The 72089-nt window shown below is 37.1% G+C and overlaps 5 protein-coding genes across 9 annotated transcripts; 2 read left to right on the top strand and 3 right to left on the bottom strand.

Annotated features, from left to right (window-relative positions):
- The first annotated feature begins 290 nt into the window (after window positions 1-290).
- Window positions 291-2180, top strand: LOC145005385 (alpha-1,3-arabinosyltransferase XAT3-like). Its single transcript, XM_078964465.1, has 3 exons — window positions 291-522; window positions 602-700; window positions 778-2180. The coding sequence occupies exons 1-3, from the start codon at window positions 405-407 to the stop codon at window positions 1950-1952; spliced, it is 1392 nt and encodes a 463-aa protein (XP_078820591.1). The 5' UTR covers window positions 291-404; the 3' UTR covers window positions 1953-2180.
- Window positions 2181-3019: 839 nt separating this feature from the next.
- On the bottom strand, window positions 3020-8686 carry LOC145004950 (uncharacterized). 3 transcript variants are annotated; one of them, XM_078963983.1, is made up of 8 exons: window positions 8300-8686; window positions 8149-8215; window positions 8022-8068; window positions 7862-7949; window positions 7638-7771; window positions 7468-7566; window positions 7299-7386; window positions 3020-3158 (listed from the first exon to the last, which is right to left on the bottom strand). In XM_078963983.1, exons 1-7 carry the CDS (start codon window positions 8519-8521, stop codon window positions 7312-7314), a joined length of 732 nt encoding a protein of 243 aa, XP_078820109.1. In that variant the 5' UTR covers window positions 8522-8686; the 3' UTR covers window positions 3020-3158; window positions 7299-7311. The 3 variants fall into 3 exon arrangements, with proteins under 3 accessions (XP_078820109.1, XP_078820108.1, XP_078820107.1); XM_078963982.1 differs by lacking the exon at window positions 3020-3158 and adding an exon at window positions 6689-7041; XM_078963981.1 differs by lacking the exon at window positions 3020-3158 and having other exon boundaries at window positions 7155-7386; window positions 8300-8685.
- Window positions 8687-42970: 34284 nt separating this feature from the next.
- Window positions 42971-43411, top strand: LOC145007526 (stigma-specific STIG1-like protein 3). The gene has a single exon (XM_078966441.1). The coding sequence runs from the start codon at window positions 42971-42973 to the stop codon at window positions 43409-43411; it is 441 nt and encodes a 146-aa protein (XP_078822567.1).
- A 2461-nt stretch (window positions 43412-45872) lies between these two features.
- Window positions 45873-46473, bottom strand: LOC145006069 (stigma-specific STIG1-like protein 3). Its single transcript, XM_078965162.1, has one exon. It carries the CDS (start codon window positions 46409-46411, stop codon window positions 45971-45973), a length of 441 nt encoding a protein of 146 aa, XP_078821288.1. The 5' UTR covers window positions 46412-46473; the 3' UTR covers window positions 45873-45970.
- Window positions 46474-47896: 1423 nt separating this feature from the next.
- AHG2 (Polynucleotidyl transferase, ribonuclease H-like superfamily protein) lies at window positions 47897-51833 on the bottom strand. Of its 3 annotated transcripts, none has more exons than XM_078964496.1 (8): window positions 51688-51833; window positions 51074-51503; window positions 50813-50943; window positions 50397-50728; window positions 50187-50297; window positions 49858-49984; window positions 49486-49747; window positions 47897-48790 (listed from the first exon to the last, which is right to left on the bottom strand). In XM_078964496.1, the coding sequence occupies exons 2-8, from the start codon at window positions 51433-51435 to the stop codon at window positions 48043-48045; spliced, it is 2073 nt and encodes a 690-aa protein (XP_078820622.1). In that variant the 5' UTR covers window positions 51436-51503; window positions 51688-51833; the 3' UTR covers window positions 47897-48042. The 3 variants fall into 3 exon arrangements, with proteins under 3 accessions (XP_078820622.1, XP_078820623.1, XP_078820624.1); XM_078964497.1 differs by having other exon boundaries at window positions 51074-51492; XM_078964498.1 differs by lacking the exons at window positions 50813-50943; window positions 51074-51503; window positions 51688-51833 and having other exon boundaries at window positions 50410-50424.
- Window positions 51834-72089: the final 20256 nt, after the last annotated feature.

Raw genomic sequence — 72089 nt, 5'->3', positions numbered from 1 at the left:
TTTTGAATAAGCTTTTGATTTAAAGAGTTTTTGTTTAATAACTAACAACTTCTATCGGAGTGCCGGACGATTTTAAGTTTTTTGTAAATGATTATCTTGTAAAACTCATTTTAGGTACACCATATCAAGTCGCCAACCATGTGAAAGTTACGCTCAACTTGAATGAGTTGACGCCTTTGGGCCTTCAAAATGGGCCTCTAAAGTCTAAAGACAATTTTTTTTTTTAGTTAACAAACATTTCAGTGACGATAAAATCAACCATGATTGGTGCTTGGTACCACGACCATTAAAAAAAGATGCAAATTACAAAAAACAAATCTTGCGACACCGCATTTTTCGGATAGTCAACTTCATTTAATAAACATTGAAGCCTTAAATCATGATTAGCAAAATAAGTTAGTTAGATGGAGATGGAGCGAGTGTCCAGATCAACTCCATTCATAACCATAACCTGCTGCTTACTGCTAATCCCTCTTACATATGCTGCCTTTTTAGCAGTATACAAAACACCATCCCAACAATGTAAATAAGTAGAATTACACTTGTCCCAAAATCAAGTTATATTCTCGTCTATGTCATTTTAATGGTGTAAAGGTTGCAGGGACAGGGACAGGGACAGGGACGCCATGGTTTTCAAAATCTCCAGAAAACAGAGGACAGGATGATTCTCTAAAGTTTCTTTTGGAGAGACTTGTTACAGGTAATCCTTCCCTTCCTTTCATATTTTCTTTTCTCTTCTTCATACGACAATCAACTCTGATTTGTCTGGGTTTGCAGGGGGCGATCGAGAAAAGCTTAAAGCGAGTGGCTTTGCATGTGATGTTGCACCTCACTCGGTTGTTTGCGTGTCAAATCAGCAAGTTAAAATTGAAACTGGGAATTTGAAAGTTCATGTTCCGATTTCATCCTATAATCAAACCGAGACCGAGACCATGGTCCAGCCGTATGCAAGGCAAGAAGATAAAGCTCTTATGAAATGGATAACACCTGTTCATGTACTTTTACAGAAGATGAAAACTACAACACCTGTAAATTGTAATTATACCCACAACGTCCCTGTTATCGTATTCTCATCTGGCCTAATTGGAAACCTATTCCATGAAATCAGCGAAATCGTGATCCCACTTTTCATCACAGCTCGCCATTTTGGATCTGGTGTACAGTTCATGGTTACCGATTACCAGCCTTGGTTTGCCCTAAAATATAACCGTATTCTCACGCAATTGTCCCGTTATCAAGTTATAGATACGACTTCGAATGCAAGTGATCACTGTTTTCCAGGAGCAGTGGTTGGGCTGAAATATCATGGGAATCTCGCGTTGAATCCTGATTCCATTCCAGGAGGCCACACCATGCTAGAATTCAAGGAGTTTCTCAGACAAACATACGGTCTGAAGATCAAAAACGCAAAAGAGATAGACAAGCCGACCTTGCTCCTCGTTTCCAGAAAGAAGTCAAGGACGTTTGAAAATGAAGATGAGATGGTTGAAATGATGGAAGAGATTGGGTTCCAAGTGGTGGTTATCAGAAAGACAAAAGAGATGATGAATTTGGATGAGTTTTCGAAGGTGGTGAATTCCTGCAATGTTATGGTTGGTGCACATGGTGCTGGCCTAACAAACATGGTTTTCTTACCTCAAGGGGCTGTGCTTGTCCAGGTTGTACCTTACGCATTGACATGGGCCTCTGAAACATATTTTGGCCACCCAACAATGGCGATGGGGTTGAAGTATTTGGAGTACAAAGTTGTTGCTGATGAGAGCTCCTTGATACGCTCATATGGACCAAATGATCCTGTGATTGCTGATCCGGATTCTTTATTTTCCAGAGGTTATGAAGCTGTAAGGGCTATTTACGTGGATGGCCAGAATATGACGATTGATCTTTCAAGGTTTAGAGCCACCATTGTTGAAGCACTTATGCATCTTCAGCACCCATCTCCTCCAAATTGATGGAAGAAATCATAAGGGGAATATTCACTTGTTGGCTTTTGTAACAATCAAAAGATATAAATGTTAGATACTTTAGAATCAAAACAAACAGAAAAGATGAGCACAACATATTAAATGGATTTTCTGATTTATTTGGTTTCATGCTGCTTTGGAAAATTGAATGATGTAGGCAAATTATCTTTCCTATTTAATTAATTAGTGATAAAGGCTAAAGGTTTGAATCCTTCACACCAACCTTCATTCATAGAGTATTAGGCTATTAGCTCCATAAAAGTTTTAAATATTGTTCGTGGTAAGTTATTAATGAACTATCACTATGCTGACCTTAATAGTACATGCATGTGCAGATTGCAAAAATTAGCAATGTCAAAATACATGCCAACATATTCTCTCATGTTATTTCATGTCAATGTGACAAATGAGCCTTAATAATTTTTTTTGTACATATGAATAATCAATCCCTTTGTATTAGTTTTTAGGGTTAATGTCATTAAATAGTAACCAAGTTTCATGTTTATTCTACCTAAGTACCTCAAACTTGTTTTGAAAAGGTCCCTTTTACCATTCCAAGTTTTACTTTTGTTTAAGTTATGTGAAAAATAATAAAAATGTTAAATACATTATACTTTTGGTTGTTTTATTTCCTTTTGTATAGTATAGGGGTCATTGTGTAATATGTATCCTGTATATATACTGATTAATATACGTAACCCTAATTAAGGGTTTTCCACATATTTCATCATGGTATCGAGCCTCACATCAATCTTGTGCACCTTGTGATTTTTTTCTGGCGCCTTCACTTCCTACGTGTCTTCTGTCGTCGATCCCAGTCAGCCACCAAAGCTCCAACAACAGGTTGGAAGCTGATCATCCAACAACACATCTGCACTGTTGGTGTTTGATTTTTTATGATCGGTTGTTGCACTCCTATTGCTGTTTCTGTTTATGTTCCCGTTTGTCGTTGTTGTATGGAGATCGTTTTTTTCAAGATTGTGCCTACCCTTCTGCTGTGAAACATCCCAAAAACCATGACCCGAAAATTTCATTTTTGATTTAAGTAAAAAAAGTATTTCAAAACATTGTTCATACAACCCAATAAAATAAGTATGTCAACATCATAAAAATCATAGTATGTCCCATAAACATAATCCATATGGTGTGTGTGATGCAGTCAACCCGACCTCTTCCCCTTGGAACCGAAAGTACCTGAAACATAAACTAAAAATCGTAAGCACAAAACTTAGTAAATTCCCTAAGATACCACATACCATACATATCATATAACGAGCCCCGCCCACACTCGCATAATGGCCCCCGCCCAATGAGATACGTGCCCCATCCCCACTCGTATAACGGGCCCCGCCCATTAACATACATATACAAGCACATACAAGTATCATACTAATAATAAGTATATCAACATAACCAGTCAAGGTCGACATTGGTGCCTTAGACCCGCTAAACCCAGTGAGAAAACTCACCTCGAATGCTGAGTCTCACTGAAATAAATCCTTAGTTGCTGCCCTGACGACTCCTCGAGATAACAATACACAATAACACCCTATTAACATTTAGGTTCCCTTCCATTTATGTTCGTCGTTTTACTATTGATAATTTTGTTTCTGTTGAGTTTGATCTTATTGGTTTCACTGTGAAGGATCTTAAAACAAGTGCTTCCCTTCAACGTTGCAATAGTGATCATCGTGATTTGTACATATATGTACGTGTACGGAGGAACTTATCACCCAACAAATGATTTATTTTACAAGGACTTGGAAAGAATACCTAGATTCGAGTGTTATATATATATATATATATATATATATATATATATATATATATATATATATATATATATATATACACACACACACACACACACAAGCTGTTTACCCGCATCAAACGACATGTGCAAATAATTTATTTCAGAAATTAGTTTCTAGATGTGATTAGCTTTTTTTTTGTGCAAATAATTTACTATTTGTAAACAATTATAAATAAGAGTCATGCTAGCAGAAAAAAATCAATAAAAATTAAAATTGAAAGGTAGAGATTCTTTACAAATGTTATATTACCACATAAATATGAATTTATAAATTTATATTAAATATAACTATTTTTTAGAAGTGTTATATCAAGGCGTGATGTAAGGTGGATATTTTTGTATTAATTTATAATTATATTACCACATAAATATAAATTTATAAATTTATATTAAATATAACTACTTTTTAGAAGTGTTATATCAATAACTAATAACAAAAAATTAACAAAAACACAATACTTGTCTCTACGATTAGAAAAGACATAACAAAGAACAAAAAAATGTGTCTCAAACGAAAAAACACTCACCATAAATGCCTTTTAGAACACTGGATCCACACCTCCTTCGTATTCCCTTCTAGATACCAAATTTGAAGCTAACCAAGTATCACTCTAACTACTACAAACTCCCTCACCCGTACAAAGCCAGCCACCCTCTACCTTATACCTCATTATTGACACCTCACTCATCCCATCAAATGGTTACTCACTCTAAACTCGAGATATTTGAATCCAATCAAAAGCTTAATATCCATAACTTTACTCGTTAATATATTATTAGGTGTCTCGTTCCCCTGCCAATAGGTGTAAACATAGTTAGACTATCCACAATGGTGTGTTCAATGAGAAAGTTGAATAAGGTGACAAATCTAGGTGTCATTTAATTAATGAAACTTCATCATTGTGAGATGTCACATTAGCATTCAATGAATTTGAATTTCAATGATAATTGAACTCTTCAATGGAAAAAAAAAAATGAAAATTTTTAATTCTTAAATATATACTATAAATTATATTTTATAATAATCTATTGAACTTTGTAGAGTTCAGTGCATTGTAAGAAAAAATGATAAAGTTGTATGGATTGTAAAAAGATGATGTGATAATCCATCGAACTCTGTGGAGTTCGATGCATTGTGGATCCATCGAACTCTATGGAGTTCCATGCATTGTGGATGCCCTTAGATCAATATGATTATTCAAACACAAGTTGAATGTTGATGGGTCTCTCGATCACTACAAAGCATGTCTCTTAGTGGAAAAAGTCAACAACCAGGTATATCGGTTGTACGTTAGCCTAATTGCCAAGTCGGCCAAAATCATGCAGTTTGACCCTTTCCATTGCACATAATTGACTGGTTTTATGCCAAAAATGTGTTTCTTCATGGTCACCAAGCCGAAACGCTTTACATGCATCAAGGTTTGACAACCTCGAAAAATGTGACTATGTAGCATTTAGTAGTCTTTATATGGGCTCAAACAGACGCCAGGCACCTTGACCCTAGTTTCAACGATTTGGGCATATGTTGTTCGCCTCGACTTTCAACACAACAAATCAAATTCCTCATTTTTATTCTTCGAGATAGCAACGAGGTAGCATATCTCATATTGTACGTCGAAGACAATATACTTACGATATCAACCACAACTCTCGTTAATCAACTAATTTCTTCTTTATGCCTACGAAAATCTTCTACGAGAGCTCCACTTTTCCCTTCGTGGAGCCATTGTCGAGTATCGTGCCGCTTTCCATGCAACATCAATGGTCGAAACACATTGAGCTTGACAACACGTTGTTCGAGACAAAGTCGTCATTGGTCATGTTCGTGTTTTCCATGTCCCCTCTCGGTATCGGTATGCATATATCTTTACTAAAGAGCTTCCACCATCACAGTTTACCAAGTTCCATACCAATTTGAGTTGGAATTTGAGTTTTCAGACAATCTTCCATTCAAAGAGCAGGGCATATTAGATTCTATATGTATAGGGCCACTTGTACTTTGTATCTATTGTATATCTCAGCCCAAGGCCTTACACAGAATATACGTCTATACAAATTCATCAATAAAAATGAGATCGTTCATGGGAAAATATTATCACAGGACATTTTCAAATACTTAAAATTATTTTGTGAGATTGATTAATTAATTGTGATTAATTAGGGGATGGAGATTTAAGAACACTAGACAAACAATAATGTTACTGGGTGGGTCATAGTTAGGGTGAGGCCGAGGAGAAACAAATTATTTTCCATTTTTTTATAAGTAAAAAATCCAAGTAAATCGGATTTATAACTGCATAAGATCTTACATATGTTGCAGAAAAGGAAGTTGTATCAACTTCTAGGATAGAAACTAAATAATTAAAGATACGTAGTGATATCGTCTTAAATCTATTAATACACGCATCCTCTTCCCCTTTTGCATTCACGGTTATAAAAATAAAAGAATAAAAATATATGGTGTTCATATCATTCATGGCATCCAAGAAGTCCAAAAATGAATACCCTGCATTCACGGTTTGTTCCTTCTAAAATACATTCTAAGTGCCACTCTGTGTGTGTAGAGCCAACGATATATAATATACATGATTATGTAATCTGTTTGTTCCTGTTATTGCATATGCAGAACTTCACCATTAAAGTGGACGTTGAAGGTTCATGGACCAAGGCAGTGAAAAAGGTATTGAGCAGTGTTCAAGGTATGTATTGTATGTTGGTTTCTACTCATTCATTTGATTAGTAATTAACCAATCATTTTTATGTTTTTCTCCTTAAAGATTGTTGGTTGATAGTTTGTTGTTGGTGGTGGTGAAATTAAGGGGTGACTAATTTCAGAATGGAGAACAACGGGAAGGTAAATATTTCAGGATACATCGATCCAACCCTACTTCTAAAGTCTCTGGAGAAAGCAGGAAAAACAGCAGAGATAGTACATTGGCAATATGGAGAATGTTCAACCAACTTGTTTGAAAAGACAGAATCACCCTTGCCCTTGCCCCTGCCCCCGATTAATAACAACTTGTATCTACTAGGTCATGAAGGCTATAATAATAATAATAATAATGGGTATGGGTATGGGTATGGGTATCCCCCCAATTATAATTATAGAAGAAGGAGGAGGAACTACGCCTTCAAGCATCTGGAATGTTCAGGGAATGCTTCCGACTGTTGTGGACATCATATACAAAACCCAATAACTCCCGTTAAATCTTCTTCTTCTTCCCAAACTCAGTTCCAAAAGCTTGCATCTGGTCACTCCCCATGCTGCAGTTTGATGTGAAGAATTTCTTCAAAATAATCATGTCTCAATTAAGTTGTAGGTTTCTGTACTAGTGTTTGAATCTGACTATGGTCTGGTTATGTTTTTTTTACCCAGATTTTTCATTTTCAATTTGAATTAATTAATATAAGGTTGAGTATTTTAGTAACATGTTTATGGTGACTTATCTTACAACATATGTATGTATGTATGTATGTGTGTGTCTTTAAACAGTGGAGGGGGAACATGATTATAACCAAACCTATTCAGCTATGCTACTGTTTCTTGGCGTACTCCCTTGGTCCAAAAATGGTAGATCCAATCCTTACATTTGTGCTTCCCATTTCAATCTGCAAATATATAATCATATATATATAATTCATAAATCAACTTACTTGTTCCAATCAAACCTCACAATTTTTTAAACTCACCGCTAGTTCAAAGTCCCCAGACATGCCCATTGACAGCTCACACTGATTTTCCACCATTCCAAGTTCCTTGCAGATCTCACTTCGGCACCTTGATAGCGTCTATACCATTCCAAGTTCCTTACTAAACTATATAGCCACATAAATAAACAAGAAACCTTAACAGATTTTACCTTGAAATTCTCTGGAGTCGATGTATAATCTGGCATTCCAATAGTCATTAACCCAGAAAACACCAGATTTGGGCAACTAAGCTTAACATGCTTCACAAGATCTACACAGCTTGAAGGTTCAATCCCAGATTTTGCTGACAACGAATTCATGGTTACTTACAATCAGCCCATGTATATGTATATGATTTTGTCTTAAAAAGGAATCATGGTGCTTGTTCACTTACATGTCTCTCCACTCGTATTTACTTGGACCATAACTGCCAAAGGTTTTCTTCCAATGCTTGAAACTGCACGATCAAGGTGATTTGCGATCTGTGAATCCAAAATCCATGTCAACACATTCGTCATTCTGTTTTTCATTCTATCAATTTGGAGTTAGGTTACCTTCTCGTTATCTACACCCTGCACCATCGATAGATTTGGAACAGCAGCTGCATACAAGATAAACAATATCATTTATATATATATATTCATCTTATTACTTTTAACAATAGCCCCATTCTATGATTACCGAGTAGGGATTTTGCTTTATTGCTCTGTAAATGTCCAATAAAGTGCCAGTCGATATCCTTTGGAAGCTGCATGAATTAATCGATTTCTTCAACGCCAATAGGCTTTAGATAATCGATTCGGTATAAAAGAACTGAGAGACAAAATAGTACCTGAGGAGCCTTTTCGATGAATTCCTGGACATAGTTTTCCCCAAAACAACGGTGTCCTGCGTCGTAGACTTGGCGGATGAGAGAGATAGGTTTAGTCTTGCTCACTGCCACCACCCGCACATCATCGGCATGCCGACCAGATCTCTCCGCCGCATGCCGGACACGGTGAAGAACCGATCGCAGAGCCGTCACCGCTGCAGACTCCACAGCCTGAGCAGCCATTCTGGATGATGCCTCTCTCTGGTGTTATAGTTCCGGTTTCTGTTTCTGTTGTTGATCATACTCATGGATGAGAATTGGGTCCTCCGGTTTATACAAAACCACTGAAAGTGTGAGGTTGTCATTCCAACATGTTGATGACAACATCACCATATGTGAGAGAGAGAGAGAGAGAGAGACAGAGAGAGACCCCAAAATGAGCAGTAACTTATTTTTAATCTATAATCTAATTTTAGTTTTTATCGTTTTGATTTCCCCGAAAGGTGAGGTGGACGGATGTAATACCCGCAAATTAAACTCTAAAAATTGACATTTCGTTAATGGAGGTGCATTAGGACATTATATAAGTGAACCGGATGCTAAAACATACAAATTGATGATGATTTAAGCTAAAATCTTTTTAAGCAAAATTTAACAGTAAGATGATATTTGGAGTACATTACTATAATAGCAGTTTACCCAGATCTCTTAGAGTCTTAGGCTAGTGGGTGTGGACTTCACAACGAACACGGTGACCTCGGCGAATACCGGACCGAGGCCGAGGTATGCCGAGCTTGGCTCATCAACTCGGCGATGGTTCACCGATGAGAGATTTTTTTACTTGTTGATTACTCAAACTTCTTTTTCAAAAATTACATTATTTCCAAAAAATACCCAATTTCAAAAAATCTAACCTTTTTTTTTTCTTTTAAAATCTTAAATTTTAAACCATCAGTCTTCAACTATAAATACCCTCATCGTTTAATAAAGAAGGGAATAAATATAAAATTTGTGAAAGAAGACTCTTATATCAATAAATGTGTGATTGTAATATAGTGAGTGATAAACTTACATAGATAGAAACTATTCAAGCCAGCCTGTGTCGTTCTTTGGTCTGTGTGGTTGCTTTCCCTTTTGGCATCGTGCCTGTGGTACTGTTAATCATCATCGACCTGACACTCTGTCACTTACAAGTTTCATGACTCTAATTTGTATGAACACTCAAAAATAACAAAACAAAGATTTATTGATAAAAGAGTTCCCAAAAAGGGAAAACTCTTACAATATTTTACATTTTATCCCTTCTAAGGGAGGAATTACTCACTAGACATTGAACTGAAAATTTAATAGATAGAGAGTGTTTTTTGTTGCACTCGTTATTGCGATTTCCCTAAAACAAAACATAACTCTCAATTTATAGATACATTGAGAGGGTCTGATCTTTGCCTATTATGTCAGGCATGACGTTTTTATCCACTAAATATTACATTATTGTGGACAACTGGAAAGCTCTTAATAATGGAGAAAAGGCATTATTATTTTGAGTGGCGGGGCCATTTGACACGTGAAGCATCTTTCTTTAAGATGATGAGGATTTGTCATCTTCAGAGGGGGGTCCCTCCTTTGTCTCCGAATCTTTGCTTTCGCAAAAGTGACAAAGATGTTCTTCGAAAAGTTGTTCTGCATGTCGGCAGAAGTGTTGGCGTGTAGCATTGGATACTTCCATGTTATTTTTCATGAATTTTTCTCCAAACTTGGAGGCTTGACGAAGATCTTCTTGGCTGGTGTTGTTGTAACTCCAGCTTGTAATTATACAATGTGAATCGGTATAATTAATCTTCTTTTTTGAACCAGAGATAATTTCAATGATTTTTTCTGATATTCTTCTTAAACCATTGATGCGATTGGGATGAAGAATTTCTGTGAAAGGTAAATCTTTATCTTCCATTGGTTGAGATTGTTCAATCTCTCTGTTGGCTTTAGAAAGACCAATTTAAAGAAAGTGGTATGGAGAAAGAGTTGATTCTTGAATCCATTCTGGGAGTGAAGAGATGCATCTGATGTAGATCGGATTATCTTTTGCTTTAAGTACTTTCTTTCGAAAGTTCTTAATGGATTCTACCATGCTGCTTGGGAAGAATTTGAGTTCTTGAAGGTTGCAACTTGGGTAGATATTGTCGATTAGTCCAGCTTGAAAGGCTTGGTAGACTAATTTTGCATCTGCTCCTTCGAGAAAGTTGAACAGACTTTTTGTTTTCTTGTCCGTAGTGAAAAACTTTTCATGAACAAGGTCTTCTGGGCATGCAGCTCTTGCTTTCTTCCAGATTGTTCTGAAATCTTCAAAAGAGATTTCAGGATAGTTAACCATTTGTTGAACGTCAATTGGAACGTCAAACCTTTGGTCTCTGTGGGCTTCTTTGACTTTTTGAATTTTTGGTCGAAGAAGTGGTTGGTTAGTCTTGCTTGTATTGTCTTGATAAGTGGCAAGGCTTAATCTTGCAGATGTTTCATTTCTGAATTTTTTGCAAGTAACTTTATCAACTTTACAGAAGGTTTCTGTAATTCCCCAGTCAGTATGAACACCGGCATGGGGTCCTTTATAGATTACATAAAATCTTTCAGCTTCTTTGTTCAGAGCTTTTTTGTAATCTGGTGTAAACTCCTGCACAGATTTGTTAGTGGGTGACAAAGTTGTCATTTTACTGATTCCTTCAGTACAAGGATTGGGATCAACCAATAAGCTAGTTTTTCCATTAGGAAGAGGAGTAGTTGTCTCCTTTATTATGCTTTTTAGCAAAGCATCAGCTTTCAACGGATTTGTTGATTCTTTACCATGTGCCGTTTGCACTGGAATAGCCTTTGTTTTTGAGCTTTCGCTTTCCGGTACATTGGTGACCGTTGTTACTTGTTCATACAAGTTGATTTTCTGCTCAATTGCAGATAGCTCTATGAGGAGCATTTGTTTCTTCATCCTCAAAATGTTGAGGTCTTCCATTTTTGTAAACTCAATTTTTGTTTACTTTTCTCTCTAATCTCCCCCTCTCTTTTTTGTAGGTGAAGTTTTTGTGAGGAAATATGTCATGAGGATCATATCCTTTTATAGGGCTCGAGAGGAGCGAGTGAGATCATGGATGATGTAAGGCATACCTGAAGTCACGAGTGAGGCAGTCTGCCAGTACGTTTTTGTTTCCTGCGAGATGTTCAACAGTGAATGTATATCGTGAGAACCACTCTTGCCATCGTATTAGCCGGCCTAATTTGTTATCTCCTGCAATCTTCGTTCGGAGGAAATAAGTAAAATTTTTATTATCTGTACGAACCAGGAAATTTACTGGTGTTAAATATACAGAGAATTTTGTAATAACTCTTTTTACAGCGAGTAATTCTTTTTCATTGCTATGGTAGTTTTTCTCAGCTGCTTTGAAACTGCCAGAGGTGTACCTGCAAATTTGTTCTTCGTTTTTGGGGTTTTTAGCTTTTAAAACACCTCCCCAAAATTCATCAGAAGCATCAGTTTCAATAATTAAACTGTCTTCAATGTTTGGAAGATAAAGTTTTGGAAAATTGATTAAAACTTTCTTTATCTTTTTTATGTAGTCTGTATCAGCACTTGACCAATTCCAAATGACATCTTTTTTTAATTTTGCCTGTAAAGGTTTTCTCATGGCTGCAAGTTTTTCAATATATGTTTCAGCATAAGTCAAAACACCAAGAAATCTTTGTAGTTGCTTTTTGTCTTCTAAAACATTTGGAAAGTCATGTAAATGTTCAAGAATATGCTTTTGAGGACAATGAGTACCCTCATTTATTTCTAAACCCAAAAAATTGATTTTTGTTTTGAAAAGATGAGCTTTCTTTTTTGAAAGTATTATTCCATATTTTAAAATAGTTCTGAGAACCTGTGTGACATGAACATAGTGTTCTTGTTCATTTTTGCTGAAGATCATGATGTCATCAACGTATACAGTGCAGAAACCTTCAAGGCCTCGAAGAGCGTTCTGCATGTGTCTTTGAAAAATACTAGGAGCTTGTTTAAGCCCAAAGGGTAGTACTTTCCATTGAAAGAGTCCATCAGGACATGTGAAGGCAGTGAGAAGCTGCGATTCTTCATCAAGTAGAACTTGCCAGAAACCTGACTTGCAGTCAAAACTTGAATAAATATTTTTTCCTCTTAGAAGAGTCAAGAGTTCGTGCATATTGGGAAGATTATGCGAGTCTCCAATAGTTGCATCATTGATTGCTTTGTAGTTGACAACCATGCGCTTCTTTTCTCTGCTTCTTTATTGACAAGAAAGGCAGGAGACATATGAGGGGATTTTGATTCTATAATTAGTCTCATATCAAGTAATTCCTTAATTTGTTTGGAAAATTCTTCTCTATCTTGTAAAGAGTAAACCATAGGTTTTTCTCTAATAACCGTCTTGGGATTAATAAGCTTAATTGAAGCTTTCATCCATCCTTTGGTTTTATTTGGATCAATAGGATTTTCAGAACAAACTTTTTCAAGAAGATCCTCAATCTGTTTGAACCTGGTAGTTTGAATAGAAATAATCTTTTCTTTATTAATCCCTTCATGGGTTATATTAGTACCTGGAATTTGTTTTTCTTTAGAACCTTTTTCTTGAGTTTCAAGAAAACCTGGTTTTCCTTTGCTATAGGCCTCTGTAACCTTTTTTATAATTACCATATCATTATTAAGATGAAAGGCAATTCTATCTATCCATTGTATGAATGGTCCATAAACTTGACAGAAGTTGTTCCCAATTATGATATCAATTCCTGAATTTTGTTGGTAAATAGTGGGAACGTTGAAATGTTCTCCTGAAAGTTCGAGATTAATGTTTCTACAAACTTTATTAATTTTTATGGTTTCACCATTTGCAATAGTGGCACTAATTTCTTTGGGAGCGTTTTCCCAGAGTTCATCCGGAATGATGAATTTGCTTGAAGGACATAAAGATGCACCTGTGTCTACAAAACAATGTACTCTAAATTTTTTATATCCTTTAAAGTTAAGGAAGGCAGAAACATAGATAGAGTTTGGATTAGTAAGATTCATGATAATGGAATCATCAATCTTCTGGAGGTTTGCGCAAAAATGGTTAATCTCCTCCTCCCTGAAAAGTGGGGTCTGTATGGGACTAGTCTGAGTCATCCGTTGTTGATTCGTATTCATCAGTGTCTGATGAAGATTCTGTCTCAACATGATATATAAAAACATGTTGTGTACCATCATACTCTTCTTCAAGAGCTTCATAGCCCCCATTGTTAGCGGTTTGTAAAACCTTGACTTTGTCAGGGTATTTCTTTCTATTTGGACATTCATTGGCGTAGTGTCCTTCTTCATTGCAGATCCAACACCTACATTTTTTCTTTCCTTGCGGACAGGAAGTAGTCTTCTTAGGTGTTTCTTTTGAAGGTTTTTTGAAGTATTTTCCTGGAGAAAATTTTCTTCTTTTCTTTTTCCAAAAAGATTTGAATTTCTTTTTGTTTTTTTTATACTTTTTCTTATTATAATTTTTCTTTCCAATATCAAAGTTTTTGAAATCAGAGAGAATGCTACAACAATCTTTGCTTATTGTTATAAGTTTTTGTTGTTTATATCTGTCTTGACAGATTCTATCAATTTCTTCTTTTGCAATTTTTGTTGCATAAGAAAGACTGGTTTGCTGGATTTCTCCAGTAACTTCTTTTTTCCATCTGTCTGTACAGGTTTCTCCAATAATTGGAATCTTCATGAGGTAAGCAGATATCCATTGTGCATATTCACTTCTTTGTGGAATATCATATAGATATGATTCATACATACAAGTGTATTTGTCGAGAAGACTAATATCATGTAATTGGAGTTTTGTCATTGAAACTCTTGCTATGTCAACTTTCTTATTAATGGTGTAGTCTTTATTAGAAATATAATCAAGACCTAAGAAAGTAGTGTATATGACATTTATGATATTATCAAAAAGATCTGAACCATGCATTTCTTCATTCCAATTATTATTTCTTAGGAATTTTTGTACAATTCCATCAGTTTTGTGTTCTAAAAGTAGTAGAACATTTTTTGCTTTTTCAAATTCATCTGGGTTTGTCTGTAAGATTAGTGAAATCTCAGTAACCTATTTTTCTACAACTCTTTCTCTGAGTTTTAGATCTTGGATACAATCAATATTGAGTACATTGATCGTATTGGATCCTTGACCACTATTTGGAATACCTTTGTGGACAGGCATTTTGAACTCATATTTCTTTTTATTGCCTCTTCTTGTAGCTGTATAAGAAGATTCTGCTTCATCATCTTCCATATCCGAATATTCGAACTTAACAGTCTTTGTATTTGTTTTAAAGTTATCTTCTTCTTCTGATTCAGTGTCAGGTTCATTTATTTTAGTCATTCTAAAATATTGATCAAAAAGTTTGGGTTCTTTTTGATATAATTTTTCACATTCTTCAGTTTCTAATGATAAAAGTTGAATAAGTTTTTGGTCAGCTTTATCATAATCTTCAAATTGAAGGTTAAAGAAATATTTCTCGAGTTTCTCAGAGAATGTTTCTTTCATTTTTACTCTTTCCTGAAAATGTCAATTTTCTGGGAATTTTTTGAGCTTCCTAAGTCAGGGTTTCCAACACTAGGATTGGGAGGTGAGTATTTCTTAAGACCTGAATATTTTCCTGGCTTGGATTTTTGTTCTATGATGGAGATATTTTTGATGTGCTCAAGAATGTCTTTATTACAAGGGCAAGAGTCAATCTTTTCAGATAACTCCTTAATAATGTCTGCAATAATTTTTGCAGATGCTACTTCCAACTGGGCAATGGTTACGTATTTATTGACTATTAAGTCCAAGTTTATAATCAGACCATCTATTTTTTCATTAAGGAGGTTGATTGATCTATTGAGCTCGGGTATCGAGGTGGTTGATCTATTCAGCTCGGGTATCGAGGTCATCCTATTAGTTGTTTTAACTGATCATGTATATTAGTGATCTTAAAGTTGATTTCCTTAAGAGTGCCCTCAATATTTGCCTTTTTGGCGACTTCTTCAACAAATTGGTTGTTTTTTAAAGAGTTTTCTAAAAGAATAGAATGTTTGTCAATAGACTGGGTTAACTTGATAGTTAATTTATTTTGTCTTTCAATAACTTCCAAGAATTTTTCTAAATCTTTTTTATCAAGATTGTTTTTAACCATAAAGGCTAAATCGTTTTTAAATTGGTTAAAAGGTATTTTATTTTTTGAAATATCTTCAGAAATATCTTTTGAAATACCAAGATAATGGCTTATTTTTGAAGTTTTTAAGAGGCATCTTGCAATGATCTGGTTGAGATTATTGCAATGATTTACAATTGTTTGAATACCGGCTTTTCCTGAAGTAGAGAAAACGTATTCTTTCTTTTCAGTATTATCGTCAAGAGTTTTAATTTTGACTGTTTTACCTTTTTTATAGAAATGAGGAAAATCAATTTTATTATTCATTTATAATGTCAGTGATTTGTTTGATATTCTGGCGTAGACTATCAATTTTTAAAGACATGTTTCTTATTAAATTATTATCTTTTCTTTCCGAGCTTTCTCCTATGTGGAGTGAATCCATAGAAATTCTTGGTCTAAGAGTTTCTCCTAGAGCTTTTTTATTTCTAGCTATATTTAAAACCCAAGAGTTTTCTTGAGGATTTATGTCGCAGAATTGTTTATCTTTGACATGGCCTATTTCTGAAAAGACATCATCAAGTTCGATGTACTCGTCTTTCTTATAGTCTATGCTATGGTGACTGTTGGTCAGGGCATATCCTATAAGATATGTTATGGTGAATGGTTTATCACCTGGACTCATAAGGTCACTTCTTTCAAAGTGATGTATAAAAGATAAGGTTTTATCTATATTTGCAGATTTTAAATCCAGAGCAAACTTTGGATAGACTGAAAACATAAACTTTTGGTAAGCAAGGTTTCCCTTTGCAGCACCTAAGATGCAGTCCTGTCTGTCAGTAATTCTGTTATCAATTAAGGCCATTTTTATGGGAGAATTTATTCCTGCTTGGAATTGGGATTTTAGCAAAATTTTTACAGCTCCGATATGGACCATTCTAATTTTTGATCTAATCTCAACTGGAATACTTTTTAAGTTATTGTTTATTTGTTCCTTAGTTAAAAGGGGTAGAAAGACAGCTCCTATTGTATCTTTTATGTCTACTGACATTTCTTTAGTACTAACAAAGTAGAAGATTTCATTTTTCCTTTTAAGAGGATTTAAAATACTAAGTTTAGAAGGAACATTTTTGAAAATGTTTTCTTTCTTTATTTTTAAATCTATTTTCTTAACTCGAGAGAGAAGGTCTTGTTTTATTAAAAGATTTGCATGAAAGCCATCTTCATCTTCAACATAAGTTAAGATTTGTTTTTCTTCTGAATTATTTTCTTCAGTGTTGTTGAAAATTTCTTTATTCATTTTAAGAAAATTTTAATAAGTTAAAATAAATTTTCTGAGTTCTGAAACTAATTTTTTATTTCTATCAAGATGTTCTTGATGAACTTTTTGCTTATGTAGGAGATACTTACGTATACTAACCAAGTTTGGTATATATTCGTGAGTATGTTTATTTTGTGCTTGTAGAATTCTGAAATTTATATGCACTAAATCTTTTTTATTATTGAAAAGTATTTCTTTATGTTGAGAAATTTCAATTTCTTTATTATGAATATCTTCAAAAATTACACTGTAAAGTGTTTTATTATAATGTAATGCCATTTTTATCAAGGCTCTGATACCAGTTTGGGTGTGTGATGTGTAAGGAATTTGTTGTTTAACAAAGAAGGGAATAAATATAAAATTTGTGAAAGAAGACTCTTATATCAATAAATGTGTGATTGTAATATAGTGAGTGATAAACTTACATAGATAGAAACTATTCAAGCCAGCCTGTGTCGTTCTTTGGTCTGTGTGGTTGCTTTCCCTTTTGGCATCGTGCCTGTGGTACTTTTAATCATCATCGACCTGACACTCTGTCACTTACAAGTTTCATGACTCTAATTTGTATGAACACTCAAAAATAACAAAACAAAGATTTATTGATAAAAGAGTTCCCAAAAAGGGAAAACTCTTACAATATTTTACATTTTATCCCTTCTAAGGGAGGAATTACTCACTAGACATTGAACTGAAAATTTAATAGATAGAGAGTGTTTTTTGTTGCACTCGTTATTGCGATGTCCCTAAAACAAAACATAACTCTCAATTTATAGATACATTGAGAGGGTCTGATCTTTGCCTATTATGTCAGGCATGACGTTTTTATCCACTAAATATTACATTATTGTGGACAACTGGAAAGCTCTTAATAATGGAGAAAAGGCATTATTATTTTGAGTGGCGGGGCCATTTGACACGTGAAGCATCTTTCTTTAAGATGATGAGGATTTGTCATCTTCAGAGGGGGGTCCCTCCTTTGTCTCCGAATCTTTGCTTTCGCAAAAGTGACAAAGATGTTCTTCGAAAAGTTGTTCTGCATGTCGGCAGAAGTGTTGGCGTGTAGCATTGGATACTTCCATGTTATTTTTCATGAATTTTTCTCCAAACTTGGAGGCTTGACGAAGATCTTCTTGGCTGGTGTTGTTGTAACTCCAGCTTGTAATTATACAATGTGAATCGGTATAATTAATCTTCTTTTTTGAACCAGAGATAATTTCAATGATTTTTTCTGATATTCTTCTTAAACCATTGATGCGATTGGGATGAAGAATTTCTGTGAAAGGTAAATCTTTATCTTCCATTGGTTGAGATTGTTCAATCTCTCTGTTGGCTTTAGAAAGACCAATTTCCAGAAAGTGGTATGGAGAAAGAGTTGATTCTTGAATCCATTCTGGGAGTGAAGAGATGCATCTGATGTAGATCGGATTATCTTTTGCTTTAAGTACTTTCTTTCGAAAGTTCTTAATGGATTCTACCATGCTGCTTGGGAAGAATTTGAGTTCTTGAAGGTTGCAACTTGGGTAGATATTGTCGATTAGTCCAGCTTGAAAGGCTTGGTAGACTAATTTTGCATCTGCTCCTTCGAGAAAGTTGAACAGACTTTTTGTTTTCTTGTCCGTAGTGAAAAACTTTTCATGAACAAGGTCTTCTGGGCATGCAGCTCTTGCTTTCTTCCAGATTGTTCTGAAATCTTCAAAAGAGATTTCAGGATAGTTAACCATTTGTTGAACGTCAATTGGAACGTCAAACCTTTGGTCTCTGTGGGCTTCTTTGACTTTTTGAATTTTTGGTCGAAGAAGTGGTTGGTTAGTCTTGCTTGTATCGTCTTGATAAGTGGCAAGGCTTAATCTTGCAGATGTTTCATTTCTGAATTTTTTGCAAGTAACTTTATCAACTTTACAGAAGGTTTCTGTAATTCCCCAGTCAGTATGAACACCGGCATGGGGTCCTTTATAGATTACATAAAATCTTTCAGCTTCTTTGTTCAGAGCTTTTTTGTAATCTGGTGTAAACTCCTGCACAGATTTGTTAGTGGGTGACAAAGTTGTCATTTTACTGATTCCTTCAGTACAAGGATTGGGATCAACCAATAAGCTAGTTTTTCCATTAGGAAGAGGAGTAGTTGTCTCCTTTATTATGCTTTTTAGCAAAGCATCAGCTTTCAACGGATTTGTTGATTCTTTACCATGTGCCGTTTGCACTGGAATAGCCTTTGTTTTTGAGCTTTCGCTTTCCGGTACATTGGTGACCGTTGTTACTTGTTCATACAAGTTGATTTTCTGCTCAATTGCAGATAGCTCTATGAGGAGCATTTGTTTCTTCATCCTCAAAATGTTGAGGTCTTCCATTTTTGTAAACTCAATTTTTGTTTACTTTTCTCTCTAATCTCCCCCTCTCTTTTTTGTAGGTGAAGTTTTTGTGAGGAAATATGTCATGAGGATCATATCCTTTTATAGGGATCGAGAGGAGCGAGTGAGATCATGGATGATGTAAGACATACCTGAAGTCACGAGTGAGGCAGTCTGCCAGTACGTTTTTGTTTCCTGCGAGATGTTCAACAGTGAATGTATATCGTGAGAACCACTCTTGCCATCGTATTAGCCGGCCTAATTTGTTATCTCCTGCAATCTTCATTCGGAGGAAATAAGTAAAATTTTTATTATCTGTACGAACCAGGAAATTTACTGGTGTTAAATATACAGAGAATTTTGTAATAACTCTTTTTACAGCGAGTAATTCTTTTTCATTGCTATGGTAGTTTTTCTCAGCTGCTTTGAAACTGCCAGAGGTGTACCTGCAAATTTGTTCTTCGTTTTTGGGGTTTTTAGCTTTTAAAACACCTCCCCAAAATTCATCAGAAGCATCAGTTTCAATAATTAAACTGTCTTCAATGTTTGGAAGATAAAGTTTTGGAAAATTGATTAAAACTTTCTTTATCTTTTTTATGTAGTCTGTATCAGCACTTGACCAATTCCAAATGACATCTTTTTTTAATTTTGCCTGTAAAGGTTTTCTCATGGCTGCAAGTTTTTCAATATATGTTTCAGCATAAGTCAAAACACCAAGAAATCTTTGTAGTTGCTTTTTGTCTTCTAAAACATTTGGAAAGTCATGTAAATGTTCAAGAATATGCTTTTGAGGACAATGAGTACCCTCATTTATTTCTAAACCCAAAAAATTGATTTTTGTTTTGAAAAGATGAGCTTTCTTTTTTGAAAGTATTATTCCATATTTTAAAATAGTTCTGAGAACCTGTGTGACATGAACATAGTGTTCTTGTTCATTTTTGCTGAAGATCATGATGTCATCAACGTATACAGTGCAGAAACCTTCAAGGCCTCGAAGAGCGTTCTGCATGTGTCTTTGAAAAATACTAGGAGCTTGTTTAAGCCCAAAGGGTAGTACTTTCCATTGAAAGAGTCCATCAGGACATGTGAAGGCAGTGAGAAGCTGCGATTCTTCATCAAGTAGAACTTGCCAGAAACCTGACTTGCAGTCAAAACTTGAATAAATATTTTTTCCTCTTAGAAGAGTCAAGAGTTCGTGCATATTGGGAAGATTATGCGAGTCTCCAATAGTTGCATCATTGATTGCTTTGTAGTTGACAACCATGCGCTTCTTTCCTCTTCTTTTCTCTGCTTCTTTATTGACAAGAAAGGCAGGAGACATATGAGGGGATTTTGATTCTATAATTAGTCTCATATCAAGTAATTCCTTAATTTGTTTGGAAAATTCTTCTCTATCTTGTAAAGAGTAAACCATAGGTTTTTCTCTAATAACTGTCTTGGGATTAATAAGCTTAATTGAAGCTTTCATCCATCCTTTGGTTTTATTTGGATCAATAGGATTTTCAGAACAAACTTTTTCAAGAAGATCCTCAATCTGTTTGAACCTGGTAGTTTGAATAGAAATAATCTTTTCTTTATTAATCCCTTCATGGGTTATATTAGTACCTGGAATTTGTTTTTCTTTAGAACCTTTTTCTTGAGTTTCAAGAAAACCTGGTTTTCCTTTGCTATAGGCCTCTGTAACCTTTTTTATAATTACCATATCATTATTAAGATGAAAGGCGATTCTATCTATCCATTGTATGAATGGTCCATAAACTTGACAGAAGTTGTTCCCAATTATGATATCAATTCCTGAATTTTGTTGGTAAATAGTGGGAACGTTGAAATGTTCTCCTGAAAGTTCGAGATTAATGTTTCTACAAACTTTATTAATTTTTATGGTTTCACCATTTGCAATAGTGGCACTAATTTCTTTGGGAGCGTTTTCCCAGAGTTCATCCGGAATGATGAATTTGCTTGCAAGACATAAAGATGCACCTGTGTCTACAAAACAATGTACTCTAAATTTTTTATATCCTTTAAAGTTAAGGAAGGCAGAAACATAGATAGAGTTTGGATTAGTAAGATTCATGATAATGGAATCATCAATCTTCTGGAGGTTTGCGCAAAAATGGTTAATCTCCTCCTCCCTGAAAAGTGGGGTCTGTATGGGACTAGTCTGAGTCATCCGTTGTTGATTCGTATTCATCAGTGTCTGATGAAGATTCTGTCTCAACATGATATATAAAAACATGTTGTGTACCATCATACTCTTCTTCAAGAGCTTCATAGCCCCCATTGTTAGCGGTTTGTAAAACCTTGACTTTGTCAGGGTATTTCTTTCTATTTGGACATTCATTGGCGTAGTGTCCTTCTTCATTGCAGATCCAACACCTACATTTTTTCTTTCCTTGCGGACAGGAAGTAGTCTTCTTAGGTGTTTCTTTTGAAGGTTTTTTGAAGTATTTTCCTGGAGAAAATTTTCTTCTTTTCTTTTTCCAAAAAGATTTGAATTTCTTTTTGTTTTTTTTATACTTTTTCTTATTATAATTTTTCTTTCCAATATCAAAGTTTTTGAAATCAGAGAGAATGCTACAACAATCTTTGCTTATTGTTTTAAGTTTTTGTTGTTTATATCTGTCTTGACAGATTCTATCAATTTCTTCTTTTGCAATTTTTGTTGCATAAGAAAGACTGGTTTGCTGGATTTCTCCAGTAACTTCTTTTTTCCATCTGTCTGTACAGGTTTCTCCAATAATTGGAATCTTCATGAGGTAAGCAGATATCCATTGTGCATATTCACTTCTTTGTGGAATATCATATAGATATGATTCATACATACAAGTGTATTTGTCGAGAAGACTAATATCATGTAATTGGAGTTTTGTCATTGAAACTCTTGCTATGTCAACTTTCTTATTAATGGTGTAGTCTTTATTAGAAATATAATCAAGACCTAAGAAAGTAGTGTATATGACATTTATGATATTATCAAAAAGATCTGAACCATGCATTTCTTCATTCCAATTATTATTTCTTAGGAATTTTTGTACAATTCCATCAGTTTTGTGTTCTAAAAGTAGTAGAACATTTTTTGCTTTTTCAAATTCATCTGGGTTTGTCTGTAAGATTAGTGAAATCTCAGTAACCTATTTTTCTACAACTCTTTCTCTGAGTTTTAGATCTTGGATACAATCAATATTGAGTACATTGATCGTATTGGATCCTTGACCACTATTTGGAATACCATTGTGGACAGGCATTTTGAACTCATATTTCTTTTTATTGCCTCTTCTTGTAGCTGTATAAGAAGATTCTGCTTCATCATCTTCCATATCCGAATATTCGAACTTAACAGTCTTTGTATTTGTTTTAAAGTTATCTTCTTCTTCTGATTCAGTGTCAGGTTCATTTATTTTAGTCATTCTAAAATATTGATCAAAAAGTTTGGGTTCTTTTTGATATAATTTTTCACATTCTTCAGTTTCTAATGATAAAAGTTGAATAAGTTTTTGGTCAGCTTTATCATAATCTTCAAATTGAAGGTTAAAGAAATATTTCTCGAGTTTCTCAGAGATTGTTTCTTTCATTTTTACTCTTTCCTGAAAATGTCAATTTTCTGGGAATTTTTTGAGCTTCCTAAGTCAGGGTTTCCAACACTAGGATTGGGAGGTGAGTATTTCTTAAGACCTGAATATTTTCCTGGCTTGGATTTTTGTTCTATGATGGAGATATTTTTGATGTGCTCAAGAATGTCTTTATTACAAGGGCAAGAGTCAATCTTTTCAGATAACTCCTTAATAATGTCTGCAATAATTTTTGCAGATGCTACTTCCAACTGGGCAATGGTTACGTATTTATTGACTATTAAGTCCAAGTTTATAATCAGACCATCTATTTTTTCATTAAGGAGGTTGATTGATCTATTGAGCTCGGGTATCGAGGTGGTTGATCTATTCAGCTCGGGTATCGAGGTCATCCTATTAGTTGTTTTAACTGATCATGTATATTAGTGATCTTAAGGTTGATTTCCTTAAGAGTGCCCTCAATATTTGCCTTTTTGGCGACTTTTTCAACAAATTGGTTGTTTTTTAAAGAGTTTTCTAAAAGAATAGAATGTTTGTCAATAGACTGGGTTAACTTGATAGTTAATTTATTTTGTCTTTCAATAACTTCCAAGAATTTTTCTAAATCTTTTTTATCAAGATTGTTTTTAACCATAAAGGCTAAATCGTTTTTAAATTGGTTAAAAGGTATTTTATTTTTTGAAATATCTTCAGAAATATCTTTTGAAATACCAAGATAATGGCTTATTTTTGAAGTTTTTAAGAGGCATCTTGCAATGATCTGGTTGAGATTATTGCAATGATTTACAATTGTTTGAATACCGGATTTTCCTGAAGTAGAGAAAACGTATTCTTTCTTTTCAGTATTATCGTCAAGAGTTTTAATTTTGACTGTTTTACCTTTTTTATAGAAATGAGGAAAATCAATTTTATTATTCATTTATAATGTCAGTGATTTGTTTGATATTCTGGCGTAGACTATCAATTTTTAAAGACATGTTTCTTATTAAATTATTATCTTTTCTTTCCGAGCTTTCTCCTATGTGGAGTGAATCCATAGAAATTCTTGGTCTAAGAGTTTCTCCTAGAGCTTTTTTATTTCTAGCTATATTTAAAACCCAAGAGTTTTCTTGAGGATTTATGTCGCAGAATTGTTTATCTTTGACATGGCCTATTTCTGAAAAGACATCATCAAGTTCGATGTACTCGTCTTTCTTATAGTCTATGCTATGGTGACTGTTGGTCAGGGCATATCCTATAAGATATGTTATGGTGAATGGTTTATCACCTGGACTCATAAGGTCACTTCTTTCAAAGTGATGTATAAAAGATAAGGTTTTATCTATATTTGCAGATTTTAAATCCAGAGCAAACTTTGGATAGACTGAAAACATAAACTTTTGGTAAGCAAGGTTTCCCTTTGCAGCACCTAAGATGCAGTCCTGTCTGTCAGTAATTCTGTTATCAATTAAGGCCATTTTTATGGGAGAATTTATTCCTGCTTGGAATTGGGATTTTAGCAAAATTTTTACAGCTCCGATATGGACCATTCTAATTTTTGATCTAATCTCAACTGGAATACTTTTTAAGTTATTGTTTATTTGTTCCTTAGTTAAAAGGGGTAGAAAGACAGCTCCTATTGTATCTTTTATGTCTACTGACATTTCTTTAGTACTAACAAAGTAGAAGATTTCATTTTTCCTTTTAAGAGGATTTAAAATACTAAGTTTAGAAGGAACATTTTTGAAAATGTTTTCTTTCTTTATTTTTAAATCTATTTTCTTAACTCGAGAGAGAAGGTCTTGTTTTATTAAAAGATTTGCATGAAAGCCATCTTCATCTTCAACATAAGTTAAGATTTGTTTTTCTTCTGAATTATTTTCTTCAGTGTTGTTGAAAATTTCTTTATTCATTTTAAGAAAATTTTAATAAGTTAAAATAAATTTTCTGAGTTCTGAAACTAATTTTTTATTTCTATCAAGATGTTCTTGATGAACTTTTTGCTTATGTAGGAGATACTTACGTATACTAACCAAGTTTGGTATATATTCGTGAGTATGTTTATTTTGTGCTTGTAGAATTCTGAAATTTATATGCACTAAATCTTTTTTATTATTGAAAAGTATTTCTTTATGTTGAGAAATTTCAATTTCTTTATTATGAATATCTTCAAAAATTACACTGTAAAGTGTTTTATTATAATGTAATGCCATTTTTATCAAGGCTCTGATACCAGTTTGGGTGTGTGATGTGTACGGTATCAGAGCCTTGATAAAAATGGCATTACATTATAATAAAACACTTTACAGTGTAATTTTTGAAGATATTCATAATAAAGAAATTGAAATTTCTCAACATAAAGAAATACTTTTCAATAATAAAAAAGATTTAGTGCATATAAATTTCAGAATTCTACAAACACAAAATAAACATACTCACGAATATATACCAAACTTGGTTAGTATACGTAAGTATCTCCTACATAAGCAAAAAGTTCATCAAGAACATCTTGATAGAAATAAAAAATTAGTTTCAGAACTCAGAAAATTTATTTTAACTTATTAAAATTTTCTTAAAATGAATAAAGAAATTTTCAACAACACTGAAGAAAATAATTCAGAAGAAAAACAAATCTTAACTTATGTTGAAGATGAAGATGGCTTTCATGCAAATCTTTTAATAAAACAAGACCTTCTCTCTCGAGTTAAGAAAATAGATTTAAAAATAAAGAAAGAAAACATTTTCAAAAATGTTCCTTCTAAACTTAGTATTTTAAATCCTCTTAAAAGGAAAAATGAAATCTTCTACTTTGTTAGTACTAAAGAAATGTCAGTAGACATAAAAGATACAATAGGAGCTGTCTTTCTACCCCTTTTAACTAAGGAACAAATAAACAATAACTTAAAAAGTATTCCAGTTGAGATTAGATCAAAAATTAGAATGGTCCATATCGGAGCTGTAAAAATTTTGCTAAAATCCCAATTCCAAGCAGGAATAAATTCTCCCATAAAAATGGCCTTAATTGATAACAGAATTACTGACAGACAGGACTGCATCTTAGGTGCTGCAAAGGGAAACCTTGCTTACCAAAAGTTTATGTTTTCAGTCTATCCAAAGTTTGCTCTGGATTTAAAATCTGCAAATATAGATAAAACCTTATCTTTTATACATCACTTTGAAAGAAGTGACCTTATGAGTCCAGGTGATAAACCATTCACCATAACATATCTTATAGGATATGCCCTGACCAACAGTCACCATAGCATAGACTATAAGAAAGACGAGTACATCGAACTTGATGATGTCTTTTCAGAAATAGGCCATGTCAAAGATAAACAATTCTGCGACATAAATCCTCAAGAAAACTCTTGGGTTTTAAATATAGCTAGAAATAAAAAAGCTCTAGGAGAAACTCTTAGACCAAGAATTTCTATGGATTCACTCCACATAGGAGAAAGCTCGGAAAGAAAAGATAATAATTTAATAAGAAACATGTCTTTAAAAATTGATAGTCTACGCCAGAATATCAAACAAATCACTGACATTATAAATGAATAATAAAATTGATTTTCCTCATTTCTATAAAAAAGGTAAAACAGTCAAAATTAAAACTCTTGACGATAATACTGAAAAGAAAGAATACGTTTTCTCTACTTCAGGAAAAGCCGGTATTCAAACAATTGTAAATCATTGCAATAATCTCAACCAGATCATTGCAAGATGCCTCTTAAAAACTTCAAAAATAAGCCATTATCTTGGTATTTCAAAAGATATTTCTGAAGATATTTCAAAAAATAAAATACCTTTTAACCAATTTAAAAACGATTTAGCCTTTATGGTTAAAAACAATCTTGATAAAAAAGATTTAGAAAAATTCTTGGAAGTTATTGAAAGACAAAATAAATTAACTATCAAGTTAACCCAGTCTATTGACAAACATTCTATTCTTTTAGAAAACTCTTTAAAAAACAACCAATTTGTTGAAGAAGTCGCCAAAAAGGCAAATATTGAGGGAACTCTTAAGGAAATCAACCTTAAGATCACTAATATACATGATCAGTTAAAACAACTAATAGGATGACCTCGATACCCGAGCTGAATAGATCAACCACCTCGATACCCGAGCTCAATAGATCAATCAACCTCCTTAATGAAAAAATAGATGGTCTGATTATAAACTTGGACTTAATAGTCAATAAATACGTAACCATTGTCCAGTTGGAAGTAGCATCTGCAAAAATTATTGCAGACATTATTAAGGAGTTATCTGAAAAGATTGACTCTTGCCCTTGTAATAAAGACATTCTTGAGCACATCAAAAATATCTCCATCATAGAACAAAAATCCAAGCCAGGAAAATATTCAGGTCTTAAGAAATACTCACCTCCCAATCCTAGTGTTGGAAACCCTGACTTAGGAAGCTCAAAAAATTCCCAGAAAATTGACATTTTCAGGAAAGAGTAAAAATGAAAGAAACAATCTCTGAGAAACTCGAGAAATATTTCTTTAACCTTCAATTTGAAGATTATGATAAAGCTGACCAAAAACTTATTCAACTTTTATCATTAGAAACTGAAGAATGTGAAAAATTATATCAAAAAGAACCCAAACTTTTTGATCAATATTTTAGAATGACTAAAATAAATGAACCTGACACTGAATCAGAAGAAGAAGATAACTTTAAAACAAATACAAAGATTGTTAAGTTCGAATATTCGGATATGGAAGATGATGAAGCAGAATCTTCTTATACAGCTACAAGAAGAGGCAATAAAAAGAAATATGAGTTCAAAATGCCTGTCCGCAATGGTATTCCAAATAGTGGTCAAGGATCCAATACGATCAATGTACTCAATATTGATTGTATCCAAGATCTAAAACTCAGAGAAAGAGTTGTAGAAAAATGGGTTACTGAGATTTCACTAATCTTACAGACAAACCCAGATGAATTTGAAAAAGCAAAAAATGTTCTACTACTTTTAGAACACAAAACTGATGGAATTGTACAAAAATTCCTAAGAAATAATAATTGGAATGAAGAAATGCATGGTTCAGATCTTTTTGATAATATCATAAATGTCATATACACTACTTTCTTAGGTCTTGATTATATTTCTAATAAAGACTACACCATTAATAAGAAAGTTGACATAGCAAGAGTTTCAATGACAAAACTCCAATTACATGATATTAGTCTTCTCGACAAATACACTTGTATGTATGAATCATATCTATATGATATTCCACAAAGAAGTGAATATGCACAATGGATATCTGCTTACCTCATGAAGATTCCAATTATTGGAGAAACCTGTACAGACAGATGGAAAAAAGAAGTTACTGGAGAAATCCAGCAAACCAGTCTTTCTTATGCAACAAAAATTGCAAAAGAAGAAATTGATAGAATCTGTCAAGACAGATATAAACAACAAAAACTTAAAACAATAAGCAAAGATTGTTGTAGCATTCTCTCTGATTTCAAAAACTTTGATATTGGAAAGAAAAATTATAATAAGAAAAAGTATAAAAACAAAAAGAAATTCAAATCTTTTTGGAAAAAGAAAAGAAGAAAATTTTCTCCAGGAAAATACTTCAAAAAACCTTCAAAAGAAACACCTAAGAAGACTACTTCCTGTCCGCAAGGAAAGAAAAAATGTAGGTGTTGGATCTGCAATGAAGAAGGACACTACGCCAATGAATGTCCAAATAGAAAGAAATACCCTGACAAAGTCAAGGTTTTACAAACCGCTAACAATGGGGGCTATGAAGCTCTTTACTCTTCACTCCATTCAAATCTTTTTAATTCTATTCTCTTAACTTTCTTATTTTTTTTCATCATTTTCTACACTTCATCACTAAAAATGACTATTGTTTGGTCGACTGAAGAAAATATTTTACTCGCTCGTTCATGGATTGATGTAGCAGAAGATTCACACCACAATGACAACCCTTCAACTACTTTTTGGAGTAGAGTCGCCGACATATACAACCGTTAAGCCTTCAACCTCGAAGAAAAAATCCACTCTACGTCAAATGGCGAAACGCAAACGCACTCGCAACTCGGTTTACCTTTAGGTTTCATAAGGTGATGCATGATGCCGGAAATGGTGAAAACGAAAATACTTTGCTAGAGAATGCTTTTGAGGCTTACTGTGTTGACATTGACAAAGATTTCAAGCTTGTTGAGTTTTGACAAAACGTGAGGCAGAGCCCCAAACGGTGTCAAATTTGAAGTCTTTGTCTTCTAATTTTATTGGGTTGTGTGTTTGAATTTCTAGTGTGATTTTTCTGAATTTCTAGTGGTCTTGTGATATTTTTAATATCTATGTTTTCTTTTGAATTTCTATGGATTTTTTTTTTAATTTCTATGTTTTTTCAATGGAATTTATGTTTCTTAAAAAAATATGTTTGCAATATTTATTTTCTAAATTTATTAAAATATATATATATTTAACATGACAAGTGTGGCAACCCACGCCATGCAAATGACAAGTTTTGACAAAAATGATGTGACGTCAACGTAGACTATGGCAAATATGACACTACACCCATTAGTCTGAATGTAGCATCCCAAAAATCAAGGATAAAATTTTCATTTTTATTATAATCAAAACATAACTTGACCCAAACATTTAAAATCATTTCTAAGTAACATAGTTATCAAAGTTAAATCCCAAAATCACATATTGCGAAAAATATGGGTGTATGCGCTGCAATCAAGTCGGACCCTTTGCTTCCGAACTTGAAATACCTGAAACCAAAACCACAAACTGTAAGCACGAAGATTATTGAGTTCCTCAAATACCACACACCATGCATAACAACTGAGCCATAATTAACATTCATATCATCGAGCCATACATATCATTCATATATCACAATCAATAAAAGTGTTATGTGTTATCTATCGTCTTGTCATTATGCCACGAGCCGCATCGTAATCTTCCTTGCCAAGTCGGGGCTATAACCCTGGGTCTCACAAACAAGTATCAGGAGCCACCTCCTGGTCTTCCATGCAAGTATCATAATGACAACTAGCATACAATCTACAACTATTTAACTAACAATTACCAGAGTTTAGACTCTGGTCTTGCATACAAATTGTTAGGAGCTGCCTCCTGGTCTTTCATCCAAAATGCCAATGGTTACCCCAGGGTCTTCCTAGAATACATAAACCAAATGGGGCGGTATTGGTGCCTTCGACTCATAGAACAGTGATGAGACTCGCCTTAAATGCTGAAGCTCACTCCAAAAAATCCTTAGCTGCTGCCATCACAACTTCCCGAGCTAACAATACCAAAATATCTGTAACACCCTGTCTATTTAATAAATAAATAAATTAATTCTGAAGGAATAGTAGCCCTAAAATAAATAATTATATAGCAAGGTGTTGGTCTCGAGGAGTTAATTGCAGCGATTTTAGAAGTTGGGGGTTAAAAGTGTAAGTTTCAGGTTGATTTTGTAAGTATTTCTGAAGGTAGGGACTAAATGGTAACTTTTGGGACTTCATTGAAGTGATTTTGGGGTTAAGGGCAGTTTGGTAACTTAATGATCGAATTTGAAAGGAATTAAGGAAGCAGGGGTTTAACTGGTAAATATTAGATTGTAATGGATTTTTAATGCTAGGGTTCAAATGGTAAATTTTGGACCATGGTTGAAAATAATTTTAGGAGAGGGACTGTTTATGCTATTATGGTAATAAGATTTGAGAGCACGGGTATATAACGGTTTCTTTTCCTCACCCTAACCCTAATGGAATCAATCAGCCGTCTACCCCCCCCCCCCTTTTTTAATGTCTCCCACCAGCCGCCATCCTCACCTCAACCACCTTCGGCACCACCAGTCTTTAAACCGCCACTGTTGTGCTTTGCTGCCGGCGACAACAAGAACCACCAATGAAGTCATGAGCACCGCTACAACCTTTTCGTCGTTTCCATCGTTGAGCCCGACAACTACCGTCTCCACCGCTTCTGTCCACTGCAGCCGCCACAACTCGTGTCGCCGCCTCCTTCCTTCGTATTTCGCTTGTTGCGTCTCAGGCCAATGCCACCGTGGTTGGATCCATAAAACCACCGAGACATCCGTCGTTGTCGTTGTTGCCATTGTGCGTACCTCAGCTCAGTCTGTCGCCATTCTCCTCCTATAAGCCGAAGTCTGGCGTGGTGTGTGTCTGTATCTCAGCCCCTGTCCTTGTGTGTGCATGTTCAAGCATAATAATGATTGTGTGTGTGTTCCGGCTGGCCAGAGGTTGATGAGAGCCACCATGGCAGCCAACCATGGTGGTTGCTGCCATTTTTCGTTTTTGACATTGGCTAGCCACCGTCGGCCACCACAAGGTGGTTGTGTGTGTATGTGTTTAGCTTAGTTGTGTGAGTTATTTTGGAGATTAGCATTGTAAAATGTAATTAGAAATTTGAATAATGAAAAGAAACCCTAACCACCACCGGTCGCCGTGTTGGGTGGCGGTGTGCCTTGTTTGGTTTGTGACTCGTTTGGATGTTTGGATAGAGGGACTAAAAACCTAATGGGCCTAATGAACCCTAATTGTTCAAAAGACCTAGCTATTGGGCCTATTGGGCTAAGATGGGGTTGGAAACCCTAATTCGGGTTTAGAAAACCCTATTATTAGATTTATGGGCTTGGACTTATCGAGACCCACATTTGGGCCATTTGAAATGGAATTGTGTATTAAGACCAATCACACCATATGATTTATTTAGAAGAGTGATAGACTTAATGGATTAAGTCCTTAATGGGTTAAGTAAGAAACACTTAACCCTAATCGTCATTTTATGTGAAACCCTAATTTCACTTGGGTCTATTGTTGGGCCTTTCTATTGGGCTTTGATGATTGGGTTATTAAGGGACCATACAAGATCAAGCAAATGGACTAGAACAATTAATGGGCTTTGAGGTAAGGCACATATGAGGAGTTATAGATGGGTCATAGTTTGGGCCTTTATGATTATATGATATTGGGCTATTAGAATGTCAATTGTTGGACTAGAATAAATGGTTGGGCCTTAGAATGAGACCATGTGAAGGTTTGGTCCTAATTTGGAAAATTAGGCCATATGTTGGGCCTTGAGCCATAGTTGGACTTTTGGGCCTTTGGTTTGGCCTTTGGGTTTGAATCAAGCCAAGTTAGGGGTAGAGTATTCTTTTACCCCCAAGCATGGACTTATGGTTATGTTTTTGAACCTAATTATTAATTGGGTGTTATTTTGATGTTGACAGTTCGAGAACCTGTCATCCAGCAGCTGGGGTTGGGTTTGCCGGACTTCAGCAGTGTGAGGTGAGTTATCTTCCAATAGAAGTGGGTCTAAGGCCACAATGTCAGCCCACTAGTAGGATTTGTTTTTTAAATGATTGTCTTTGTGATAATTATCTGGTATGCTCTTATCTGTTATGTTTGTGTGTTAGGATGCTATGTGATACATGTTAGTAGTAGTAGGGGTGAAATAGTTCCCGAATACCGGTTGAAAGATATCGAAGGGGTCGTCAGAACCCATGCATGCCTAGCAGTATGTTTATGTTATGCATTATTTGGTAGTGGTAGGGGTGAAATAGTCCCTGTTATCCCGTTGAAACAGACCGAATGGGAGGCCAGCACCTAGATATGCTAGGCAGCTATCCGGTTGAAAGAGACCGAAAGGGAGGCGAGCACCCAGATATGCTAGGCAGTTATCCGGTTGAAAGAGACCGAAGGGGAGGCCAGCACCCAGATATGCTAGGCAGTTATCCGGTTGAAAGAGACCGAAGGGGAGGCCAACACCCATATATGCTTGGCTATGTAATTTATTGTATGTTAAGTGGTATGATGGGGGAACTCACTAAGCTTTGTGCTTACGGTTTTCAGTTTGGTTTCCGGTACTTCGTTATCAAAGGAAAGAGTCGGCTCGATCGCAGCGCATCATACTATATTTCCGCACATGAGATCTTGGGGATTACACTCTAATATTGTTTTATGATAACATGTTTTGATTATTTTTACCTTGGTTTTGATATGAGATGTTATTATGAATGTTTTATTACTTATGGTTTTATAATAACTTATTTAAAAATGAAATTCTCAGCCTTGAATTTTAGGATGTTACAATATCGCCCTATTAACAATTAGGTTCCAAACTAGAATCTATAATCCATTCTTGGGGTAAAATGACCATTTTACGTCTGTCCAACTTGAACCAAAACCAAAAGGCACAAACTATCATATCCATAAGAGCCCATTAATGGCCCAATTTTCCAAATTGGGCCTACTCCCTATATGGCCCATAACCTAAACCCAATAATTCCCCTAATCCAATAGTTGATCTAGATGGCCCAAAAAGGCCCAAAGAACAAAGCCCAAAATGTCACGACACTTAATCCCATTGGGCCTAATAAGGCCCAAAACCACATTCCTAAATTCAATAAGGCAAACCTAATAACGAGACCAAATTCTCAAAAGTCCTTACACATAAACAAACCGAGAAATAACATAAACCTAATCGACCACTGTTAAAAGGTTTAAATATAAGATCTTAAATAAAATATATTCAAAATCTATTTTTCTATAAACAGTTAAAATGTTTAAATATAAGATCTTAATCAAAATGTCAAATTAACAAAATAAATTGATTAAAAAATACTTTTATAATAATCATTTTTTTTCTTCAAAATAGATAATTAAAAATATTAAAAGTTTAAGTATAATGCGAAGTATAAAACATGCATTAAAAGATAGTTTTAAAGTTATTTAAAAATAATAAAGGTATTGTGACAACCAAAGAAAAAACATCACCGACCACTTTTAGAAAACAACGTAAGTAAATACACTGCAATAGGACAACAATGTAATACTTCAATATATTAATAAATATATTTGATTAAATAAGTGTAATAGGACAACAATGTAATACTTTAATATATTAATAAATATATTTGATTACATCATTACCAAATCATTACCAAATACAATTATTTTGACAAATAGGCTCAGAAAAGAGTAGGCAAAAAGTCGTGTCATCTTATGAGCATGTTAACGCGTTCGGAATGTACGCGTCAACGTGATTCCAAAAATATAAACTTTGTAACAGTCCAACATAGCATGGAGGAGATACGATTTTTATAATACATAAAAATCAACAGCACATAAAAGTTACAATGTCAAAATTTATGAAGAGAACAGTTGACTTCTGATAAAAGTCATCAAAAGGAAAAATATAATACTCCTCAAAATATGAATTTTGACACTAAGAACATCAAAAACGGACCCCATATGACAGAGTTATGATATTTGCAAAATCATCGCGGGTAAAAAAAATATATGCTAAAAATGAAAGTTAAAATTAGCCAAAACGGCTAGTGCACGTCGATACCTACGCGTGGATATAAGAAACATTGGAAACGAAGATCGTACGCGGTGATGGGTTTTGATATAAAATATAAGTTTGTTTTTTCACAAAAACCGTAACGGAAGTCTTATAAAAATAACACGTTTATTTTAAGTGTATAACAAAATCAAACCATCTAGGATCCATTTAAAGAGGTTAGAATGATATTAAAAAAATCAAATAGTGTTTTAGAATCACAACCTTTAAAGCCTTTGAACCAGTGTAGTAAAACTCGACGAGTTGGCCGATTACTCGTCCGAGTACTCGCTGCTCAGCCCCTTACCGAGGCTAGTCACAGAATCCGAGTACTCCCTGATCGGCCCCTTGTTGAAGCAAGCATTATTGTAAAAATCGGTCAACTTTGTGATTAATATGTATAATAAACTTAATAGTTTATTATTTAACACGCACACACATGTGATTATTACTACATATATATATATATATATATATATATATATATATATATATATATATATATATTTTAAATTTTCAATAATTATCCACGAAGGGGGACAATTGTGTGTTTTTTAGGTTTTGTGTATTCACATGTATCTAATTTTGTTATGTTTTTCAATAAACTTATGGTGTTAACTTATGATTATGACATATATAATTTCCCTAAAAATAGTTCTATATGAATTACCGAATCCGAGTACTCCCGGGTACTCCTGAGTACTTGGTAGTCGGCCGAACAGGTACCGAATAGCGAGTTCTACAACCATGCTTTGAACCCACTTGGTTTTGAAATGTTAATAAAGATAACAAAAATTCAAGAGTAGAATTTCTCTATGTGTGTCCACCATCAAGAGTATGACACTTGGAATGTTAGTTTCTTCTTGTATTCTTGAGTGTCTTAAGCCTTTAAGTGCTTAACTCAAATAAGTACTAAAGGAGACAACTCAAGAGGGCTTCTAATCTTGCAACAGTCTTCAAAAAGACAAGAAGAAGAATGAGAGAATGAGGTTTCGGCCAAGAGAAGAATGAAGAGAATTCACTAGAAAAAATGGCTTTAAATACCCATGCAAAAGCAAAAGCAAAAGCTGTAACATCCCCAAAAATACATATAAAATTTTGTTTTTAAATTCATCCAATTCATATAATATTGAAACCAAAATATTCAAAAGAGTCACACTGTATCATATTACCAAAGTACAAATCCCAAAATCACTAAGTGCGGAAAAACATAGAGTGATGTGGTGCGATCAGGTCGGGCCCTTACCCTTCGAACTGGAAGTACCTGAAATAGAAACTGAAAATTGCAAGCACAAAGCTTAGTGAGTTCCCCCAACATACCACATACTAAACAAACTGTAACACCCCGTTTATAAAATAAATAAATAAATGAATAGAAGCCCTAAATGAATAATATTTGAGCGAGGCGTTAGTTTCGAGGAGTTAAAAGTCATAATTATAGAAGTCAGGGTTTAAAAAGGTAAACTGTAGCCTAATCTTGAAAAGAAAACGGGAAGGAGGGACCAAAAGTGTATATTGTACATAATTTTGAAAGAGACACGGGATATATACCCGTATCCCTCCCCCCACATTGCATCTTCAACCCTAAACGATGGAAGCGGCCGCCAACATTATCTCTCCACTCCTCCAGCCGCAATCATCCTGTTTTCCCCTCTTACGTTCCGATCAGATAGAGTTCCGTCGACCGCCGGTTGCTGCCTCACCATCGAGATGCCGTCACAACCTTTGTTGCCGGCGAATATGGGAGTAAAGGGCAACGTCGGGGCCGTTGCGCATCTGCCTTCTCCGGTAATGGTGAACCTTTTTCCCCTCTCTCATTCTTCTGCCATTTTCCTCATGTGCGTTGCCATCTCCGCCCGATGGCTATCGCATTCCGATGATACCCATTCCGGGTCGCCGCAAACCACCATATGAGTGGTTGTCTTGTGTGTGTTCCAGCCATAAGATGGCAGTGATGCGTGTGTTTCTATTTTTCAGCCAAGGATGTGATGTTTGTGCGTTTTCCGTCATCACCGTGGGAGTGTGTGGGTGAAAGGGTGGTTGGAAATGCTTGAAGATGTGACATCCCCAAAATCTTGGCCAGAAAAGACCGATTTTCATTTATGCTTTTAAAATAAATTCAGAGTAAATCCTTTTGATTTGAAAGAGTTGCGGAATTTGTTCCCAAAAACAAAACATGATAAAAAAAATGTTTACCAAAGCATTTCATAAAAGAAATGTATTTTTCATTATATTCAAAACTCGGGGTGCCATGTTCCGATACAGACCAATAAGCATACACGAATACATTACAAGTCATATAACAAATATAAACATATGCAGACTTGCAAACAAAACAACTTGATGGTTCATCCATCTTACGCCCTTGCGCCACTTCCTGTAATACAAATAAAACTGAGTGGGTCAGGCTTAGGAGCCTGGTGAGCATATAGGGTTTTCAACCCACAATAAATAATTAAATTAATTAATATCAACCAACAATAACCCAGTTACCCATTCCCGTTATTCTCACTTTACGTCCCTAAAACAACTAACATAAGGGACCTAATCTAAGAATATTTTCATCGGGGTGACAACACATGCTGCGGGGTTTCCTCAGCAATAGAAGTCAAATAAGGCAACCATGAGGGGGATGGAATACAGCGAATTAACACCCAAGTTCATTAACACCTACAGGTTATGAGCCTGCTAGCGTTCCACTGGACTATCTAGAAAAGTCTGTGGTCGTCATCTAAATTCCGCTACATGACTGGATCAAACAACAACGAGGCCTCTCATCTGTTTATTACACACCAACTATCTACCCATGTTCTACCCAACATATTAGTAGATAAAAACATACATTTTTATATATATTTTCAAAACCTGTATAGCATGCTTGATCAATACATTTTCCATATAACAGATGAGGCACACACACATAACACTTATTTCATATAGAAATAATCATATCTGTAAGATAGAAGAAGGTGAATATACATTCACACACATAACAACAAAATATACACATAACACGTATCTCGTATAAAATACTTTATAGTTATACGTTAGGAGAAAGTAACAACGCCTTCGTACGTATAAACGACGATAAACTTAATACACTCAAACCATACTTGTATTATTATTGCGTTTATGAAAGGTAGTATAGACTCAATTGATCAGAAGATGATCGGACAGCACTACGACTTGCAGAAGTAGTAATCCACAGCAGATCTGGAAGATCTCCACAAAAATCGAACTTCTCGCGGGCAGAGCTTCGGCTCGGAAACCGCACTTCTCGGGATCTTCGGGATCTCGGGACTCGCTTTGGGACTCGGGAATATTACCGGGGCTTCGGGATGGCTTCGGGGGTAAAAACGCAGAGCTTCGGCACAAAAACGAGAGGAAATTAGCAATTAAACCCGGACCCCTCGCATCCTATTTATAGGAGGCTGGAAGCCCGAATTACGCGGGGCGTACGCCTGTACGCAGTGCGTACTGCTTCCGAAATGCGTCACTACATGCGTCATCCGAAGTGTCGACACTTTGGCTGTACGCGGGGCGTACTCGAGTACACGGCGCGTACCTCGGATCAGATCTGTGACTCCCCCTTCGGATAATGCCGGATTTTTGATTTAAAAATAAATACAAATTATTTATCAAACTTCGGAAATTCATATCTTCTTCATACGAACTCCGTTTTCGACGTTCTTTATATCCACGGAAAGGTGAGACTACGCTCTACAACTTTCCTTTAGACTCCGTCAGCTAATTTTGAATTTATTTTTATTATTTATTTTTAATAGGTCGGGACAGAAAATTTCGTTATAAATTCATAACTTCTTCGTTTGACGTCCGTTCTCGCCTAACTTTTTATCGCTTTGATACTAACAACGAGATCTTCGATTATCGTTTAGATCACTAAGGCTAAATATCGCTCTAACGTAAATTTCACTTTTTACGTTAATCAGCGTTGCCGGTTCTGTCGCGAAACTTCGACAGGTCATAACTTCCTCGTTATAACTCGGATTTCGGCGTCCTTTATATCTCCGGAAACCTTGTTTCAACTACTACAACATTATCTAAAGATATCAAGTTTATTTTATACTTAAATTTTGACGCTTATTTTTATTCTTAATTAATCAAACCACATAATTAAGCAATTAAGCTCAAAACACATAATACTCAAATAATACAATCTTATTATTTCAAAACGGGTTACAAAGATTAACCTAGACCATTACATTGCTAAAAATGGCAAGCCCGGAAACACAGGCGTTATAGAAGACCATCATGGCAGCCAACCATGGTGGCTGTCGCCGGGAGCTGCTACCAAACGCCACCAAGAGAGGGAGTGCTCCTGTTCCGTGCAAGACTAATGTATGGGTGTGTTTTCTGTGGTAGCGTGTGTTGTGTGCATGTTAGTTAGTGTGTTAGTGTGTGTGTGGTTATGTTTTGATCAAACATTTTATTTGTAATTAATTTGGATAATAATAAAATTAATAGAAGCCACCACCGTAAGGTGGTGGCCGCCGCCATGAGCTGCCATCGACCACCACTACCTGAGGTGGTAGTGGGTGTTGCCCCGATAGAAAACCCTAATGGGCTTAGAGTTTTGGTTTTGGGCCATGTTTGGGTGGAAAACCCTAATTATGAGTATTGGGCCTTAGACTTATTAGGCCCACTTTTGGGCCATCTGGATTGGATTGTGTATTGATCCCAACTATTCCATATAACCTATCTAGTGGAGTAAATGACTTAATGGATTAAGTCCTTAATGGGCTAATAACTGAGAAAATCCTAATAATTGAGAAATTATCAAGACACACACAAGAATTATTTAATAAGTGAAATATTAAATAATAATCATTGGTAGGATTAATCTAAGCAGTAATGGACTTAATGGATTAAGTCCTTAACAGATTAAGTCCTTAGTGGAATGAGCCCTTAATGGGTTAAGTGAGAAACACTTAACCCAAATTGTCATTTTATAAGAAACCCTAATTTCTCTTGGGCCTTGTGTTGGGCCATCTAAGAATAATCAATTGGACTAGAGTAATTAGTTGGGTTTTAGGGTAAGGCCCATATGAAGGATTGGGCCCAATTTGGAAAATTGTGCCATAGATGGGTCCTAGATGGTTGTACGATATTAGGCCCTAGAATGATACAGGTTAGACTGGACTGGACAATTGGGCCTTAAGGGAAGTCCATGTAGAGGTTTGGGCCCAATTTGGAAAATTGGGCCATATGTTGGGCTTTGATCCCTAGTTGACCTTGGGCCTATGGATTGGGCCTTGGGCTTAGGTAAGCCAAGCTAGGGGTAATCTAATAATTGTCCAAAGCATGTATTTATAGTTATGTGTTAGAACCCAATTATTAATTGGGTGTTATTTGGTGTTGATAGTTCAGAAATCTGTTAGCCAGCAGTTGGGGTGGAGTCTGCGAGACTTCAGCAGTGTGGGATTATATCTACGGGACTTCAGCAGTGTAAGGTGAGTTTCCTTCCAGTAGGAACGGGTCTAAGGCCACAATTTCGGCCCATTTAGTAGCATTAGTTTCTGGACTTTGATCCGATGCAGTTGTTAGCTTGTTTGATGCCTTCGTGGCTCGGACAGGATTTATGTGTTAAGTGTTATGGGCTACGACCTGACGTAGTATGCAGTATATGAGTTTATGATCATGTGTGTTATGCTATTTGATATGTGTTCTGCTATGCTATGCTATGCCCAGTCAGTTTCGGACTTCGGTCCGATGCAGTTAGTTCCGGACTTCGGTCCGATGCAGGGGACAAGGTCCCAGTCAGTTCTGGACTTCGGTCCAATGCAGTTAGTTTCGGACTTCGATCCGATGTAAGGGAAAAGGTCCCAGTCAATTCCGGACTTCGGTCCGATGCAGTTTCCGGGCTTCGGTCCGATGCAGTTTCCGGGCTTCGGCCCGATGCAGTGGGCAAGGCCCAATATGTGTTTATATGTTATTGTATGGTATGTGGTAGTTTGGGGGAGCTCACTAAGCTTCGTGCTTACAGTTTCAGTTTTGGTTTCAGGTACTCAGTTTTCAAAAGAGGAGCTCGGGAAGATTGCAGTCCACACACCATTTGTTCAGCCTGGGATGTTTATACTCTGATATATTTGACAGTTTGTTATAATATTTTGTGATACATTACTTATGATTTCTATATGAGGTTTATTGACTATGGTTTTATCATTAAATTAAACGAAATTTTCAGACTGTGTTTTTGGGATGTTACACAAACACACTACCAAGTATACTGGGTGCTAGCCTACCCCTTCGGTTTATCTCAACCGGATATTGTCAAGCATATATGGGTGCTGGCCTACCTCTTCGATCTATCTCAACCGGATACTGCCAAACATATATGGGTGATGGCCTACCCCTACAGTCTATTTCAACCAGATACCAGGTCTATTTCACCCATACCACTACCACATAATATCATAACAGTAATCACAGAGTCGTCAAGTATATACATACATAAATGAAAATTATCACAAAGACAATCATCACGTTATAACACAAACTAGTGGGCCGACCTTGGTTCCTTCAACCCACGGCTACTGCTAAGGAAGACTCACCTCAGACTGTGGGTATCAAATCGCACTCAGTGGATAACTCGCGAACTCCTCTCCCTATCGCACAAGCAAAAAACCCTAATTAGAAATTAGGTCACAATCTAACCCGAAGGTCCAAAACCCTAGTCCTTGACTTAAGGCAAAAAGGCTCCTTCGCCTTTTCCTTATTGGGCCTCCTTCTCTCCAAGGCCCAATTCCACAAAAAACCAAAAAGGCATCCAAGCCTACCATAGGGCCTCTAAGTCCCAATATGGCCCAAGGACCCCAAACATGGCCTTAGGCCCAAAATGACTTGCTACACCCAGGTGGGCCCAAGGCCTAACTTACTCAAGTCTAAAGCCCAACACCTAACGACCCAAATCTTCGAAGCCCATAGATAGCGTATGCGCGGCGTACTTGGCTTGTACGCCCAACGTACACTGGTGTTGACCAGGAGTCGAGGCGTTGACCCAGTACGGCAGCGTACACTTGAGTACAGATGGTGTACTGGGCTGCCACCCCATTCTTACTTCTATGACTTAATCCCCTAAGACCTAACATCCAAAACTTAGATCTAGGCCCCTAGGAACGTCCTAATCCATAAAGTTGCAAACTTTATGCTTTTGCAAAAAATAATGAGGCTCAAAACAAGAATCAAGTCCATAAGCACCCTTGGATGGTTCCTAATACTTGCATGGTCGAGGCTTAAGCATCAAGGTCTGATTTTTATGACTCAAAACACCTCCAAGAGCTCAAAATGACAGCTCATATGGTCTGACGTTGCTCAACTCCAAGAATCCAAACTTTGGGACCAAAAGATGACATTTTCTACCCTAAAACTAGATCTAAGCATGCAATGGTCAATGTTCAAGCTTTATAAATTAAATGGATCAAAAATGATGCCAAACTTCTGGATCTACAAGCTCTTCTCATGTCCTTGCTTCTTCCCAAGCTCCATTCTTCTTCAAAACTCTAAAGAATCACCAAAAACTCTCAAGGAAGTTCACAATACACTAAAGGTGGCTTAGGGTTCAAGGTTTTCACTTTAAGGGCAATGAAGGTTGAAAAGGTAAGGGACTTGGGAAACAATTTCTAGATTCATGCTATTACAATTCCTACGAAATTCCAACATATTATAATTTTAAATATTAATTAATATTTCGTTGGTATTTTGTAGGAAACTTCCAATGCTTTTCCGACGAAATATTTAGGGTATTTACTTCCGTAGGAAATTTGTAGGAATTTTGTTGAATTATACTTTTGTCGTAAGTTTGCAGGAAATTCAACGAATATTTCCTACAAAACATTTTCATAGGAAATATTTTGTAGCTAAAACCAAATATTCTAGTAATGTTCACGTTTTCATTGTATTTATTTCGAAAGTGATTTTAAAAAATATGTAATTTTTACACATTGATATTCAACACTTATTTAAAACATTTCAATAGTTTTTTTTAGTATAGAATGAATTATTTATTTATTCATTATTCCGTTTGTATTTATTTAAAATTTTATTTAAACAATACTTAATATTTACGTTTTACATTTAATACACGAATCTTATACATAGTTATATATAAATTAATTTTCCATGCACCACGATTTGCATCCGCTACCTCGCTATATGATATTGTAGAATGAAAAAACACGATTGTAGAAATTAATAAATTAAATACTATAATTGTATATTAGAAAATAGTTAACTCTAGCTATTTACGGACAAAACAAATGGTTCCTTACATTAATTATCTTCTTTTCTCTGATTTCATGGCACCAAGCATTAACTAGTAACCATATTTTATTTTATTTATTGTTAATTAATATAGTTTCTTAAACCTTAACATTTAAATTACGAAATCAATTGATTAAGAATAAATTTCTTTTTCACATTATTATAATAACGTATTATTAGTATGATATAATGCAACGCAAGTTTTGCATGCGACTGCGCGTGTCTTCAAGTTTTAATTACTGACTTCAAGTACTTAACGTAGATGTTCGTTAAATTGGTCAAGTAGTTAATTCACAGAATATCGTTTCTTAAGGACTAATTAACTTCTATATGCATGCTTCCTTAAATAGGGTTTATAGACACTAATTTTATTCTTAAACTAATCAGTTACAGAGGTTCGTCATCGAACAAAAGTTAACTTCCATTTGCAGTTTCCATGCATAATTAATGAACCTTTCCAAATAGTACTAAAGAATTGAAGTCACATCGTTACTCCACCACATGCCCTTCTCCTGGATCCCCGCCGGTCAACCCCCACCGTTTCCGGCCACCCTATATAACCTCCAAAACCTTACAACGACCCACCTCACCTCACCTCCCTGATCAATCTCTTAACAACAAAACACCTTCAATTCAAACAGTACTCCAATCTGATCGATCTTTCTCTTCCTTGTATATCTTCGTTTCAACATTCAACAATGAAGATTATGAAGGTAATATTCTTCATCATAGCCATAGCCATGGCCGCCGCCATCACCATCACCTTCACAGGTGATAACAATGAAGAAACATTAATGATGACTACAGAGACACCGTATGTGAAACCACTTCCGAAAAGGGTAAGTCGTTTTCTAGCTGAGAAGATCGATAATCCTCGAGCTGCAGACCACTGCAAGAAAGACGATGAGATTTGTTACATCTTAGAAGGTAAAAACTCGACTTGTTGCAGCAACAAGTGTATGGATTTGAGCGAGGATAAGCACAACTGTGGAGCATGCAAGAACAAGTGCAAGTTTACGAGCTCCTGTTGTGGAGGGGAGTGTGTGAATTTGGCTTATGACAAGCGGCATTGTGGGTCGTGTGGCAACAAGTGTATGCCTGGTGGTTATTGCATTTACGGGCTTTGCAATTACGCCTAATCATCAAAATGCATTATTAATTAATCTTAATCGTATGTAACTCATCATGTGTTTGAGAGGTTCTTCAGTGCTCGATCGATGATACTTGCATGAATTAATTGTTCATAGGCATGTATGCTGCCTGGTTACACAAGTATTGTATGTAGTAACATATATATACACACAAGCGCATTTATAATCTACAATTAAATTTCTGTTTTATATGCTAATTAACTTCTCAACGAGACCAAATATTTGACTCGATCAATAAATGATATGTGCCAAGTAATAATATTATCTAATTACCGATGGAGTATATTAGGGAAAATGACTTCCAAAACGTTAAAAAAACTCAATTATGTTTTTTCTGTTTAAAAAAAAAATTCAAAAAACTTAACTTTTTTTCTAAAAAATCGAACTATTTGTTCAATTTTCATTAGGGTCAACTGACTAATGAAAGTTAAAGAATGACATTGCTTATGATGTGAAATTAAATATCACGGAAATGACTTGGAAGATCATCAGAGTTTTGAAACCGTTCAAAAAACTTCAATTATGTTTTGTCTGTTCAAAAAATCAGTTTCAATTAGAGGTAGCTAGATTTATTTGGTATACAATCAGTTAACAAATGACATGACATTAAATTTAATGATATGGAATAAACAAATTAGAATTTGTCATTTTATATATCGATTTAGGGCTTGAAGAAGAGATAAACGAATGATGTTTGTGTTCAATCTCTTGTAATGACTACTTCTTTTTCTTCATCCTCTTAATCGTTGATGTTCATTATCTACAAAAAAGATATTTGATAAAACCTTTTGGATGTAGACATCCTTCTCAAATTTGGATATCTAGAATGGATGATCATCTAGAGAAAAAGTCAAGAGCTTGTTCAAACAGATGAGTAAGTGTAACTGAAAGCTTTATCATATTCATCTTAATAAATTCTTGTTTTTGAAGTAACCAAACAAATAAAGCTTTCAACTGCACTTACCGTCTGTTCGAACAAGCCCTAAAATTTTCTCTGGATGATCCTCCATTCTATATATCTAAATCCGAAAAAGACGTCCACATCCACAAGGGTTTGCATCATCAAATATCTTTTTTATAGATCTTGAACTGGACATCAACGACTGAGAGGAAGAAGAAGTAGTCATTACAATATAAATCGAACCTAGACGCCGTTCGTTTTTCTCTCCTTCAAACTCTAAATCAATATATAAAGGGAAATATTATAATATGTTTATTCCATGTCATTAAATATAATGTCATGTCATTTAACCTAAATCTCTAATGAGAATTGAACAAAAATGTAAGTTTGTTGGGTGTTTCTAAACAGACAAAATATGATTAGGGCTTTTTGAACGGTTTTGAAACTTCGTTGGTCTTACAAGTTATTTTTTTAATATTTAAGTAGATGTAATAAGTCAAGTCATTCGTTGACTTTCATTAGTCGGTTGATCATAATTAGACAATTAAAATGGTAAGTTGGTTGGGTTTTTTTAAACAAACAAAACATAATTAAGGTTTTTTGAACCATTTGGAAAATTCGTTGGATTTATAAGTCATTTTATGAGTATATTTATTCTATCGAGTAAGTTACCATGCAAAGGGGTTCGTGTCCATTGTTACATTACATCACTAAACTAGACAAAATTATGATTTAGACAACACGACTGCACGTCTGCACGAGAGACATGATTATTGTTAAATGGAGATTGTGTTGGCTAATATATGTAATTAAGCGGCTGATTATAATCACAAGAGGAAAAGAGTAAATGGGTGGCTATTTTTTGGCAACCAAAAAGGTGTAGCGAACGGCCATGTTCAATTCGTGTTACCTTGTATATTATATGCAGTTAAGAATCGTTTGCGTATATTGGAAGTAGAGAGTAGAAAACTTTTTATGTTTCAAATTGAAAGTTTCCCTTAAGAACTAGAAGTCGTCTATAAAGCACATGTTGTTTCTTGCAAAACACCCTTATTTGTACCTTTTTACCTTGTTCTTTTTTCTTTCGTGTTTTTGTTCTCTTTCTATTTTTTGCTGGTTTTTCCATAAAAAAGCTACTGTTTATGAGGTTTGCATGATCTATATCATCGAATGATCATAATGGTTTTATTATTGAATTGCCTGTAATTATCTCATTATATAATCAGCATGGAATATATAATGTATAAGTCTATAACTAAATCTAATAATCATACTAATTAATGATATACTACGATTATATGAAGATTTTATATATGGAGCTAGAAATTATTGATTTCGACCCTAAAACTGCCAAGTATTCCAATTCGACTCTAAACTGCATATGGGACAGACACGAAATCAGAATCACCAATCTCTCACTTGAAAGCTAAAAGTCTAGAAGCAATAAGACTCCACAACTCAACAAGTTGATCTATTAATGTTTTCAAAAAAATCACACAACAAGCAGTTCTAAGAAGAATCAGTGAATACATATATAAACTTATCTCTTCAGTTGGATGCTCCAATAAGCATTTTCACACAAGAATGTGTGAATACATAAATGATGACAGCATGAAAATAACGATCAAAATGAAATAATGTGTTTGTTAGGCGTAATTGCAGAGTCCATATATGCAATAACCACCAGGCATGCACTTGTTACCACACGACCCACAATGCCGCTTGTCATAAGCCAAATTCACGCACTCTCCTCCACAACAGGAGCTGGTAAACTTGCACTTGTTCTTGCATGCTCCACAGTTGTGTTTATCGTCGCTCAAATCCATACACTTGTTGTTGCAGCAAGTCGAGTTTTTGCCTTCTAAGATGTAGCAAATCTCGTCATCTTTCTTGCAGTGGTCTGCAGCAGCTCTAGGGTTTTTGTTTTCCGCTAGGAAACGACTTACCCTCTTCGGAAACGGTTTCACCACCAGTGATTTGGGAAGTGAGGTTTCGTGGTTGTCACCGATAGAGGCGATAGTGATGAGGACGATGGTTATGGCCATGGAAACGATCACCATGAAGAGTACTCTGATGATTTTCGACATTGTTTTGAATTTGATAGAGAAGAGAGAGAGATCAGAAGGTCTTTATAAATAAGAGACTTGATTCTGCTTTAATGTTCTGTATAAAAACATGGAGCTTTTGGATGTTATATAGGGCTCATCTCTGTGTGTGTATATGTTGTGGGTTGACCCATGGAATCAGGTGCGATCATGCATTGTTTCAAAAAGCTAGCTTAATTCCATGGGGGCGGGTGCATGCATGCATGTGTGTGTTGATTAGGGCACAATCTAATCTAGCTAGTCGTCGATGACCTACGCGGTGGTGAAATTTTTGGCTTAAAAGTCAACTTATATTTTCTGCTTTAAGAGACGTCATCATATACATAACTTCAACATAAGGTTTTCTTTAATTAACAAAAAGATATTTAAACTCATACTTAATTTGGAAGGTTTGTTTAGGAATAATTATATGGCATTGAAAAACAAAAAATAAATAAAACATCGTCATCAAATATAGAACAACCTAATATTTTGATATAATTTTGTTTGCTAAAGTGACAACAATTCACTCCATCTAAAAAACACAATTAACGTAATGGTGTATTTGGGATGAGAAATCAAATTTTACTTGACATGTTTGATATATGATGAGCCAAATGATTATTTATATGAATAACAAAATCCAGATGTATATAAAATAATACCAAAATATGAATGTTTTACTTTGTGATAGAGCTTCATAGTAGTTGAATAGATGTTGATTATAATTGAATAGGAGTTGAATGGATTGTAGATGATGACACGAAGAGAGAGAGTTGATCGATAGAATGCTTCAATGAAATTGGAGGTAATTAATGTTATTATGTTTTAATTAAATTTCAACCCAAAAATCAATATAGTCACATTTAATTTTGTGTTATTTTTGTATTTGATTTTCTTTTTATTCTAATTAGACCATAAGTGAAATTATACCATCTTTTTGGGTATTGTATTATATAATTTATCATATTTTTTTCAATCAATAAATCCAATGAAATGTTTAAAAATAAAAACTCGTGAAAATAAAAATATATTAATCACAAATTGGTTACAAACTAACTTTGATTGAAATATTACATTCATCTTTTTGCATCCAAACACCACGTCAGAGTTTGGAGTTGGGATGAGAAATTCAAAATAAATGTTGTTAAGAGGTTAAGATAAAACATAATTGTAGATAACTTTTTTTTAATTAGTGTATTTTCACATATTGTATGCTTTAGGTTTCATAGTTTTTAAATAAGTGTATTTTTAAGTATTGTATTTTTTAATTATTATATCTGTTATTTTTAAATTTAAAATTCTTAATTCTTAATTCTTAAATAGTTGTGTTTTAAAATATGATTGTGATGATATGGAACATAGATATTAAAGACCAAAATTGAATAAATTCAATGAACTTTGCTAAGGTACGATACAAGTAGCTTATTTAAAAAAAAAAATAATAATAAAAAAAATTAGGTGGTTATTTATACAAACCTGGTTGGATATGAGAAACTAACGAGGCGGCATATATTTTAAAATTTGCCACAAAAATTAAAGCTGGTAATAACATTAATCTCTTTTTAAGAAAGAAAAAAAAAAAAAAAAAAAATACATGATTTCACAAACTTAGTTGGTTGCCTATAAGAGTCTCAGCAGGAGACAACATCTAGTATCTCTCCCTTAGGAAAACCTGATTGACAGTCTATTTGTTTTTTGGTATCCAAATTATGAAAACAAACATTTTGTTGAACCTTTATGTTCTCAAACTTAACACCAACTGCTTCAGCTTGATCAGCAAACAAGACTTTGGAAACAGGCGATCCACAGATTTGTTTGTAAGCCTCATAAGAAGCAGCACATGTCCGTCCGCCTTCTAGAAGCTGTGAAAGAGGGTGGAAAACGTAAATTGCATCATTCTTCTTCTTCTCTAAACTCGATTTCATTTCCAAAAATTCAGAAACCAGTTCCGGCTTGCTAAACTGGACAAACACAGCAGTCTTATCCAAATGGTAGACGGATGTAACGGAAGTCAACCCAAAAACTTTACACAAAATTTCCTTTATTGCCCTTGCCTTGAGTTTCGATGAGAACCCCCATATTAAGGCGATGTTTTGAAACGGAATTTTGGGTTGTTGGATTTTAAAAACTGAGGATTCTGTTGTGGTTTGAGCGGTATTTAAATTGACTATGTCTCCACTGCTCCAGCTGAGGTATAGAAGATTGATGTAGTTGTGAAGCTTGTTTTGTTTGATTAGATTTAGATTTAGATTTAAATTTAAAGAATGAGAATCAGTGAAATCGATGTCAAGATGTTTGCATGACTGAGCAAAAATGCAGCCTGTCATGAAAGCATCGTAACCAGCCTCATGTTTAGCTCCTGAGTTCCAGTTTGATGATCTACATTTACAAAAATAAATATTCACTATAACATATTCTTAAATTAATATAATATACCTACCTTACCTGCAAATTTATAATAATAATAATTATGGGTATATTACAAAAACGGGTATACACAAAATTTCAAATTCAGTCCAACATTTGGAATCGTCCTTAACAAAATTAAATTATGATTTATGGTCCCCAAGTATAGCTGATTTTTGCAACTTTGATCCTAAAATATTTTCTCCTGCCATTTGCATCCTTATTTCAAGTTCTTGTAACATTTGTGGTCCGTATTCCAACTAAATTGACCATTTTTAGTTCCTTATTATAACTATTTTTTTGCTATTTTGGCCCCAAAATTTAGTTATTTTACTTGGAACAAGAACCAAAAACTTTACCATAACCTCAAATAAGGACCAAAATTGAATAAATCAACTATACAAGGAACCAAATGTGTAACTTACTCTTATTTTCACTATCATTGCATAACAAATGATAGCTAGAGGGACCAAAATTAAACAATAAGGCCATTTTAAAAAGATTAAACATCCAATTCTAATGGTGTTAGTTAGAGGGACTAAATCCACAAAGAAATGTGAACTTAAGGACAACATCAGAATGATATAAAAGTTTGTGCATACCACAGGGACCATTTCTGTATCTTACTCTTATAATATTAAATTTTAAAGAAAAAAAAACATACATACCGCATATCATCAACTCGAACCTCCACTGCAACAGAAGAGTTGTGAGCCAATCCAGAAGCAGAAGCAATATGTGGACACATGATGGCAAAAGCTTTGGGGAGTGATGTGCTACTTTTCTTCATCTTCAATTGCAAAATATTACTTGCATTCAGAAGGATCTTTGTATCGATTATGTAAGGGAAGTTTTTATGAACTATGGTTACATATTCTTCAAGATTTGAAGGAAGAGGACCCAAGAACTTTCTACAAACATGTGCAATATCTGTTTCATATGATACAATATATATATATATATATATATATATATATATATATATATATATAAGTGATGTCAAAGGCAGAAAATAAGTGGTATAGAAATTGAATTCCTACCAAGAAAGCAATTGTGTCCAACAATTAGCTTTTGCTCAGAGGAAAGGAGGTCAATTACATGGCGGAACCCAATGGCAGCTCCAATTTTTATCTCTGATTCCTTACGGAGACTTTCTTTTACCTCTTTCTACATATCATATATAAACATTTAGAAGATATACTAATTTATTAACCCATAACCCAGATTTATGTTTGGGCACATTTTTGGAGACTTTATCCAGACAGACATCATAACCCATTCAGCCACTGTACCCATATAGAACTTAATGAAGGAAAAAAAAAAAAAAAAATAGCCCATTAAGTCTTAAGATGAATGCTTGAATGTTTACCATAAGCAACTCTAGGTCCCGTCTGGAGTCTATGTAGACAATAATTTGTTGAGAACATGAATCACCATTTACACGGATGTAAGCTAAATCCTTGAAGCTCTTTTCTACAATCTGCATTGTATCCCACAAAAATTACAGCACTGATAACAAGTAGAAAACATGACCAAATTACTTTTCAAGACTATATATTAAAAAAAAAAAAAACATTACCGACTTAATCAACCTTAGTTGGCGGGAAGTAAATCCATTAAGTTTGATAGCTGGTCGCATCCGAAAGAAGATGGTCTCAAATTGATCAATTGAAGCATTAGAGTCTTTAACAATCCTGCTTGATCCTCCATTTCTAACCTGTAACAGGTCATCATGCCATTCATTGATTTTGTTTTTCATTCTCTCCACAAAAAGAATATCTGCCATTCTGACAAGTGGGACATCTTTAATTCCTTTCGTTGCACATGGTGACTCTGATAATTCATCTTCATCTGCTGAATGTAATTGCGATCTAGCTTCATCTTCTAGTGCTCTGGATAAATAAGATATTCCTGAATTTATCCAAAGTTGTAAAACCTCAAAAAAGAGATGCGGATAAACTTCACAAAGGATTTATAATCTAAGGGATAAGGTACCTTCTTTTACACACAAATTGAAATCAAATTGGTACTTTGCCAAGAAATCAATTGAGGAAGTCTGGCACAGGAACTCATAAGATCTAGCATCACCTCCAACTTCTTGCCTTGGAAATATGTAAAAGTTGTGCCTGTCCATAGAACACATACAGTTAAGACGTGTACTACAGCTACAAAAAGCTTGATCATGGATGGATTCATAAAAAACTGTATATACAGTATTATACAAAAACAAAAAGGAAGGCAAAGGAAAAGACTAACGGGTGGGCAATGAAGGAGTGCTTGGTTGGGTCCCATCGGAAGGTGCAAACTCCAAACTGAACAACAGCAAACTTCTCAGCTGAGTCCTTTACCTTGAGATAACGGACATCATATCTGTCAAACTCAAACGACTCCCTCCAAGGAGCGCTCGTGACTCCCGTCATTTCTAAGTCAATTGCCACGAAATCAGAGTCTCGTACGTGACGACGAAGATCAGAGAGAGACGAATCGAAGTTAAATTTGGTGACATTTTTTATAGCAAAACTCGAAGAATGGGAAGAGCAAGCCCGAGAGGAAGAAAAGGAAATTGGAAACAGGGTTAGGGTTTTTGAGAGCGCCCTAACCATCCAATGTTGCTTCATAACAATATGCTATTCACCGTATCTGGCACTTCTTCATGACCCCAACCCTGAAAGGCTCTGTCAAGCAGCTGAGAACATTCATGTTTGCAAGGTATATGAGATTAAGCAGAGCATGCACAATGAAAAATTAGTGTAAAGAATGTAAAAATATGAGTCTCTATCATTCCGGCGGGAAGATTAAAAAAGAAGCAACAACTGGAACTGGTTTATACATAGAGAAGTGGAGAGACGTCCATAGGAAAGAAGAGTTACCTGATCGTCGAGAGCCGAGAGTGTGGGGCGTGGCGTGGAAAAGAAAACTATAAGCAGCGCGAGAACGAGAATGCAGAGCAGCAATTAGTGGTTAGGGTTTTACGTTGCGTTCTCCGAGTTCGAACAAGAAAGAAGGAAGACACGACGATGATTTTCTTTTACAAAACTCCAATAATGGTCCATATAGTTTGTTAAAAATTGCGTATAGGGTCCAAAAAAAAAAAAAAATTAAGGTGCAAAATAAAAAAAAAATTCTATAATTTTCTATGGTTTTGATCCTTATTTTAATTTCTTTTATATTTTTAATAACTTTATATATATATATATATATATATATATATATATATATATATATATATATATATATATATATATATATATGTTAAAGCACAAAGAAGTTAGGAACAGTAAACTTTTTCAATTCAGGACTTTACCACACTACTTTGTAGAGATGGACAGTTTTGGTATGCCTCCTCTCCCTTCCAATCACCTTCTTACGTTTATTCTCCACCACCTCTGTCGCTTGGAAATACCTATCTTTCTTCCTCGTTTTCTGTATAGCTTGTCGGGAAAAATAAATCATCCCAATCCTCTTCATCGGTGTGGGATCAAGTCCATAATCGCATATATCTCTACCGATGGTGCCTGTGGGAAGCCCTAAAATTGATTTCAATCTGATGCGCCTCTATATCGGCTTCGTGCTTTCCACCGTCTTTGTAACAGCCGGATTTTATCAGGTATCTTGTTTATTGTATTTTGTTGATTTGTGGGGGGACTCGGCGAGTTGGAGCTCAGACTCACCGAGTAGGGACGCGGATCTGGACGCGGGATCGAGCTTGGACTAGACGAGTCCAGGATATGGACTCGGCGAGTCAGCGCTGTGTAATGAAACCCTAATTTCTCGGGTTTGAGACTTATTTAAAGGGCCTAATGGCCGTCATTTGTGCTCACCAGCCCCTTGAGTGAAACCCTAATCGAGTGTGAGCATTTGGAGCTAAGTAGGAGGCCATTATTGACCTTGGAGGTGCCATTGTTGCAAGGAAGGAGAAGAGCTAGCCAAGGGAAAGCAAAAGGAGCCACTTTTGTGGGTTTAGAGTCCAGAGCAACACTTTTGTGGTAATAAATTCGAGTTATCTTCTTCCTTGTTGTTGTTTATCTAGATTTAGGGTTTGTTGAACCCTTTTATGGCAAGATTTAGTGTCCTCTTGGTCCCTTATGAGGTTTGAACCATAGATCTGGACCCTTAGAGGTCCAGAGTGTCCCTTTACCCAAGCTTTTTGGGAATCAATGGAGGCTTTGGATTGGAATCCTCATGCCTTAGGTCAAAAACTCCATTTAGGAGCTATAGGGTGTGTTATGAGCACCAAGATAGGAGCTTTACGTGATAAATCAGTCGAGGAAGGCCAGATCTATAGTTTTTGGAAGCAGATCTGACCTTAGGAGCAAGTTGGAGTGGTTGCATGGCATGGACTCGCCGAGTCTGTTCATCCGACTCGGCGAGTAGCTTGAAGATTGCCTTGGGACTGCTCAGCGAGTGGTCCAAATCGAGTCATGGGTAGACTCAGTGAGTCAGGGTGAGTTGGAGAGGGATGACGAGTGGACTGAGTCAAACTTGTACTCGCCGAGTTGTCCTTGAGATTCGGCGAGTTGAGTCGGGGTGGCCCCGCGATTCATTCAAGTGAAACTCGTCGAGTAAAGGGGGGGATACTCGACGTGTAGTAAGGGGATTTCAGAGGGTTGGTGAAAACGTCTAGACTCGCCGAGTCGCCATGGTACTCGCCGAGTCCGGTTGTAACACCGAAAATTTCAAACAATTTTTTTTTTCAATTTTTATAAAACATAATTCCATCGATATTCATAAAAACAACCATTTTAATTATCCAACAAAACAGTACAAAATCCCAAGATCATAATATCAAGCTCCGAACGTGTGTGTATACGGATCAAGCCGGCGCCTTCCCGCGGTCGTCACTAGTACCTGAAACAAATAACATCAACACTGTAAGCACAAGGCTTAGTGAGTTCCCCAAAATACCACATATAACACATATTAGCCACTCTAGGCTATAACTCTGTGGGTCCGTGCACCCAAACTCTGTGAACCCTCAGGTTCTAGCTCTGATAAACATGCACCACATAAATCACATAGAAATCATGCAGTACAACACACAACATACATAGCATACAAATACTCTATCACATAACTCTAGTTACCTACTCAAGGTAAAGTATAGTGAGAAGACTCACCTCGCGTATCTCGGTATCTCACGAATCCTGGAAATCCCTCGTGCTCGATCCTCCGAGCTCTAATCCTCCTATAACATTATATGCTTATAATTAACACTTTATATCTCTAAGGTTGACTATCAATAAGGAGTCAACACTGGTCAACTCTGGTCAACGGTCAATGGTCAACTCTGACCGGACTCGGCGAGTCTGGGCGTATACACCAATTTCCATGGAATCCTCCCTTGACACGTCGAGCATTCACTCAACTCGACGAGTTCCACCTAGCATGAGTTGTGGGGCCACCACGACTCAACTCGCCGAGTCTCAAAACAACTCGGCGAGTCCAGTTTGACTCAATCCACCGGTCCATTCTGACTCCCCCTTGACTCACTGAGTCCACCCTCCCCAACTCGGCGAGGCCACTCACTGTGTGGTCGGGCAACATTCATGCTACTCGCCGAGTCTGTTCTTCGGACTCGGCGAGTCAGTGCCATGCACTGACTCAATCTTGCTCTAAAGGTCAGATCCAGTCCATTAATCCATAGATCCAGTCCCTCCAAGCTCATTTAGCACGTAAAGTTACAATCTTGATGCACATACAACCTCTATATGACCATATATGATGTTTTTGACTCATTTACTACAACACAAGGTCATGGACTCCATTATCATACATAAAGCTTGATGAGTGAGGCTCTCTGGACCTCTATGGGTCCAGATCCATAACCTCAACTCAAGGAGGGAACCAATGAGCACCAATCATCCCATAAATGACCATCCTAAGCCCTAAATTGCATAATGCTTCACCAAACAGAAAATAGTCCGAGATCATACCTCTAGAGTGATGATCTAAGCTCCAAATCCACGAAATAGCAACCTCCTTTGCTTCCTCTTGCCTAGAGTCTCCTTCTTCTTGCTAAATAACACACACAAGGTCAAGAAATGCTCCTTTCTCTTTACAAATCGCTCAAGAACACAAGGGTCTCTCACTGAGGGTTGGGTGAGCACAAATGACGGCCATAAGGCCCTTTAAATAGGCCTCAAACCTGGAAATTTAGGGTTTCATTACACAGCGCAGACTCGCCGAGTCCATATCCTGGACTCGCCGAGTCCAGGCGCGCTCCATTGCCCAAATCCGCGTCCCTACTCGGCGAGTCTGAGCTCCAACTCGCCGAGTCCCCCTCACAATACCACAAAATTAAATTTACAAGATACCTGGTAAAAATTCGGATGTTACACCGGTCAGAGTTGACCGTTGACCGTTGACCAGAGTTGACCTGTGTTGACTTCTTATGGATAGTCAACCTTAGAAATATAAAGTGTTAATTAGAAACATATAATGTTATAGGAGGATTAGAGCTTGGAGGATCGAGCACGAGGGATTTCCAGGATTCGTGAGATACCGAGATACGCAAGGTGAGTCTTCTCACTATACTATATTACCTTGAGTAGGTAACCAGAGTTATGTGATAGAGTATTTGTATGTTGTGTATGTTATGTGTTGTACTGCATTATTTCTATGTGATTTATGTAGTGCATGTTTATCAGAGTTAGAACCTGAGGGTTCACAGAGTTTGGGTGCACGGACCCACAGAGTTATAGCCTCGAGTGGCTAATATGTGTTATATGTGGTATTTTGGGGAACTCACTAAGCCTTGTGCTTACAGTGTTTGATGTTGTTGTTTCAGGTACTAGTGACGACCGCGGGAAGGCGCCAGCTTGATCCGTACACACACACTCGGAGTTTTTACATTGTGATCTTGGGGATTTTGTATTAACCTATATTGGATAATTAATATGGTTGTTTGATGAATATTAATCGAATTATGTTTTATAAGAAAATTGAAAATTTTGTTTTGAAATTTACGGTGTTACAATTTGGTATCAGAGCCTTGGTTTGAGGGATTCGGGTACACCTTCGGGAGTATTTGAACTCAAACTGAGGAATTGGAAAGATATTTTCAAAAGAAAAACCTAACTTTTCTAAAAGTAAAAGATTTTCTTGAAAAAGAAACAAATTCCAGGAAGAAACATGTGTACGATCAGTCAGCGCCCGAACGGTGAATTCCCAAAATACCTTTATATTACGTGATATTAATATTGATATGAGATACCTGCATGCTAGAGTAGGCTAGGTATTGCTAATAGGACTAGAGTGGCCTGATTTGTGATGCCTTAGCCTAGGGAGGGGTGAGCTGCTATGAGATGCGGAGAGTGAGTAGGTAGCAGCAGGGGGTTTATGAGAGATCTATTAGAGAGTGGTCTACGCATGATAGAGTACTTGGGAATTGGGATCCGAAGAGGAAGGTTTGGGGTGTGTATTGAGACGGTGTGGACAGTAGTATTGGGCCCGTACTACTAAAAGCACCGGGGCAGTACACAGTCCAAATAAGAATCTTGGGATACCAAGAATCAAGGAGGGGTGGATTGTCGAGTGTAAGAATGTTCGAGTGAATTCTAATTTATCGCATGTTGTATTTCAGAGGTTGATCATGGTGAGGACACGTCATATGTCGGAGGGTGCCGGAGCTAGTGATGAGGAGATTCGACAGATCATTCATGAGGAGGTGGTTGCGGTCATCAGGGCTGAGATACCAGAGATGTTCAGGTCTATTAAGACCGCGCTGATTGAGACATTTGACGAGCGTTATGCCACTCTTTCTGAGGCTGCTGTTGCAGCATCTACCACAGCGATCGCTGCGACGAGACCCCAGGGAGGTGATGCGTCACTGTTTCGGGAGTTCAGCAACACCAAACCACCAGAGTTTGATGGTACACAGGATCCGGTGGCAGTTATGAGGTGGATATCTGATATGGAGGGGTGCTTCTTCACTTGCTCATCTCCTGAGCATCATAAGGTACGGTTCGCGCTGAACCAGCTTCGCTTGGGAGCGAAGGACTGGTGGAAGTTTGTGACGACGCATTTCACGTCTGCTGAGCTTTCGGCAGTGACCTGGGAGAGGTTCACTACTATGTTCCGAGATGAGTACGTTCCCCAGGTGGAGAGGGAGCGTTTGGCACAGGAGTTTCTGACCCACAAGCAGGGTACTGAGTCAGTTACAGCGATCACGAGGATGTTTCATGAGAGGGCGATGTTCTGCCCTGAGCACGTGTCCACTAAGCAGGCATGTATGAGCCGCTACCTGAGCATTTTGAGACGGGATATTCGGGAGTTCACCGCGAACTCCTCGTATCGGACATTTGCTGAGCTTCAGGCAAATGCCCGGAAGAGGGAGATTGAGCTTGAGACTCAGGCCAGGGAGGAGGCGGAGTCTCTGGGGAGGGATCGGCGGCCGGCACAGCTCCAGCCGGCAGCCAAGCGGGCCAAGCCCGCTGATCCCAAACCCGAGAGCCAGAAGGGCCGCACTTGCGGGAAGTGCGGCAAGGGTCACGATGGAGTCTGTCGAGCAGGATCTTGCTACAAATGTGGCAAGGAGGGGCACATGGCTAAGGACTGCCCCAAGGGGTTTGCAGTGTGTTTTCACTGCAACCAGACCGGACACCGGAAGGCGGAGTGTCCGCTGCTGCGCGGAGCATCTCAGGGATCTGCTCCCGCCGCCATCAGAGCTACAGAGAGTCGGCCCGTGAAGGTCGAGGCACCGAGAGCTCGAGGGAGAGCCTTTCAGCTGACTGCGGAAGAGGTCCGCGCTGCACCCGACATTGTGGCTGGTACATTTCCTTCTATATATTTATTTTTGGTGTTGAGATATTATGCTTATATTATGTTATGCATAGGTACCTTCCTTGTGAACTTTGTGCCTGCTTTAGTGTTATTTGACTCGGGTGCGAGTCGGTCTTTTGTATCTTTGGCCTTTAGTCAGCATATCAGTATTAGTCGTGAGGCATTGAGTTGGCCTCTGCGGGTTTCCATAGCTGCCGACAGAGTGATTTGTTCCACGGAGGTCCTCCGGGGATGTGTGTTAGAGATTTTTGGGGTTGAGTTTCCGATCGATCTGGTTCCTATTGCGATGGGTGATGTCTGTGTCATAGTGGGCATGGACTGGTTGAGCCGATTCGGCGCGGTTATCGACTGCGAGCGTCAGCTGGTGACCATACGAGATCCTAGTGGGGGAGTTCTTTCGGTATACGGCGAGGGTACACGTTCTGGATCAGCCTTTTGTTCGGCCGCTAGGGCGAGGCAGTGTTTACAGCAGGGCTGTAAGGGTTTTGTGGCGTACGTGATGGATACGCGAGTGATCTCCGAGAGACCGAGTTCAGCGGATGAAGTTCCGGTGGTGTGTGAGTTTCCAGATGTTTTTCCCGAAGAATTACCGGGTGTGCCTCCCGTGAGGCAAGTGGAGTTCAGTATCGATTTGGTTCCGGGAGCCGCGCCTATCGCTAAGGTGCCTTATCGTCTTGCACCTCCAGAGATGCAAGAGTTATCCTTGCAACTTCAGGAGCTGCTGGGGAAGGGGTTTATTCGGCCGAGTAGCTCGCCGTGGGGAGCACCCATTCTGTTTGTGAAGAAGAAAGACGGCTCGCATCGAATGTGTATTGATTACCGAGAATTGAATAAGCTGACGGTCAAGAACCGTTACCCGTTGCCGAGGATCGACGATTTATTCGATCAGTTACAGGGAGCATCTTGGTTCTCCAAGATCGATTCGAGGTCGGGCTATCATCAGGTGAGAGTGCGGGACGAGGACGTCCAGAAGACAGCATTCAGGACGCGTTATGGGCATTATGAGTTTGTGGTGATGCCTTTTGGGCTGACCAATGCCTCGGCTGTGTTCATGGACCTCATGAACAGGGTATGCAGGCCGATGTTGGATCGGTCGGTGATTGTATTTATCGATGGTATTCTGGTATATTCGAGATCTAGAGAGCAGCATGAGGAGCATTTGAGGGAAGTTCTTGGAGTTCTGAGATTGGAGAAACTTTATGCAAAGTTTTCCAAGTGCGATTTCTGGTTGCAGGAGGTCCAGTTTCTGGGGCACCTCGTTAATCAGAAAGGGATATTGGTCGATCCGGCCAAGGTGGACGCGGTGATGAGATGGGAGGTGCCAAAGTCACCCTCTGAGATCAGGAGCTTCCTTGGGTTGGCAGGGTACTATCGGAGGTTTATCAAGGATTTCTCCAAGATCGCAGTGCCACTCACCAGATTGACCCGGAAGGGTGTTACATTTTTATGGGGTCCCGAGCAGCAGACCTCCTTTGAGACGCTTCGCCAAAGGTTGTGCGAAGCTCCGGTATTAGCTCTTCCGGAAGGGATGGAAGATTTTGTGGTATTCTGTGATGCATCGATTTTAGGGCTGGGAGCGGTGCTAATGCAGAAGGGACATGTGATAGCATATGCATCGAGGCAGTTGAAGCCTCATGAGACGAGATATCCCACACATGATTTAGAGTTGGGGGTAGTGGTGTTCGCTCTCAAGATTTGGCGGCACTACTTGTATGGGGTTTGTTGTACGATATACACGGACCATAAGAGCTTGAAGTACTTGATGGATCATCCTAACCTAAATATGCGGCAGAGGAGGTGGTTAGATGTGGTCAAGGATTATGATTGCGAGATCTTGTACCACCCGGGCAAGGCTAATGTGGTAGCCGACTCATTGAGTCGCAGGGCGGAGAGTACTCCACTGCGAAATGTATGTTTGAGATTGACCGTGATAGCTCCAGTTCTGGACGCCATTCGTGGGGCACAGGCCGAGGCTGTGCATCCGGAGATGCAGAAGAGAGAACAGGTCGTTGGGTTGGTTTCTGAGTTTGTGTCGGATAGTCGAGGGCTTATGACTTTTCAGGGCCGGATTTGGGTACCGTTTGTGGTCAGTACGCGTACTACATTGATGGAGGAAGCTCATAGATCGAAATTTTCGATCCATCCCGGGGCTACAAAAATGTATTTGGATTTGAGGAAAGAGTATTGGTGGCCTTGTATGAAGAGGGACGTCGCATGGTTTGTCGAGAGGTGTTTGACCTGTCGAAGGGTGAAGGCCGAGCACCAGAGACCGCATGGCAAGTTGCAGCCATTGGAGGTTCCCGAGTGGAAGTGGGAACAGATCACTATGGATTTCATCACCAAATTGCCGAGGACTGCCAGAGGAGTTGATGCAATTTGGGTGATTGTGGATAGGTTGACGAAGAGCGCTCACTTTCTTGCCATCAGTGAGAGTTCTTCGGCGGAAAAGTTGGCAGAGGTTTATGTGAGGGAAGTGGTATCTCGGCATGGGGTGCCGATCTCGATTGTTTCGGATCGTGATGTGTGATTCACTTCCCGATTCTGGAAGAAATTTCATGAGGAGTTGGGTACTAAGCTGCATTTTAGTACCGCATATCACCCCCAGACAGACGGCCAGAGTGAGCGGACGATTCAGACGCTTGAGGACATGCTTCGAGCATGTGTATTGGATTTTGGGGGTAGCTGGGATACGTATTTACCCTTGGCAGAGTTTTCCTACAATAACAGCCATCATTCGAGCATCGGTATGCCGCCCTTTGAGCTGTTGTATGGTAGGAGGTGTCGGACTCCCATTTGTTGGGGTGAGGTTGGGCAGAGAGTGATGGGCAGTACAGAGATCGTGATTCAGACGACAGAGCAGATACAACAGGTCAGACAGAGGTTATTGACCGCCCAGAGCCGACAAAAGAGTTATGCGGACAGGCGCCGGTCCGAGCTTGAATTTCAGGTCGGCGACTTCGTTCTCCTGAAGGTTTCTCCTTGGAAAGGAGTGATTCGGTTCAGGAAGAGGGGTAAGTTGGGGCCCCGGTTTATAGGTCCATTTCGTGTGATTGCGAGGGTAGGCTGGGTAGCCTATCGGTTGGAGTTGCCAGCAGAGTTGGGACAGATTCACGACACTTTTCATGTGTCGCAGTTGAGGAAGTGTATAGCCGATGAATCGGCAGTGGTTCCATTGGAGGATATTCAGGTGGATGCAAGCTTGAATTATGCCGAGAGACCAGTGGCCATCAGGGATCGGAAGATCAAGGTTTTGAGAAACAAGGAGGTACCTCTGGTGTTGGTTCAGTGGCAACACCGGAGGGGATCAGAGATGACCTGGGAGCCAGAGCGTATGATGCAGGAGCAACATCCGGAGCTGTTTTTAGAGCAAGACTTCGAGGGCGAAGTCTAGTCCTAGTGGGGGAGAGTTGTAACAGCCGAATTTTATCAGGTATCTTGTTTATTGTATTTTGTTGATTTGTGGGGGGACTCGGCGAGTTGGAGCTCAGACTCGCCGAGTAGGGACGCGGATCTGGACGCGAGATCGCGCCTGGACTCGACGAGTCCAGGATATGGACTCGGCGAGTCAGCGCTGTGTAATGAAACCCTAATTTCTCGGGTTTGAGACTTATTTAAAGGGCCTAATGGCCGTCATTTGTGCTCACCAGCCCCTTGAGTGAAACCCTAATCGAGTGTGAGCATTTGGAGCTAAGTAGGAGGCCATTATTGACCTTGGAGGTGCCATTGTTGCAAGGAAGGAGAAGAGATAGCCAAGGGAAAGCAAGAGGAGCCACTTCTGTGGATTTGGAGTCCAGAGCATCACTTTTGTGGTAATAAATCCGAGTTATCTTCTTCCTTGTTGTTGTTTATGTAGATTTAGGGTTTGTTGAACCCTTTTATGGCAAGATTTAGTGTCCTCTTGGTCCCTTATGAGGTTTGAACCATAGATCTGGACCCTTAGAGGTCCATAGTGTCCCTTTACCCAAGCTTTTTGGGAATCAATGGAGGCTTTGGATTGGAATCCTCATGCCTTAGGTCAAAAACTCCATTTAGGAGCTATAGGGTGTGTTATGAGCACCAAGATAGGAGCTTTACGTGATAAATCAGTCGAGGAAGGCCAGATCTATAGTTTTTGGAAGCAGATCTGACCTTAAGAGCAAGTTGGAGTGGTTGCATGGCATGGACTCGCCGAGTCTGTTCATCCGACTCAGCGAGTAGCTTGAAGATTGCCTTGGGACTGCTCAGCGAGTGGTCCAAATCGAGTCATGGGTAGACTCAGTGAGTCAGGGTGAGTTGGAGAGGGATGACGAGTGGACTGAGTCAAACTTGTACTCGTCGAGTTGTCCTTGAGATTCGGTGAGTTGAGTCGGGGTGGCCCCGCGATTCATTCAAGTGAAACTCGTCGAGTAAAGGGGGGGGATACTCGACGTGTAGTAAGGGGATTTCAGAGGGTTGGTGAAAACGTCTAGACTCGCCGAGTCGCCATGGTACTCGCCGAGTCCGGTCAGAGTTGACCGTTGACCGTTGACCAGAGTTGACCTGTGTTGGATTCTTATGGATAGTCAACCTTAGAGATATAAAGTGTTAATTAGAAACATATAATGTTATAGGAGGATTAGAGCTCGGAGGATCGAGCACGAGGGATTTCCAGGATTCGTGAGATACCGAGATACGCAAGGTGAGTCTTCTCACTATACTATATTACCTTGAGTAGGTAACCAGAGTTATGTGATAGAGTATTTGTATGCTGTGTATGTTATGTGTTGTACTGCATTATTTCTATGTGATTTATGTAGTGCATGTTTATCAGAGTTAGAACCTGAGGGTTCACAGAGTTTGGGTGCACGGACCCACAAAGTTATAGCCTCGAGTGGCTAATATGTGTTATATGTGGTATTTTGGGGAACTCACTAAGCCTTGTGCTTACAGTGTTTGATGTTGTTGTTTCAGGTACTAGTGACGACCGCGGGAAGGCGCCGGCTTGATCCGTACACACACACTCGGAGTTTTTACATTGTGATCTTGGGGATTTTGTATTAACCTATATTGGATAATTAATATGGTTGTTTGATGAATATTAATCGAATTATGTTTTATAAGAAAATTGAAAATTTTGTTTTGAAATTTACGGTGTTACAGTCTTCCCATCGTTTTTGCTTCCAATGTCACCACCCCTAAATCGCCTCTCCGTCGCCACTGGTATTCGGCCTTCGAATGTCGATTAAATTCGTTAGTTCCGTTTCAGATGAGTTTTTTTTCTCATACTATTCTTCAGTTTTGGTATAGGTTTTACCGGTTTTGGGTAAATGACCCCATCACACCCTCTAATAAACAACCACCACCACCGCTACTTACGTTTTTTCTTTAGCTTTCATATGTTGTCTTCGGTCGTGGTGTACAACGGAGGTAAATTCACTATTAGGTTCAACGCTCGAAGTGGCGATCGAAGTTTGATGGTTTTTATAGATGATATCTCTCATCATCAGGGACAATCACGTCAATTTGTTCTCGATTGGACGAATGGGGAACGCTTGGCTTAAAATTGGTTTTTGTCTTTGCTTTTTTATTTTTAGGGCATGATGTTCTTTTCTATTCGATTGTTCTTTAAATTCATGTATGTGACTGACTTTGTCTACTAATTAGACAATCAATTATGGATTTTTTTTCTTGTGCTTGTCTTCATCAAATGAGTTATTTTTGCAAATGGGTTTGTTGAAGAACTTAGAATCTAATGTTAGGTTGTTTGTTTTTTCAAAAAATGTAGTTTATTGTGGTGGGGTTTTGATCCATTTTGCCTATGAATTTGTTGAAGAAAATGCAGTGTAACACCCTGTTTCGGGTCGTTTCTAAATTCGGGGTTGTGGACTGGAATTCGATCATGTAAAGGATTTGGGATTTGAGAAAGTAAAGTTGGGCCTTATTAAAGGTTGATAATATTGGTTGTGAGGTTTACTCCCTTGATTCATATGTTGGACCCAAAGGGAATAAATGGGAAAAGTTATATTTTGGGCTTCTTGCGTGTATTAAGAATTTTAGTTTGATATGTTTTAAGTTAGAATTAATGAGATAGGATTGTGGGGCTCTTCAATACCTTTATTAGCATATAAAGAACGCCAAAATCGGAGTTGAAACAAAAAAAGTTATGGTTGTGTGAAGTTGAAGTGGAAATGGGGATTTTGAACTTATGTGGGGCGTAACTCATTAAAGATGATGGGGACTTCATTGAGTATGATGGGCGTACATGAGGAGTACACAAGGCGTACTCATGCTGATTCCAAAACCCTAAAACATAGGGTTAAGAGCCTATTTAAACACATTAAACCCCTTAAGGCCTCTTTATTCAACCTCCACTTTACCCAAAGCAGTCATTTCGAAACCCTAGATACTTTGTGAATATCTTGAACATTTAAAGTGAGTTTTGTGTGTTTTGGTAAAGAAGGAAGCCATTAAAGAAGCATTGGTGAGCTTAGAGCTTGAAGATCCATAACTTTCGTCCCATTTGCAAGCTTCAAGAGGTATAAAGCTTGAACCTTTATGGTTCCTTGGTTATATCTAAGTTAGCTTAGAGTTTTTCATGGTTTTGGTTATTGTGAGTAAAAGCTACTCCAGAGTTTGTGATTTTCATATCTTGTAATTTCTAAGGATTCTAAGTCATAAAAATGGGATCTTAATGGTTCCTTTTCACCCATGTAAGGGTTTGGAGCCATTAGAGGATGTTAATGAACTATGGTTTGGTTCCATCTCACCCCACCGAAGCCGAAACCTAAACCCTACCACACTTAGTCAACAACCCTTGACTGTCCCTGACAAATAAGGGAATCTATCCTCTAATCCGCTCGATCTTCTAATTTTCCTTTTCCAATCCCTCTGCTTGAGCCTTTTTGATCAAATCCATCAAAGGTGAAGTGACAGTCATCCTCAAACAGATATCCTGGATAGACAAACACACGGCCTTGCGGCTCAAGGCATCGGCCACCATATTGGCCTTCCAAGGGTGGTACAGGATCTCGCAATCGTAATCCTTTACCACATCCAACCATCGCCGTTGCTGCATATTTAGGTTTGGTTGGTCCATCAAATACCTCAAACTCTTGTGGTTAGCGTAGATCGTACACCGAACCCCATGCAGATAATGTCTTCATATCTTAAGGGTAAACATCACAGCCCCCAACTCCAAATCATGTGCGGGGTAGTTCGCCTCATGAGGCTTTAGTTGCCTCGAAGCATACGCAATCACACTACCCCTCTACATAAGAAATGCTTCCAAGCATGAAATAGAGGCATCACAATAAACCACAAAGTCATCCAGACCCTCTGGGAGTGTGAGGATTGAGGACTCACACAATCTCGGTCTCAGAGTCTCAAAAGCCAACTGCTGATCAGGCCCCCCACTAATAAGCCATGTTCTTCTTTATCAGAAGAGTCAAAGGCACCGCGATCTTGGAGAAATACTAGACAAATATCCAATAGTACCCTGTGAGACTCGGAACCTCCCATCGCATCACAACCTCGCTCTTGGCCGGGTTCACTAATTTACTCTTCTGATTGACGATGTGCCCCAAAAATTGAACCTCACGCACTTGGAGAGCTTGTCATAAAACCTCTCCCTCCTCAGGGTATCATCGATGAATATAATCACACCGATCTAGCATCAACCTACAGACTCGATTCATGAGATCCATGAACGCTTCTAGTACATTGGTCAGCCCGAATGGCATCACCACAAACTCGTAATGACCATAACGAGTTATAAAGGTTGTCTTTTGCACATCATCCTCCATGACCCTCATCTGATGGTACCTTGATCTCAAATGAATCTTGGAGAACCAGGATGCACCCTAAAGGTGGTCGAACAAATCGTCAATCCTCGGGAGTGGGTAACAGTTCTTCACCTTTAGCTTATTTAACTCCCGATAATTGATGTACATTCTATGTGAACCATCCTTATTTTTCACAAACAGAATCAGTGATCCCCGCAGAGAACTGCTCGGATGAACAATAACCTTGTCTAGCAGTCTTGAAGCTCCGTAGTCAATTCCTGCATCTCAGGCGGCGCCCTGCGATATGGTGCCTTGGCTATTGTAGTTGCACCAAGTACCAGATCAATCTGAAGTTCTACTTGCCTCTCAGGAGGCACTCCTGGGAAACCCTCAGGCAAAACGTCGGGGAAATCCCAAACTATGGGCATGCCCACTCAAATTTGTCGTCTCCTTAACCCGAGTGTCCGCAACATAAGCCATATACCCATAACAACCCTGCTGCAAATATCTCCTGACCCTCGTAGCTAAACAGAAAGTTATCCCATGCGAAGCTGTCTCTCCAGAAATGACTAGTTCTCCCCAACTTGGGGTTCGAACTCTCACCAAATGCCACTCGTAATCAATCATGGCCCCATTGGGGCCCAACCAATCCACCCTAAAGATAACTTTTGATCCTCCCAAGGGAATTGACACCAAATCGATAGAGAACCTCTCACAAAAAATCTTTAGAACACACCTGCAGAAAACCCTCGAAGCACCTACAGTACGGTCATCTGCAAACTCAACCTGTAGAGGAGGATCCAAAGTCTCAAGAGCATCGCAAAACTTATTGCTAAGTGCAAGAGATACAAAGGATCGGGTAGCCCGCAAATCAGACAAAACATGGGCAGACATACCATTGACCAAAAAGGTCCATATATAGAATCAAGCATAAATATGAGCATGAAATAAAGAAAGAAATAAAAGGTAAAGATAATATACATATCAGTAACCACATATGGTGTTGCACGGGCCTCATCAGAGGTCAGATGAAATAACATGCTCTTCACCACAGGGGTCCCCGCCTTGCCCCAACAGCCATCAATAATCCTCAATGTGGTTGGCATAGGTATTGCCATAGCTCCCCTTGTCAATCTCGGACAATCAGCGTTTTTATGGTCGGTTTGATTGAAATGGACATAAATCAGTAAGCTCCGAGGGCAATCCCTGCTCATATGACCAGTCAACCCACACCTATAACTGTTGGATTAATGTCTAAGTCCATAACTATAATTGGTAAGACTTGACCCGACCCGGCATGGTCCATTTGGGTTGCATACCATCATGCACTTGGATAGACTATAATGAGAGAAATAAGACACTTATGGTTATTAATATATTATAAGTTCTAGTATATTAATAATAAGAATAATGAGATTATTTAATTAGTATTGATCAAGAATTAATCTAGGATTAATTGAGTGATCAAAAGAAGACTAATTAAATATATGGGTTGATTGTGTAAATCATCCATGCTTGTATAGTGGGCTAATGCTCCATGGATTATCTAGTTGGGCCAAAACCCATATGATGCTCCATGGATGCTCCATGGTGTATTTGAACCCATGGATCCAAGGAAATGGAAAGTCATGACAATTAGGGTTTACCCTAATTGTATAACTATATATGCATCTTATTCTTGAGGAAAATCGGCCACTAGTGAGACTAAGAAAGGGCTAGCCGATTTCATGAAGTGTAGAATTCTCTCTAAGTTATTCTAAGTGTTTTGATGATTGTGAACCATTTGAGGTGTCACACTTGGGGCACTAGGCACTCAAGATTCATGAAGACAAGCACCATCAAAGAGGTATGTATTCTATCTTGTTATATTGATAGTTTTGTATGCTAGTTTAGGATAATACCTTGGATATTCATATTTGCATGTATAATAGAGAAAACATAAATCCAAGGTATTTAGGGTTGCATGTACACTTAGGAGTGTTAGAATGCTCCTAACCCAACAGTGGTATCAGAGCCTAGGCTTGTTTTCTTGTTATACTTGCAATAGAAGCTGAAAAAATCGAGTTTTGTTGCTGTCTACCCAGCAGACTCGCCGAGTCCATGAAGGGACTCAACGATTCCAAGGCAAAATGCATCCAACTCGCCGAGTTATGTTCATGCACTCGACGAGTTGGACCCCATACAACATATTTTCGAGGTTTTTGGCTAGAAATAGACTAGGAACATTACCCTAAGTTGTTTTTAAACTTATAAACTTGTTTTTTTTAATGTGGTAATGTTCATGCTAATCCATTTTCAAAGATAATTGTCAATAGATTCATGTTTTGTATTAGTTTAAAGACTAATTACATGAAAAAGTTTGATTTGAATTATCTTGTTCTTATGAGTTGCTTAGATTAATAGAAAAGTTAATTGAAATAGTTGTTTTCAATCCATTTTAATCTAAGAGTTGAGTATAAAATGTGTTTGTGTAACTTGTCCTCAAGTTACATGAAGAGTCACATTAAAGACTCATAAAACTCATAAAATTGGCAAAGGTTACAAAAAATGAAGAGTCTAGTTCTAATTAATTGGAGTTATGACTCCATAATTTGTCCTCAAGTTATGGAGGACCAAGAGTCTCTTCATTAAATAAATAAAATAAAAAATAAAAAAATGTAACCTTAATTAATTCCATAAGTTATAAAAATAAAGAAAAGTTAATTCTTTTATTAGTTTAAAGTCTTCCATAAGTTATGGAACTTGAAGAGTTTTTGGATTAAAACTACTTTAAACACATAAGTTATGGAATTAATTAGTTTTGAATAGTTTCAAAACTTGCCCTCAAGTTTTGGAATTTGTAAAGTTTTCTCTTATGAATACTTTAATTCCAAGTTAGCCCTTAGAATTTTAAGAGTTAAAATTCAACCCTTATACTTTATAATATTATAAGTTAATAATAATATATATGTATAAGAGTAAAGTCAGTCTTACCGCTAGTACGCCTAATTCACGAAGCCGGTCTATAAGGTGGGTATAGGTTGTTGCCTATAAAATGACAGCTTAATGGGTGTCCACTCTCACCCACCGCTTGCTTGACCGGTGGAGGGTCGTTAGCCGAACGGGTTTGACAGGACTATAATTCTCCCTTCATTAAAAGTATTAATGATAAATACTAAGTAACTAAACTCTTAATAATTCCCAATCTTAGTTACTTAGGAAAATGTGAATAAGGTGCTAATCCATGAAATTACACTTTACACTTTGTCTAAGTCGTTAGTGGAGCGTGTGTGGTTAACCGGCACACTAACTTGGACTTAACAAGGTAGGTAAAGGGTGACTTAATATTTATCATAGTATCGATGGAGCGTGTGTGGTTAACCGGCACATCGATTGAGGGGTAATTTATTAAGGGTACCAAGTAATTTGCATGGTTACTTCACACCTTGTTTTGTGATCCTCGGCATCCCAGTCACAAAACCTGAAGGGCACACTCGAGATTGAAACATGCCATTGAACAGTTCAATGAATCTCAAAAGATCTAGGAGTTTCAAAACCAATTAAAACCTAATAATACATTTCGTTTATCTTGGTGGAAATTGGTGAATCGTCATTCACCTACCTTCAAATTGTTTTATAGCTTGGATTACGGCATACCTCTTCTAAGTTATAAAATAGTCTGTTGGGTCCTAGCCTTAATATTTCATATTGGGTGTTGTATTAAGGACTTAAGATCAACTATCTTGAATATCTCCCAAAACATGTCTGGTTTAGACATTTATAATCTTCCCAAATCTCTTGAAACAAGCTTTTCTAAATGAAGATGATGTTCCAATGGAAATCATACTTCTTTCACCTCCTCCAATTATTCTCCCTACCCCACAAGTTCTTGAAAAGTTTAAGGTCACTCAAGCCCTATTGGCAAGTAAAGGTCTAGGTGTGGTCACATCTTGGAGATGTACTCACATATTGACAAGCCGGGAGAGTTGGGTGTCAAAGTCTTGAGAAAGTTGGTGGTTCAACTACCTTCTAAGTCACATAGTGAGTTCTTTTGGAACACCTATGAAACAGACTATGACAAGACCCTTAATGATCTTATCTATTTGCTAAGATCAACTTCCTGAAACTTTATGGACATTGACAATGGTGACACTGGAAATACAGAAAAAGCATTCTCTTCCCAAGGAAAGGGATTGACCATAGTCAACTAGGTTGACCAAATGGTAAAGAGAAAAGGCTAAGTTTGTAATAGTCCCGTGTACAATTATCAAAGAGTCCATATGTTTATATTTCCAAAGAAAGGGGCATTGGTTGCGTAGCTGCCAAATTACCTAAGGATGTTAAAGTCAATAAGTTTGACTCTACTTCAGGTAAAGTCCACTATCTAACTCTGTTAAGTTTCTATTCTGAGATTCTTGATACATGATGTGACTGGGTCACATGGTGATGTTTTAAGAATCAAAGAAAAGTGAAGGAACTTAAAGAAAGAATATGCTGAATCTGATCGCATAGATGGATTTCTATCGCGAAGTTTGAAAATCGGATTCTTGAGCTACTTCTTAGGAGTTATGAGATCTTGCTTAGGAATAGATAACAACAAGTTTTCATATGGATTGTAAGGATAAGTTTTTCCGCAAAGTTTTAAAATAAAAGGAAATTTTTGATTTTAGTTATTTTAAAATATCCTTACAATGGCATTTGAGGAAAAATTGTTGCTTATATGATTCCATTAATAGCAAGAGTGGAAATATGAAATTGATTCTTTCATTTGTGGTAATGTCTAAATTTACCAAATAAGGAAAGATTCTCATCACCAAGTCTCAATTGGACCGAAACTTGGAATCATGCAAGTTGTATAGCATGATGGATGAGAACTTTCAAGTATTGGAAAAATTAAGACTAATTACTTGTTCACATGGATGTGTGAGTCAAGTAATGGACTAAGGGACCGAGTACATAGTCATGTGCACTGATTAAGTCCACCACAAAAGATATAAGGCTATTCGTCATAATTTACTAAAGCTTAGTAAATATGATTATACTTACAAGCTTAAGTGTAACTCTGAGACATTGGAAAAGGTTCCAATGTAAGGCAGAGCGAATAAGAAGAATCAAACTAGGCAGAAAGATAAAAGTTTCTCAAATCTGAAAAGATGGGAGAGTACTTTAGTATTAGTTTTGTGATCATCTTAATGATTAAGAAACCATATCAAAATTAGTTCTCTAAGGAAGTCTTAGTGCATTCTTATGACTAAGAAGAAGGGATATTGAATTGTTGAAATGGTTAAATCAAGAAGATGAGTCATACTTCGTTCCAATACAAGTCTTCGAGTCATACTCCAAGATTGTAATTTGAGTGACATGTCTTAAAGAAGGTTTAAAACACTTGTCAAATGTAAGAGTAAAAGTTTCCTACTCTTGTACATTTGAAATTGGTATGTTGTGATGTTTTGGATAAAACAAAGACCAACTTAGGCCAACTATGTGAAGTGTTTGTCTTGATAAGAATCCGCACTATCCCTCGAATATCTGAAAAGAGAGTCTTATAGGTCAAGAGGACAGTGGGAGTCTTAAAGGTCTTGAAAGTCTCAAGAACTAATCAAGAATAAAACCTGAAGTTCTTCACTAGAACACGACTTGAGGTTTATAGCCTATCGTGTTGACATATTCTGTGCCCATTCCAATCAAAGTTGGCTTTGCATATGAGTTCTTAGAGTTGTCAATTGGTTGCACAACAACTTGGAAGCAATGGTAGGCCCTTGAGTTGCCAGGTGGCAAGAAATTAAGATTGAGTTCAGTCCATATGAGTTCAGATTTGGCATTATCCTTGTCTTGTGACTATGGCTTTGACAATTCACATGGATAAGAACACATACACCATATAAATCTAAGTGTCATAAGGTTTCTCTCCGATTCATGAAAATGATGGTGAGGAAACACTTTCACTAAGTAGATTTTAGCTAGATAGCAATTGTGATATTTGCATTCTCAAAGTCGTTAGTGGAGCGCGTGTGGTTTACCGGCACACTAACTTGGACTTGTGAGAAGTGGCAAAAAGGTCTAACCATTATGATTACGGCATCCCTCTTCATAATTGTTTAGACACACAAGTGTGCTATCTAAGGGAAGGTGTATGTTTTTTGATAAAGTCTTATCAAAACAATCTAGTATCAGAAATCTGAACTTTGGTAAGAAAGTCAATAAAGTATTGATTTCTAGAAGTCGAGCTTTATGAGTACATGTCAAAGCTAGTGGGAGCATAAGTGTTATGCTAATAATCATCATGTTAGTGGGAGCATGATAATTATGATAAGTATTGCAAGCTAGCAATGTTAATTATAGAAAACAAAAGGTTTCAATTGGGAAAAAGTTGTTTTGCTATAATTAAGGGAGAGGAAATTATACTTCATCTCAAATCTATAAGCTTAGATCGTGAGGTTTTAATCATTTAGTCAAGGATATATATGAATTTCATGTTAGAATGGCTCAACATAAGGAAATTCTGTATATGGTTCCATTATTTGCGTTCTAAAATTTGATTATGATTACGGCATCCCTTTTCATAATATGAATTATGAGAACTTGGCAAATAGAAATGGAAATGTTATAGCAAAAGACTGGTTTAGTCTTTATGTGAGACATCATGAATCGTGTCCCATATGCTTCGGATATAGGATCGATTACATGTGCTATAGTTATCTGTTCTAAAAGTTTCCAAATGCCCGGGGCATTAAGAAGGGAAAAGGTTTAGAACTGGATATGACTAAAAGGAT

The sequence above is a fragment of the Lactuca saligna genome, chromosome 7, assembly GCF_052625555.1.
Source record: "Lactuca saligna cultivar CGN05327 chromosome 7, ASM5262555v1, whole genome shotgun sequence".
Taxonomy (NCBI): domain Eukaryota; kingdom Viridiplantae; phylum Streptophyta; class Magnoliopsida; order Asterales; family Asteraceae; genus Lactuca; species Lactuca saligna.
The sequence above is the reverse complement of the archived record's forward strand: the minus strand, read 5'-3'. Positions and strand labels throughout refer to the sequence as shown.

Coding starts and splice junctions, on each gene's coding strand:
- LOC145004950 (XM_078963983.1), bottom strand. CDS start 8,521: ATGGCTGCTCAGGCTGTGGAGTCTGCAGCGGTGACGGCTCTGCGATCG. Junction 8,216..8,299: donor TCATCGAAAAGGCTCCTCAG/GTACTATTTTGT, acceptor TAATTCATGCAG/CTTCCAAAGGATATCGACTG. Junction 7,387..7,467: donor CTGGGGACTTTGAACTAGCG/GTGAGTTTAAAA, acceptor ATATATTTGCAG/ATTGAAATGGGAAGCACAAA.
- LOC145005385 (XM_078964465.1), top strand. CDS start 405: ATGGAGATGGAGCGAGTGTCCAGATCAACTCCATTCATAACCATAACC. Junction 523..601: donor CAAAACACCATCCCAACAAT/GTAAATAAGTAG, acceptor TAAAGGTTGCAG/GGACAGGGACAGGGACAGGG. Junction 701..777: donor TTTGGAGAGACTTGTTACAG/GTAATCCTTCCC, acceptor CTGGGTTTGCAG/GGGGCGATCGAGAAAAGCTT.
- LOC145006069 (XM_078965162.1), bottom strand. CDS start 46,411: ATGTCGAAAATCATCAGAGTACTCTTCATGGTGATCGTTTCCATGGCC.
- LOC145007526 (XM_078966441.1), top strand. CDS start 42,971: ATGAAGATTATGAAGGTAATATTCTTCATCATAGCCATAGCCATGGCC.
- AHG2 (XM_078964496.1), bottom strand. CDS start 51,435: ATGAAGCAACATTGGATGGTTAGGGCGCTCTCAAAAACCCTAACCCTG. Junction 50,298..50,396: donor AACTAAGGTTGATTAAGTCG/GTAATGTTTTTT, acceptor GATACAATGCAG/ATTGTAGAAAAGAGCTTCAA. Junction 49,748..49,857: donor TGGACACAATTGCTTTCTTG/GTAGGAATTCAA, acceptor CATATGAAACAG/ATATTGCACATGTTTGTAGA.